The sequence below is a fragment of the Cetorhinus maximus genome, unplaced genomic scaffold, assembly GCF_964194155.1.
Source record: "Cetorhinus maximus unplaced genomic scaffold, sCetMax3.hap1.1 HAP1_SCAFFOLD_1807, whole genome shotgun sequence".
Taxonomy (NCBI): Eukaryota; Metazoa; Chordata; class Chondrichthyes; order Lamniformes; family Cetorhinidae; genus Cetorhinus; species Cetorhinus maximus.
Window position 1 is genome coordinate 1 of NW_027597747.1, and position 67,525 is coordinate 67,525.

Sequence of the window (67,525 nt, forward strand, 5' to 3'; positions counted from 1 at the left end):
AAATTGAGACAGAGAGGTCAAGGAAGGGAAGGGAAGTGTCAGAGATGGACCATGTGAAAATGATGGAGGGGTGGAAATTGGAAGCAAAATTAATAAATTTTTCCTGGTTCCGACGAGAGCATGAAGCAGCACCGAAGTAATCATCGATGTACCGGAGGAAGAGTTGTGGGAGGGGGCTGTGAAACGCTTAGCGAGGTCCTGAGGTGGTGGAAGCGACCAGACATCCAACTACCGCCCCTCAATCGACTACATCATGTCCTCCACCGCCCTCCTAAACCCCCGCTGACCTGCGCTACGGCCCTTTGACCTTTCACCCCAGCCTCCTCACCTTCTCATACGTGATGTCATCGAACAGCTGGCTGATGTTCTCAATGGTGGACACTTCCTGTTGCTTCGGGGACAGCGGGTGGGAATTGGCCAAGGCGTCAGAGGTCAGGGCGGCCACCAGACTTCTCCCTACGAACACCGGGTCCTAACGAGACAATGGCAAGAGGATTATTTGAACTACCGCCCCCCCCCAGCCCGGGCAGCGGTGCTGAGGCAAGTAGGCCACAGGCTTGACGTCAAGGCTCGAGGGCTGTTTTCTCTCTCTCTCTGAGTCAGAAGGTTGTGGGTTTGGAACCCACTCCAGCCCATAATCCAGGCCGACACTCACGGTGCCCGCACTGTCGGAGGGTCAGTACTGAGGGAGTGCCGCACTGTCGGAGAGTCAGTGCTGAGGGAGAGCCGCACTGTCGGAGGGTCAGTACTGAGGGAGCGCCGCACTGTCGGAGGGTCAGTACTGAGGGAGCGCCGCACTGTCGGAGGGTCAGTACTGAGGGAGCGCCGCACTGTCGGAGGGTCAGTACTGAGGGAGCGCCGCACTGTCGGAGGGTCAGTACTGAGGGAGCGCCGCACTGTCGGAGGGTCAGTACTGAGGGAGCGCCGCACTGTCGGAGGGTCAGTACTGAGGGAGCGCCGCACTGTCGGAGGGTCAGTGCTGAGGGAGTGCCGCACTGTCGGAGGGTCAGTGCTGAGGGAGTGCCGCACTGTCGGAGGGTCAGTACTGAGGGAGCGCCGCACTGTCGGAGGGTCAGTACTGAGAGAGTGCCGCACTGTTGGAGGTGCCGTCTTTCAGGATGAGATGTTAAACTGAGGGCCCCGTCTGCCACCTTGGGTGGACCTGAAAGAACCAACGACCACAACTGGAAACAGAGCTGGGCGGGGGGTGGTGGCGGGAGGAGGGAGCAGGGTTCGGGGATGCTGGGCGAGTTCTCCCCGGTGTCCTGGGGCCCAATATTTATCCCTCACCCAACATCACTGAAGAGAAACAGACGACCTGAGTGACGATCGCATTGCTGCTTGTGGGAGCTTGCTGTGCACAAAATGGCCGCCACCTTGCCGACATTACAACAAGTGACCGCAATTCAAAACAAAGCCCTTCACCGGGGGCGGGGGGGGGGCTCCTGAGGCAGTGTCGGGCGCTAGAGAAATGCACATCCTTCTGTCATTCGGAGGTTGACACATCTGGAGCCAGATGTGTTTGGCCTGATGCGCTTTTTAAAAAAAACGTTAAATTTCCACTCCGAATCCAACCACACACGTTTTGGGGAAAGTCAGGGTGAGGCTGAGGAAAATAAACAATTGTTAAATTGGACACACGAGGGGGAAGGAGAGGCATAAAGAACAGTTAACAGTCCCAGGACCTCGAGATCAGGCTGTTAAAGTGACACTGGAGGTCGTTGCCTTTAGGATTACAGATGCTAAACCCTTTATAAATCCCTGGTTAAGCCCCAGCAGGAGCACTGTGTCCGATTCCGGGCTCCCCCTGCACTTTAGGGAAGGATGTCGAGGGTCTCGGAGAGGGTGGGGAGGGAGATTGACCCCGAATGGGACCAGGGATGAGGGGACTTCAGTCATTGTGGGAGAGACTGGGAGAAGCTGGGATTGTTCTCCTTAGAGCGGAGAAGGTTAAGGGGGGAGATTGAATCGAGACGTTCAAAATCAGGAAGGGGGTTTGGACAGAGTCAATAAGGAGAAACTGTTTCCACTGGCAGGAGGGTCGGTAACCAGAGGGGGACACAGATTGAAGAGAATCGGGGAAAGAACCAGAGGGGGAGATGAGGAGAATTTGTTTTTTATTTACACAGCGAGTTGTTGTGATCTGGAAGGCGCTGCCTGAAAGGGTGGTGGAAGCAGATTCAATAGGAACTTTCAAAAGGGGGGGAATCGGATAAATACTTGAAGGGGAAACATTTGCAGGGATATTGGCGGGGGTGGGGGGGGGGAAGAGCCGGTTGTGGGGGGGGAGAGTGGGAACTAATTGGACAGATCGTTCCAAGAGCCGGCACAGGGACGATGGGCCGAATGGTCTCCTGCTGGCCTGATGTTGATCCTTCCACACATAATAATGTCAGGGACGTGGTACGGTGCTCGATATTATATCCTGTACTCACCTCATCCCATTCGGGGTTAATGAAGTTGTTCCCCTGGTAACTGAAGTAAGTGGCGACCCCCTCATTCAGCCAGATGTCGTTCCACCATTTCATTGTCACCAGGTTCCCAAACCACTGCAAAACAACACAGAGCGGCCAATGGGAACGCAGCATTTCAACCTCAGACAATCATTGGGAATCGATGCTACCAAGGAGGTGATTGGGTTAAGGAAGAGGGAGCTTTACTCTGTATCTAACCCCGTGCTGTACCTACCCTGGGAGTGTTTGATGGGGACAGTGTAGAGGGAGCTTTACACTGTATCTAACCCCGTGCTGTACCTGTCCTGGGAGTGTTTGATGGGGGACAGTGTAGAGGGAGCTTTACTCTGTATCTCACCCCGTGTTGTACCTGTCCTGGGAGTGTTTGATGGGGACCGTGTAGAGGGAGCTTTACTCTGTAACTAACCCCGTGATGTACCTGTCCTGGGAGTGTTTGATGGGTACGGTGTAGAGGGAGCTTTACTCTGTATCTAACCCCGTGCTGTACCTGCCCTGGGAGTGTTTGATGGGGACAGTGTAGAGGGAGCTTTACTCTGTATCTAACCCCGTGCTGTACCTGTCCTGGGAGTGTTTGATGGGGACAGTGTAGAGGGAGCTTTACTCTGTATCTAACCCCGTGCTGTACCTGTCCTGGGAATGTTTGATGGGGACAGTGTAGAGGGAGCTTTACTCTGTATCTAACCACGTGCTGTACCTGCCCTGGGAGTGTTTGATGGGGACAGTGTAGAGGGAGCTTTACTCTGTATCTAACCCCGTGCTGTACCTGTCCTGGGAGTGTTTGATGGGGACAGTGTAGAGGGAGCTTTACTCTGTATCTAACCCCGTGCTGTACCTGCCCTGGGAGTGTTTGATGGGGACAGTGTAGAGGGAGCTTTACTCTGTATCTAATCCCGTGCTGTACCTGTCCTGGGAGTGTTTGATGGGGACAGTGCAGAGGGAGCTTTACTCTGTATCTAACCCCGTACTGTACCTGTCCTGGGAGTGTTTGATGGGGACAGTGGAGAGGGAGCTTTACTCTGTATCTAACCCCGTACTGTACCTGTCCTGGGAGTGTTTGATGGGGACAGTGGAGAGGGAGCTTTACTCTGTATCTAACCCCGTGCTGTACCTGTCCTGGGAGTGTTTGATGGGGACTGTGTAGAGGGAGCTTTACTCTGTATCTAACCCCGTGCTGTACCTGTCCTGGGAGTGTTTGATGGGGACAGTGTAGAGGGATATTTACTCCGTGGGAAAATTTTCCCCCTGTCAGGGGGAAGTGCAGGACCGGGCGTGGGCAGGGTGTCACCGATTGGCACCCCCGATTGGTGGCGCGCTGCCATTTTACGTGGGCGGGTCAATTAAGGCCCGCCCAGCGTGATGTCCACCAGGAAGCGCTGTACTCTCTCTGTGTAGGCGGGGAGTGGGGGTTGGGAGGTTCCCTCAGCCGGGAGTGCGTGTTTGCCGCATGCGCGCGATAGAGTGTACAGGTCTCCCTGAGGCTAAGTGCTGCCTCAGGGAGATTGTCTCCATATTAAAAATTGTTAAACAAATGATAGAAATGTTTCCCTGACATGTCCCCTCGTGTGACACTGTCACGTGAGTTGGTGCATGTCCATAACTTTTACTGAAACCTTCAGTTAAATATTTAAATACCCTCACGACACCCCACCCCGCCTGTGGATGAGGTTTCATGTTTATTCCGAAACCCGCCAGGGCTCCCGGCCTGCCCGACAACCTTAAGGATGGACGGGCAGGTCCAGTAATGATGTCAATGACCTCAATAGGCTGCGGACCGGTCAGCGGGCGCGGAGCTGATTGGGTAGTACCCCCGCCAACCTGAAACTGGAAATGACCCGGGGCAACGTCAGGAGATCCACCCGACATCATCCTGCGTAATCTCACATATCAGCGAGAGGCCCCGCCCCCAATTACTAACCCAGCCCCACCCCCAATCACTAACCCAGCCCCGCCCCAATCACTAACCCAGCACCGCCCCCAATCACTAACCCAGCCCCGCCCCCACTCACTAACCCAGCCCCGCCCCCACTCACTAACCCAGCCCCGCCCCCAATCACTAACCCAGCCCCGCCCCCAATCACTAACCCAGCCCCGCCCCTGCTGGCTAATCCAGCCCCGCCCCCAATCACTAACCCAGCCCCGCCCCCAATCACTAACCCAGCCCCGCCCCTGCTGGCTAACCCAGCCCCGCCCCCAATCACTAACCCAGCCCCGCCCCCAATCACTAACCCAGCCCCGCCCCCACTCACTAGCCCAGCCCCGCCCCCACTCGCTAATCCAGCCCGCCCCCAATCACTAACCCAGCCCCGCCCCCACTCACTAACCCAGCCCCGCCCCCACTCACTAACCCAGCCCCGCCCCCACTCACTAACCCAGCCCCGCCCCAATCACTAACCCAGCCCCGCCCCAATCACTAACCCAGCCCCGCCCCCAATCACTAACCCAGCCCCGCCCCCAATCACTAACCCAGCCCCGCCCCCAATCACTAACCCAGCCCCGCCCCCAATCACTAACCCAGCCCCACCCCCAATCACTAACCCAGCCCCGCCCCCACTCACTAACCCAGCCCCGCCCCCGCTCACTAATCCAGCCCCGCCCCCACTCACTAACCCAGCCCCGCCCCCGCTCACTAACCCAGCCCCGCCCCCGCTCACTAACCCAGCCCCGCCCCCACTCACTAACCCAGCCCTGCCCCCACTCACTAATCCAGCCCCGCCCCGCTCACTAACCCAGCCCCGCCCCCACTCACTAACCCAGCCCCCGCCCCGCTCACTAACCCAGCCCCGCCCCCACTCACTAACCCAGCCCCGCCCCCCCTCACTAACCCAGCCCCGCCCCCGCTCACTAACCCAGCCCCGCCCCCACTCACTAACCCAGCCCCGCCCCCGCTCACTAATCCAGCCCCGCCCCCACTCACTAATCCAGCCCCGCCCCCACTCACTACCCAGCCCCGCCCCCACTCACTAACCCAGCCCCGCCCCCACTCACTAACCCAGCCCCGCCCCCACTCACTAACCCAGCCCCGCCCCCACTCACTAACCCAGCCCCGCCCCCACTCACTAACCCAGCCCCGCCCCCACTCACTAACCCAGCCCCGCCCCCACTCACTAACCCAGCCCCGCCCCCACTCACTAACCCAGCCCCGCTCCCGCTCACTAATCCAGCCCCGCCCCCACTCACTAACCCAGCCCCACTCCCGCTCAATAAACCAGCCCCACCCCCACTCCCGCTGGCTAATCCAGCCCCACCCCCAATCACTAACCCAGCCCCGCCCCCACTCATTAACCCAGCCCCACCCCCACTCACTAACCCAGCCCCGCCCCCGCTGGCTAATCCAGCCCCACCCCCAGTCACTAACCCAGCCCCGCTCCCACCAAATAACCCAGCCCCACCACCACTCATTAACCCAGCCCCGCCCCCGCTGGCTAATCCAGCCCCGCCCCCGCTGGCTAATCCAGCCCCGCCCCCGCTGGCTAATCTAGCCCCGCCCCCACTCGCTAATCCAGCCCCACCCCCAATCACTAACCCAGCCCCGCCCCCACTCATTAACCCAGCCCCACCACCACTCATTAACCCAGCCCCGCCCCCGCTGGCTCATCCAGCCCCGCCCCCGCTGGGTCATCCAGCCCCGCCCCCGCTCGCGAATCGAGCCACGCCCCCACTGGCTAATCCAGCCCCGCCCCCGCTGGCTCATCTAGCCCCACCCCCGCTCGTGAATCGAGCCCCGCCCCCGTTGGCTAATCCGGCCCCACCCCGCTCACCAACTGGAAGATCCTCCCCTCTACCTAATCCATGCTGACTATTGTATGGGCTTCCACACCAGACAATCCAAACCACCACTCCTGGTGCCAGTGCTGAGGGAGTGCCGCACTGTCGGAGGGTCAGTACTGAGGGAGTGCCGCACTGTCGGAGGGTCAGTACTGAGGGAGTGCCGCACTGTCGGAGGGTCAGTACTGAGGGAGTGCCGCACTGTCGGAGGGTCAGTACTGAGGGAGTGCCGCACTGTCGGAGGGTCAGTGCTGAGGGAGTGCCGCACTGTCGGAGGGTCAGTACTGAGGGAGCGCCGCACTGTCGGAGGGTCAGTACTGAGGGAGCGCCGCACTGTCGGAGGGTCAGTACTGAGGGAGCGCCGCACTGTCGGAGGGTCAGTACTGAGTGAGCGCCGCACTGTCGGAGGGTCAGTACTGAGGGAGTGCCGCACTGTCGGAGGGTCAGTACTGAGTGAGCGCCGCACTGTCGGAGGGTCAGTACTGAGGGAGAGCCGCACTGTCGGAGGGTCAGTACTGAGGGAGCGCCGCACTGTCGGAGGGTCAGTACTGAGGGAGCGCCGCACTGTCGGAGGGTCAGTACTGAGGGAGCGCCGCACTGTCGGAGGGTCAGTACTGAGAGAGCGCCGCACTGTCGGAGGGTCAGTACTGAGGGAGCGCCGCACTGTCGGAGGGTCAGTACTGAGGGAGCGCCGCACTGTCGGAGGGTCAGTACTGAGGGAGCGCCGCACTGTCGGAGGGTCAGTACTGAGAGAGCGCCGCACTGTCGGAGGGTCAGTACTGAGGGAGCACCGCACTGTCAGATGTGACATTAAACTGAGACCCTTGTGTGCCACACTTAGGGAGACATATGAGAACGCACTGCCCCCAATTGGAAGCTGATCGGGGGCGGTGGGCGGAGGGGGGTTGGGTAACAGGTAGTATCGGGCAGTCCCCCCACAGTCCTTGGGCACAGCATTTACCCCTCACCGAACATCACTGGAAAAGAACAGATCATGCAGGCCACAATCGTATTTCTGTTTGTGGGAGCTTCCTGTGTGTAAATTGGCTGCTGCCTTTGCCACATTACAGCAGCAACTGCACCTTCAGAGAGAAATAAAGGACCTCATTGGCCTCAATCTGCTTCGGGACAATCTGTGCACGTGTCGGGCGCTAGAGGAATGCAAGGAAGTCGGTAACAAAATGATGGAGTGAGTTTGCATCTGTTAAAGGGTAACTCACCACATCCTGCTCAGCAGCTTCTGATACCAGTGCAAGTCCCGCCAAGAGGCGTGAGTCAATCTGGGTAAGTCAGGACTCACCTGGTGGGACAGCTCATGGGCAAGGACCAATATCATGTTTTGCTGACTCCCCTCTGAGTCCTCCTTCGGGTCGTAGAGCAGGTTGATCTCCCTGAAGATGATCATCCCCCAGTTCTCCATACCCCCGCTCTCGAAACTTGGAACTGCAACCAGGTCTACAGAGGAGGGCAAACAAGCGGTCAGTCACAACGCCTCTCGGTGGGCCGCACTCTCTCTCCCTCGCTCCCTCTCTCTTTCCCTCTCTCTCCCTCTCTCTCTCTCCCTTGATCTCTCTCTCTCTCTCTCCCCCTCTCCCTCCCTCTCCCTCTCTCTCCCTCTCTCTCCCTCTCTCTCCCTCTCTGTCTCTGTCTCTCTCTCTGTCTCTCTCTCTCTCTCTGTCTCTCTCTCTCTCTCTGTCTCTGTCTCTCCCTCTCTCTCCCTCTTGCCCTCTCTCTCTCTCCCTCTCTTTCTCTCTCTCTCTCTGTCTCTGTCTCTGTCTCTCCCTCTTTCTCTCTCTCTCTCCTCTCTCCCTTTCTCCCTCTCTGTCTCTCTCTCTGTCTCTGTCTCTCTCTCTGTCTCTGTCTCTCTCTCTGTCTCTCTCTCTCTTTCCCTCTCTCTCTCTCTCCCTCTCTCCCTGTCTCTCTCTCTCTCTCTCTCTCTCCCTCACCCTCTCTCTCTCTCTCTCTCTCTCGCCCTCTCTCTCGCCCTCTCTCTCTCTGTCTCTCTCTCTCCCCTGTCTCTCTCTCTCCCTCTCCCCTGTCTCTCTCTCTCCTCTCTCCCTGTCTCTCTCTCTCTCTCTCTCCCTCTCTCTCTCTCTCTCCCTCTCCTCTCGCCCTCCTCTCGCCCTCCCTCTCGCCCTCTCTCTCGCCCTCTCTCTCTCTGTCTCTCTCTCTCTCTCCCTCTCTCTCTCTCTCTCTCTGTCTCTCTGTCTCTGTCTCTCCCTCTCTCTCTCTCTCTCTCTCTCTCTCTCTCTCTCTCTCTCTCTCTCTCTCTCTCTCCCTCTCTCTCTCTCTCTCTATTTCACCTCCCAGTCAGAATTTCGAAGGTTCGATTCCCCCCACCACCCACCACCCCCATTTCGGAAACCCGAGCTCCATCATCCAGGCCGACACTCCCGGTGCCAGAACCAAGGGAGTGCCGCCCTGTCGGAGGTGCCGTTTTTCGAATGGGACATTTAAACCGAGGCCCCGGACGCCCACTCAGGTGGATGGAAAGATCCCACAGACACTGCAAAACAGAGGGGGATCCCTCCCCAGGGTCCAGGGGCCAGTATTTAGCCCTCAAACAACATCACGACTGAGCTAAACTGGGCATTCAACTGGTAGCTGTGTGCGGGATCTTACTGTGTACAATATGGTTTTGCCAACATAACACCAGTCATTGCACATCACCAGTAATCCATTGGAGATGGGATGTTGGGATAACATGGAAGATGGTACAAAAAGCATTGCAGTGGGAGCTTTACTCTGTATCTAACCCCGTGCTGTACCTGTCCTGGGAATGTTTGATGGGGACAGTGCAGAGGGAGCTTTACTCTGTATCTAAACCCGTGCTGTACCTGTCCTGGGACTGTTTGATGGGTATGGTGTAGAGGGAGCTTTACTCTGTATCTAACCCCGTGCTGTACCTGTCCTGGGAGTGTTTGATGAGGACAGTGTAGTGGGAGCTTTACTCTGTATCTAACCCCGTGCTGTACCTGTCCTGGGAGTGTTTGATGGGGACAGTGTAGAGGGAGCTTTACTCTGTATCTAACCCCGTGCAGTACCTGTCCTGGGAGTGTTTGATGGGGTCGGTGTAGAGGGAGCTTTACTCTGTATCTAACCGCGTGCTGTACCTGTCCTGGGAGTGTTTGATGGGGTCGGTGTAGAGGGAGCTTTACTCTGTATCTAACCCCGTGCTGTACCTGTCCTGGGAGTGTTTGATGGGGACGGTGTAGAGGGAGCTTTACTCTGTATCTAACCCAGTGCTGTACCTGCCCTGGGAGTGTTTGATAGGGACAGTGTAGAGGGAGCTTTACTCTGTATCTAACCCCGTGCTGTACCTGTCCTGTGAGTGTTTGATGGGGACAGTGTAGAGGGAGCTTTACTCTGTATCTAACCCCGTGCTGTACCTGTCCTGGGAGTGTTTGATGGGGACAGTGTAGAGGGAGCTTTACTCTGTATCTAACCCCGTGCTGTACCTGTCCTGGGAGTGTTTGATGGGGACAGTGTAGAGGGATCTTTACTCTGTATCTAACCCCGTGCTGTACCTGTCCTGGGAGTGTTTGATGGGGACAGTGTAGAGGGAGCTTTACTCTGTATCTAACCCCGTGCTGTACCTGTCCTGGGAGTGTTTGATGGGGACAGTATAGAGGGAGCTTTACTCTGTATCTAACCCCGTGCTGTACCTGTCCGGGGAGTGTTTGATGGGGGCAGTGTAGAGGGAGCTTTACTCTGTATCTAACCCCGTGCTGTACCTGTCCTGGGAATGTTTGATGGGGACAGTGCAGAGGGAGCTTTACTCTGTATCTAAACCCGTGCTGTACCTGTCCTGGGACTGTTTGATGGGTACGGTGTAGAGGGAGCTTTACTCTGTATCTAACCCCGTGCTGTACCTGTCCTGGGAGTGTTTGATGGGGACAGTGTAAAGGGAGCTTTACTCTGTATCTAACCCCGTCCTGTACCTGTCCTGGGAGTGTTTGATGGGGACGGTGTAGAGGGAGCTTTACTCTGTATCTAACCCAGTGCTGTACCTGCCCTGGGAGTGTTTGATAGGGACAGTGTAGAGGGAGCTTTACTCTGTATCTAACCCCGTGCTGTACCTGTCCTGGGAGTGTTTGATGGGGACAGTGTAGAGGGAGCTTTACTCTGTATCTAACTCCATGCTGTACCTGTCCTGGGGGTGTTTGATAGGGACAGTGTAGAGGGAGCTTTACTCTGTATCTAACCCCGTGCTGTACCTGTCCTGGGAGTGTTTGATGGGGACGGTGTCGAGGGAGCTTTATTCTGTATCTAACCCCGTGCTGTATCTGTCCTGGGAGTGTTTGATGGGGACAGTGTAGAGGGAGCTTTACTCTGTATCTAACCCCATGCTGTACCTGTCCTGGGAGTGTTTGATGGGGACAGTGTAGAGGGAGCTTTACTCTGTATCTAACCCCGTGCTGTACCTGTCCTGGGAGTGTTTGAGGGGGACTGTGTAGAGGGAGCTTTACTCTGTATCTAACCCCGTGCTGTACCTGTCCTGGGAGTGTTTGATGGGGACAGTGTAGAGGGAGCTCCTCCTGTAACACTGTGATTGTCGACAGCTCCCACTTCACCTACCTAACTTTGTCAGTGGGTAGAATATTTCGTATTTCTGCTCGTAAAATTCAAGAAGTTGTGCAGCAGCCTTTAGAGCGAAGTCTCCCTGCCCGGCGTCTATCAGCTCCTTGCGACCCCAAACCTTAAACTACAACACAAAACAAATGGTTATAAAATCTCCCTGGAGGAGGAGTAAATGTCTCAAGAACTCACCCCCCCCCACCCCCACGCACCCCTGCACTCCCCCGCTCCCCTCCCCCGCTCCCCTCCCCCGCCCACCTCCCTCACCCACATTTGATCTCTCAAAATGACACAAGACAAAGGAGGCCATTCGGCCCATCGTGTCTGTGTCAGCTCTTTGAATGATCTATCCAATTAGTCCCCGCTCCTCCCTCCCCCAGCTCTTTCCCCCCATATCCCTGCAAATGTTCCCCCTTCCAGTATTTATCCGATTCCCCCCCCTTTTGAAAGTTCCTATTGAATCTGCTTCCACCGCCCTTTCAGGCAGCGCCTTCCAGATCCCAACAACTCGCTGTGTAAATAAAAAACAAATTCTCCTCATCTCCCCCTCTGGTTCTTTCCCCGATTCTCTTCAATCTGTGTCCCCCTCTGGTTACCGACCCTCCTGCCCAGTGGAAACAGTTTCTCCTTATTTAATCTGTCCAAAACCCCTTCCTGATTTTGAACGTCTCGATTCAATCTCCCCCTTAACCTTCTCCGCTCTAAGGAGAACAATCCCAGCTTCTCCCAGCCTCTCCACATGAACTGAAGTCCCTCATCCCTGGTCCCATTCGGGGTAAATCTCCCTCCGCACCCTCTCCGAGGCCCTTGACATCCTTCCCAAAGTGCGGGGGCCAGGAATCGGAGGCAATGGCCGGAATTTTCCAACCCCTCGGAAAATCCGGTTACTGCCAATGCGAACAGAGGGAAGGATCGATGGCCCGGCTATGGGGGGAGCCCGCCACAGCGTTGTGGGGTAGGGGGAGGGGGTCTGGAAAATTCCGGCCAATATTCCAGCTGAGGCCTAACCAGGTTTCCCATAGATTAAAAAACAGAAAATGCTGGGAAAACTCAGGCAGCGTCTGGGGAGAGAGAAACAGAGTTAATGTTTTGCCGTAACTTCCCAGTTTTTGTCGATGTTCCCGATGGTGGGGGGAGTCCAGAACCAGGGGGTCACAGTCTGAGGATACGGGGTCGACCATTTCGGACTGAGATGAGGAGAAATTTCTTCACCCAGAGAGTGGGGAGCCTGTGGAATTCGCGACCACAGAAAGTAGTCGAGACCAAAACATTGTGTGTTTTCCAGAAGGGGTTAGATATAGTTCTTGGGGGCGAAAGGGGTCAAAGGGTATGGGGGAGAAAGCGGGGGAGCAGGCTATTGAGTTGGATGATCAGCCAATGATCATAATGAATGGCGGAGCAGGCTCGAGGGGCCGAATGGCCTTCTCCTGCTCCTAGTTTCTCTGTCCTTTGATTGCGTGCTACCGTTTTCAGATATAACGTTGACGCCATCGCGGTTACTCCTGTGCAGGATTCTCAGCGTTGTGCAGGCAGTCAGAGTCTCGCGTGAAGAAGCATTATCGCCAGCAAGGACCAGTTGGACTGAGTGGGTTTTCAACCCCAGTGGGATTCACCTCCCATCGCAGCCAGTTAATAGGTTCGTTAAACGGACTTAAGTTATATTGTCAGAGCTGTGAGTGGTGCGGTGTGATAGGACTGTACCAGGTTAGTTATTAAGTCTCACTGTTTGGTCTCTCGATTGGTTCGTGGGCTCAGAACGCCAATGATGAGACGGAACCATCTGCCGATCCCTGGTTACCTCTGAGGGGAGGCAATGGCTTAGAAACATAGAAACTAGGAGCAGGAGTAGGCCATTCGGCCCTTCGAGCCTGCTACGCCATTCATTATGATCATTGGCTGATCATCCAACTCAATAGCCTGCTCCCCCGCTTTCTCCCCATACCCTTTCGCCCCAAGAGTTATATCTAACCCCTTCTGGAAAACATGCAATGTTTTGGTCTCAACTACTTTCTGTGGTAACGAATTCCACAGGCTCCCCACTCTCTGGCTGAAGAAATTTCTCCTCACCCCAGTCCTAGGTGGTCTACCTCATATCAGGACGTCGCGGTATTGTTGCTAGACAGGGTAATACCCTGGGGACCCGGGTTCGAATCCTACCACAGCAGATGGTGGAATTTGAGTTCAATAGAAAAAACAAATCGGAGTTACAAGTTTGATGATGATCCTGAAACTGCTGCTGATTATTGTTTTAAAAAAAAAAACCCCTATAGGTTCACTAATCCCCGTTTAGGGAGGGAAATCTGCCGGCCTTACCCGGTCTGGCCTACACGTGACTCCAGACCCCAAAGCCCTGTGGTTGGTCTCAACAAGGCGCAGTCAGGGATGGGCAATAAGTGCTGTCCTAGCCAGCGACGCCCACATCCCGTGAATGAATTTTTTTTAAAAAGTCAAATAAGGTTACTGGTTTCACCAGCGAATGTCGATGACCAGTTTCCTTAATGTGTAATTGTAATATCACCAAATTTTAATTAATATATTTAGCGTGAGATTGGCCAGTGTTGCCTGTAGGACATTGGCAGGGGCCACAGGTCAGTCACTTTATCCTGGCTGGCTTTACTCTGTGTGTTAGGTCAGAGTGACATTACCAGACTAGTTTGTAATTAAACATTGCTGAGTTATCTAACTGTGACATTACCAGCTTAGTATTCAAAGTAACGTTACCAGGTTAGCAATATTCTCAGCGTGACATTACCAGGTTAACTAATTAACTTCCATTGCTTGTTTAGCTAATCAATCCAGTGCGCTTTTACCAGGTTGGCGTAAAGTAATTACCAGGTTACTAAATAGATTTTTTTATCAGGTTATCAGGCCCCCTATCTCAGGAAGGATGTGCTGTCCCTGGAGAGGGTCCAGAGGAGGTTCACGAGAACGATCCCAGGAATGAAAGGCTTAACATATGAGGAACGTTTTGAGGACTCTGGGTCTATACTCGATGGAGTTTAGAAGGATGAGGGGGGATCTGATTGAAACTTACAGAATACTGAAAGGCCTGGATAGAGTGGGACGTGGGGAAGATATTTCCATTAGTAGGAGACACTAGGACCCGAGGGCACAGACTCAGAGTAAAGGGAAGACCTTTTAGAACAGAGATGAGGAGAAACTTCTTTAGCCAGAGAGTGGTGAATCTATGGAATTCATTGCCACAGAAGGCTGTGGAGGCCAGGTCATTGAGTGTATTTAAGACCGAGATAGATAGGTTCTTGATTGGTAAGGGGATCAAAGGTTACGGGAAGAAGGCGGGAGAATGGGGTTGAGAAACTTATCAGCCATGACTGAATGGCGGAGCAGACTCGATGGGCCGAATGGCCTAATTTCTGCTCCTGTGTCTTATGGTCTTATGGTTAACTAATTAACTTGCTTCACTGGGCTCGTTAATAGATTCGATGTGACATTGTGGCATTGTCAGGTTAGTTAATCGAGTTATGTGGCCTTCCCAGGTTAACCAGTTGACTTGCATTACTAGGTGAGCTAGTAGATTCAGTGTGATATTGGCGAGTTCGGGCGGAATCGCTTGGTCCCCTTGGCGTTGGGCGTCAGGGTGGGTGGGAGGGGACAATATGGCGAGGGGACCGTTGTGAAGCCAGACTGCGATTGTCTGCTCCCTCCGTCAGTGAGGAGGTACACAAGCACGTGCTTGGGGGGGCCTGGGGGTGGTGGGTGGTGGTGATTGGTGAGGGGGAAGCAGCCAACGCACCTGGCAAAGTCTGCCAGGAGCGGGCATTCGTCCGCGGCTGAGACTGTTCAGCAGCAGCTCCATTGACGCGCTTGGAGCTGGGCCTCTCAAGCTTCTCTCCCCGCTCGAGCAACGGAAAATCCACGAAAGTGACCCCCCCACCCAAATACTTCAGAACCTTTCACCCCACCTCGGGCACAGACTGCAAACGAAGGTGTGTTTTAGGTGGCAGCAGAGCCTTGGGGCCTACCCTGGGGAAAGGTGGACATGGCGCAGTCACTGGTGGAGGCGCTCAGAGCTCCTTTGCAACATCTTTACTCGGGTTTGGACCGGTATCCATTCTAGTTCACGCTAACAGCCCCTGTGCGGGTTAGGAGAATGCCTGTGCCTGAGCTGAGAGCACAGCCTGCAGTCCCAATGGGCAAAGCTGCCGCCAATCGGTCAGGCGGAGTGGGGCGGAAGTGGGTGGGGGTTTTGGACAGTCAATGAGGGCACTGCACACTGGCCATCCACGTGGTGGCCAAGACTCTCCGGGATGTGTGAGGGGACCTTCCTAGGAAAGAGCTTTTCCTAGGACACATTTGCTCACCCACGCGTCTCTCTCTCTCCTTGATCCTGCAGGAGGGGAACACCAGGGGCATGGAGCCTGGTGATTTAACAGGATGTGCCTCATGGCTGACAGGGAGCAGAGAAGAAGGAGAGAGCGGCGGAGGTGCCTGGCTTGACAAAGAGAGATCACCGCCCTCCGGATGAAGGGGTGGCTGTACACGCAGCTGAAGATCCACACTGAGCCGTCACTGGTCGGCGCCTAGCGACACCCAGGGTCTATAGACGCCACCTGGTCATTCCTGCAGATGACCGAGAACCAGTGTTACCATCGACTGCACATGTCCAGGGACCTGGTGACTCACAAATGCCACCTGCTGCAGGACTTGGGTGCCAAGGGGACATGGAGGGCATCCAGTGCCAGTGGCTGTGAAAGTGACCACGGCGCCCAATTTCTCCTTCCAGGACCCCACAGGTGACCTATGTGGGATCTTGCAATCTGTGCACAAGTGTATCCGGGAGGTCACCGACACCCATCTTCGCGAAGACATGGAATTTTGTGCATTTCTCCCGGGATCAGGAGAGCCCAGAAGCTAGAGCGCTGGGATTGGCCTAGATCTGGGATTTTCCACCGGTGCCCGGTGCCATTGACTGCACTCATGGGGCGCTTAGATCTCCGTGGCAACAGGCGGTCAACGACATCAACCCCCAAGGGCTTTCACTCGCTGAATGTGGTGTGTGACCACCACAAACACATCCGACAGGGTCTGCGCACGGTTCCCAGGGAGTGTCCACCGCTCCCACGTCCTTAGAGCAAAGGATGGGCATTTTGACATTGCGGTTCAGGTGCCGCGACAGGTCCTGCAATAACAGTCCCCCGAGCGTGGAGCACGTCATCGTCACTGGCTGCACACGCTCCCCAACCTCGGGCTGCAATGTGTGGGGGGAGGGCCTGGCTGAGGAGGAGATGGAAGAGCAGCACATCTCCTCCGATGAGGAGGGTGTCGAAGGGGATGAGGGTGAGGAGGCCCTTGAGGGCGAGGATGCTGGCGATGAGGCCACCGCACTGGCCCAGATGAGGCAGGCCCGCTCGGGAGACCCTCATAGTCGCAGGATTGGTGGAGGATGATGAGGAGAGACGCTGAGGACAGTCCTGACATCCTCACCTTGCACCTGTGAACGTTGGACTCCTGTGTGGCTGGTGACAGCGCACAGACTCTCAGTGCTCAGGCTCCTGTCATGGAGACGCAGCGGAGGCCCCAATAGTCACTAGATCGCAGGAGGATGATGACAACATGCAGTGAGGACACTCCATAGATCTTCACACAGCCTCTGAGGATGTCTGACTCCTATCTGGCCAAGGGCAGCTCGCTTGTGCTCTGTGATCAGGGTCGTATCGTGGAGACGCAGCCATGAAATTTTAAAAGCATCTGATCCTTTGCCCGCCTTCAGTGCCTGACCCCTTTCAGGAGCACAGGGTCACTGGGCACAGATGCTGGTGAGATGGGGGCCAGCCCCACCTTAAAGGTGCTGAGAGCACACAGAGAGAATGAGGGAACTCTGTGATGCCTGCCCACTACATTCTGGCAGCAATGACCAGCACCAGCGAGGTGCAGGCATCAATAATGTGTCCAGGGAGTGTGAGGCCGGACCATCACTGTTGTCTGAAGGTTACACACTTCACAGGGAAGAGGCCCTGGACTGAGACACCTGCCTTTATCTTGTGCAGAAAGGTTTCACGTCTGAGTGACACGAACACTGCTCATCAGAACAAGGAGCTATAGGCAAGGGGACATTCTTGGGAGTATATTTACAATAGTGAACGTTATGTACAAGTGATTAACACCCGTGCCCAGGCTGTGCAACTGCATCTTCTTAACCTTCCTAACCCTGCCGCTACGTCTTGGTGCTCCCTCGACATCCACAGTGGAGGTGGAGGCAGCCCGCTGACTGCTACGCCCTATCTCTGATGACTTTGGCGGGTGTCCTCTGGAGGCCCTTGTCCTGGAGGGCCCCGGCCTGCTTTCAGGGTCCTGCTACACCCTCCTTGGCCTGTGGAGCTGGAGCTGCGGGGGGGGACACAGGAAGAGAGGATTTAGATGGGCCGGACATTCCCGGAGTCACTTGGGGTGGATGGCCCCGGGGCGTTGACCCTCCCCATGGGTGCCTGAGGGCCCCTGGCTGACTCCTCAAGGAGAAGGGGTAGCTGGAGTGAGATCGAGCTGCCCTGCACCCCTCTCACGTTGGCACTGTTGCAGGCCGACTGTGGTCATTGTTTACCGTAGCTGATTTCTCCTCTTCCATTCCAGTCCAGGCACAATACCAACGGCCTGTAGTGAAATCTAGGTTTGGTTCCTCAGATACAGAGGCCGCAGCCAACAAATATCTCTGCCTACTGGTGTTTCTTAGGCTGGGTCTTGTTCCTTCATTAGTCAGGATGGCTCCCCCCCTCAGCACCAGAAATGTACCCTATCAAATCTCCTCCTCAGGAACCTCAGAGACCAGGGCATCTTTTAAACCATTGTCCTCACTAATGGTTTCTGATGGCGAGGCCATTGTCAAACAATGGGCTCCAAATGCCGCCCATTGACATGCCCCCCAAGATAAAATAAGGTAAAATAAAATCACACCCATTCTCTGGGTTTCAACACTGGAGTCGAAAAGTCTGCAAAAAGTATTATGAAACCAGTTTTGTTAAATTATTTGGAGGAAGGCAGCCACTAACCACAGGAAGGCCGACTCTTTTTGCATTTTAATGACTTTTCAAAGTTAAGTCCAGAAAGGTCGTTTGCATTTGGATGACTTTGTCAGGCGTGCCAATTAGTTCAGGGGGGTCTTGTAGTTCCATGTGTATTGGCAGGAAAGAAAAGGTCACCTGACCTCTCAACTCCATTTTGCTCTCAAATAAAAGGTCTCTTTCAAGTTTATACTTCATAAGTCCATATTGCACGAGAGTGTGACAAGGTTAACTAATTAATTTACCGCACCAAGTTCGTCAATGGTTTGACATTTACCATGTTAATGTACAAAGTAACATTACCAGGTTAGTAAATAGATTCCACGTGGCATTATCAAGTGAACTAATTAGCTTGCATTACCAGGCTAGTAAATCGATCTTTTGTGGCATTACCATTTAACTCATTAACTTGGGATTGAATCTATTAATTTAATCTGTCATCAGTTTAGTTGGTAGATTCAACGTGGCATCACCAGATTTAATATGTAATGTAACAAAACCAAGTTAGTTAATAGGTTCAGTGTGGCATTACCATGTGACATAGAACATAGAACCAGACTATTACCGTAACTCCACGATGAGTCTGTTCAATAAACCGGAACTCGGATATGACACAGGCCAGGAGATACGATGACATCTTTAATGTGCGTTCAAAGGTTGTTACAATCCACATCTGTCCATGAATCCGCATCTCCGACGTCCCTGCAATTGGACAGAACAACGGAGAGTATTCACAGGTGACGGGCAAACACAGGTAGACAGGGTTGTAAAGAAAGCTTTTGGCATACTGGCCTTCATAAATCAAAGTATTGAGTATAGGAGTTGGGATGTTATGGTGAGGTTGTATAAGACATTGGTGAGGCCAACTTTGGAGTATTGTGTGCAGTTCTGGTCGCCTAACTACAGGAAGGATCTCAGTAAGATTGAGAGAGCGCAGAGAAGATTTACTAGGACGTTGCCGGGTCTTCAGGTGTTGAGTTACAGGGAAAGATTAAACAGGTTAGGACTTTATTCCTTGGAGTGTAGAAGAATGAGGGGAGATTTGATAGAAGTTTACAAAATTGTGAGGGGTATAAACAGAGTAAATGCGAGTAGGCTCTTTCCACTTAGATTAGGAGCGATAAACACGAGAGGACGTGGCTTTAGGGTGAAAGGGGAAAGGTTTAGGGGGAACATTAGGGGGAACTTCTTCACTCAGAGAGCGGTGAGAGTGTGGAACGAGCTACCATCTGACGTGGTAAATGCGGGCTCACTCTTAAGTTTTAAGAATAAATTGGATAGATACTTGGATGGGAGAGGTCTGGAGGGTTATGGACTAGGTGCAGGTCAATGGGACTAGCGGAATAATATTTCGGCACAGACTAGAAGGGCCGAATGGCATGTTTTCTGTGCTGTAGTGTTCTATGGTTCTATGGTTCTAAAGAAGAAGGGGAGGAAGGGTGGTAGTGAAGGGGTGACGAGGAGGAGTGGAGGGGAGAAGTGAGGGGTTGGGGGGTGGGGTGACAGGGGAACGAGGAAGGGGGGAACAGAAATAGGATGAAAGGGATTGTCTGGGCATGTGACTCAGGCCGGGATTTTCCTGCCCTCGCCAGGGGCGGGAGCGGAAATTTTGGGGAGCGGCCAAAAGCCCGTTGGCTTTGGAAAGGCCGGGACTGGAAAGTTGTGGCCTCAGTGTCCGCTCCTGTGTAGGTACAGTGCGCACAGGGTGTCAAAGAGGTTGGCCTGGATTTTGGAGCACGGTAAAGTTTCCTTAGTGTACAAGGGATAGGGAGAGACAATGTAGATTTGATGGTCCGGTTCTGAAGAACATGTGGGGACAGAGGGACCTTGGAGGGTTCATGCACATCGATCGTTGAAGATAGCAGGACACAGGCAACTACAGGCCTGTCAGTTTGGCCTCAGTGGCAGGGAAACTTCTGGAAGCGATCGTGCAGGATAATATCCATAGTCCCAGAGACAAGTGCAGGATAATTGAGGAAAGCCAGCATGGGTTCATCGAGGGAAAGTCGTGTTTAACTAACTTACTGGAGTTCTTTTGGAGGAGGTAACAGAGAAGGTTGATAAAGGAAACGCTGTTGACGTAGTGTATAAGGATTTTCAAAAGGCATTTGATACAGGGCCACACAACAGACTGGAGCAACATTCTAGCTCATGGAATAAAAGGGAAAGTAGACACTTGGATAAGAAATCGGCTGAGTGACAGGAAACAGAGAGAGGTGATAAATGGTTGTTTTTCAGATCGGAGGAAGGTTTGTAGTGGAGTTCCCCAGGGGTCAGTGTTGGGACCCTTGCCCTTCCTTATATATATTAGTGTCCTGGACTGTGGTGTGCAGGGCATGGTTTCAGGATTTGCAGAATATACGAGGATCGGGAATGTTGTCAGCTGTGATGGGGATAAGTCTTGAACTTCAAAAGGACCATAAACATGTTGGTGGATTGGGCAGATGAAGTTCAATGCGGAGAAGTGTGAGGTGATTCATTTTGGCAGGAAGAATATGGAGAGACAGTATAAAATAAATGGAGAGACTCTAAAGGAGGTGGAGGAACAGAGGGACCTCGGTGTATATGTACATAGATCATTGAAGATGGCAGAGCATGTTGAGAGAGCGGTTACTAAAGCATCTAGTATCTTAGGCTTTATTAATAGGGGCATTGAGTACAAGAGTAAGGAGGTCATGCTGAACTTGTATCAGACACTAGTTAGGCCTCATCTGGAGTACTGCATCCAGTTCTGGGCACCATACCTGAGGAAGGATGTGAAGGCGTTGGAGAGAGTACAGAGGAGATTCACAAGAATGATTCCCGGGATGAAGAACTGTAGCTATGAGGATAGGTTGGAGAGGTTGGGACTGTTTTCCTTGGAGAAAAGGAGGCTGAGGGGAGACTTGATCAACGTATTCAAGATCCTGCGAGGTATGGACAGGGTAAATGGTGAGAAACTGTTCCTACTGAAGAGAGCATCAAGAACGAGAGGGTCCCAGGTACAGAATAATTGGCAAAAGGAGTAAATGTGATGTGAGGAAATGTTTTTCACCCAGAGGGTGGTTGGAGTCTGGAACAAACTTCCCGAGAGGGTGGTGGAGGCAGGTTCGATTGCGGTATTGAAAAGGGAATTGGATTGCTACCTGAAAAGAGAGAATGTGCAGGGTTATGGGGATAAGGCAGGGGAGTGGGACTAGGCTGAATGCTCTTTCAGGGAGCCAGCGCAGACTCGATGGGCCGAATGGCCTCCTTCTGCACTGTAAAGATTCTGTGATATTGAGAGGGAGGTTAGCAAAGCGTACGGGATCTTGGGCTTCATAAACAGCGACATTGAGTACAGGAACAAGGGAGTTATGCTGAACCTTTATAAAGCTCTGGGCCTCTGTGTCCAGTTCTGGTCGCCACACTTTAGGGAGGATGTGAGGGTCCGTGAGAGGGTGCGGAGGGGGATTTACCAGAACGGGTCCAGGGATGAGGGGGTTTTAGCGACAGGGTTCGGTCGGAGAAGCTGGGATTGTTCCCCTTTGGAGCGAAGGAGATCGCGAGGGGGGGATTTGATCGAGGTGGACAAGATGGTGACAGGTTTGGATTAGGGAGAGAAAGAAAAGCTCTTCCCATTGGCTGATGGTACAAGGACTGGGAGGGGGGAGGGCACAGATTTAAGGTTTTGGGCAGGGGGTGGGGTGGGGATGTGAGGAAGAAATTATTTACGCAGCGAGAGGTGATGACCTGGAACTCGCTGCCCACGATGGGGGAGGTGGGAGCAGAGACGATGAACGATTTCAAAAAGAAATTGGACGGGCACTTGGGGGAATAAACTCGCAGGGGGACGGGGAGAGAGAGGGGGGGAATGGGGCTGACAGGATTGGTGTACAGGGAGTCGGCATGAATTTGATGAGCCAAATGGCCTCTTTCTGTGTTGTAACAATTCTGATTCACTTCTGCCTGTTAATGTATGATATGTGCGTGTGCACATGCATGTGTGTGTGTGTGTGCGTGTGTTTGTGTGCGTGTGCGTGCACGTGTAGTGTGTGTGCATATGCGTGTTGTGTGCTTGTGTGCATGTGTGTGGTGTGCATTTGTTTGTGTGGTGTGTGTGTTGTGTACATGTGTTATTGTGTGTGTGTGCATGTGCGTGTGTGTGCTTATGTGTGCGTGCGCGAGTATGCATGTGTGTGTGCGCGTGCACGCACACGTACATGTGTGTGGTCTGTGCATGTGTGTGGTCTGTGCATGTGTGTGGTCTGTGCATGTGTGTGGTTTGCGTGTTTGTTGTGTGCGTGTGTGGTGTGTGCATGTGTGTGGTGTGCATTTGTGTTATGTGCATGTGTGTTTGTGAGTGTGTGTGCATGTGTGTGGGGTGTGTGCACACGCATGTGTGAGTGCGTGTGTGTGTGTGTATCTGTGTGTATGTGTGTGTGTCTCAATGTCAGTTCCTGTATATCAGGTATTTGGTCTCCATTGCAGAAAGAATGGGTCAGTCACATGGACAGATCTGGACTATGAAAGCTCAGTGCCCAGTGAGGGAGGAGGTAAACCAGTCATAGCCTCGGTGCCACAAACTTACTGCTGACGGGCATGTTGGAGATTGCCGAGTGGTCAGGCCGGTGTATCACCGTCAGGTCAAAGGTCGCCTTCAGTGCTGGCTCATCAAAACACGGAAATATCCTCCGGGCGTCAGTCGGCTGCAGCATCGTCAAGGCGAGGAATCTAGGGGATTCCGGGAAAGGGCAGGATGTGATTGGGAATGTCACACTGGTCAGTCTGTACACATGTGTGTGGTGTGTGTGTGTGTGTGTGTGTGCGCGCACACGAGACTCTTTGTATCCTCCTCACAGCTTACTTTCCTGCCTACCTTTGTATCATCAGCAAATTTGGCTACAACACAGCCAGTCCCTTCATCCAAGCCATTAAATATAGATCGTAAACAGTTGAGGCCCCGGCACCGATCCCTGCGGCATCCACTGGTTACAGCTTACCAACCTGAAAATGACCCGTTTATATCTTGTCTCTGTTTCCCGTTAGTTAGCCAACCCTCTGTTCACACTAACGTATCCCCCTCCCAACACCATGAGCTCTTATCTTGTGCAAGTAACACTTCATGTGGCACCGCATCGCATGCCTTTTGGAAATCCAAACACATCTCCTGTAGAGTAAAGGGTTAACCTCAGAAGCAGACACGATGCTGATGTCAGATCACATGACTGAGTATTACAGGAGGTCTGGAAGGAGGAGAAGCTCCGGATCTCGTCTGGAGGTCCCAATGCGTAAACGCTCGCTGTGAATGAACAGTCCTGGTTAAAAAGGCGATGGACTCGAGCAGCTTACTTTTGGGAGACCAAACAATCCCCAAACCCCGTCTAAAGCCCTGCCACACAACCAAACATCGACTGGTTCCCCTTGATCCACCCTGCTTGTGACATCCTCAAAGAAATAAATTAGTCAAACACGATTTCCCTTTCACGAAACCATGTGGACTCTGCCCGATTGTAGGGTGAGTTTCCAAGTGTCCTGCCATTGCCTCCTTAACAATGGGTTCCAGAATTTCCCCAATGACTGGTTTGAGGCTCACTGGCCTGTGGTTTCTCCTGCTCCCTGTCTCCCTCCTTTCTTGAATAGAGAGGTTTCACATTTGCATTTTTCTAAACTGCTGGAACCTTTCCAGAGCTTTGGAAGATTTACAGCCAATTGTCTCTGCAATCGCTTCTTTTAAGACTCTAGGATACAGACCATCGGGTCCAGGGGATTTGTCAGACTTTAATCCCATTTGTTTTTTTCTGGCACTTGCTCTCTGGCGATGGTGATTGTTTTCAGCTCCTCCCTCCTTGACCTTTGACCCCTTGATTTTCTACTATTTTGGGAATGTTCTTTTGTGCCTTCCACTGTGAAAGTGAATACAAAACACTTGTGCGAAGACTCTGCCTTTTCCTCGGTTCCCATGATCAATTCCCCAGTTTCAATCTCTAAGGGGCCAATGCTCACTTTAGCTACTCTCCTCCTTTTTTTATATACCTGTAGGAGCTTTTACTGTCTGCTTTTATATTTCTTGCTAGTTTTCTCTCAAACTCTAATTTCTCCATTTTTTTTTCCAGTCAGTCTCTAAATTGTACCCAATTTTCTGGCCTTTTAAAAATTCATTTGTGGGTCGTAGGCATCGCTGGCTAGGCCAGCATTTGTTGACCATCCCTAGTTGCCCCTTGAGAAGGTGGTGCTGAACCTACCACTAAACTTCACAGGATTGTACACCTTGTCTTTCAATTTGATACCACCCTTAACTTCCTTAGTTAGCCACGGATGATGTATTTCTCAATGGAATATATCTGTGTTTCGAGTTATGAAATATCTCCGAAAATGTCTGCTACTGTTTCTCTACTGTCTTACCTTTTAACCTATTTTCCCAGTCCACTTAAGCCAACTCAGTCCTCCTACCCTTGAAATTGTCTTTATCTAAATTTAAGGCTCACATTTCTCACCCTCAAACCGAATGTGAAATTCAGTCATGCTATGATCACTCTTACCCAGAGGATCCTTTGCAATGAGGTCATTAATTAATCCTGTCTTAAGACACCTTACCAGGTCTAAGATAGTCTGTTTCTTGGTAGGTTTCAGAATGCATTGCTCTAAGAAAAACTGTCCCTAATACACTCTGTGAACTCATCCCCCAGGTTATTTTTGCCAATTTGATTTGTCCAATCTATGTGAAGATTAAAATCACCCACAGTTATTGCAGTACCCTTCTTACAAGCCCCCATTATTTCTTGATTTATACAATCTGCCACAGTGTAGCTACCATCAGGGGGGTCTATAAACCTCTCCCACCAGTGACTTCTGCCCTTGGCTATTTCTTACCTCCACCCAAACTGATTTTACATCTTGATTCTCCAAGCCAAGATCATTTCTCACTGTTGTACTGATATCACCCTCGATTAACAGAGCTACCCCACCTCCTTTTTCTTCTTTCCTGCCCTTCTGAAATGTCACATACACTTGAATATTCAGGGCCCAACCTTGGTGACTTTGCAACCGTGTCATTGTACTGGCGAACATACCATACTCATTTATTTCTATTTGTGCTATCACTGTGTTACCAATGCTGCTTGCTTTCAGGTAAACAGCCTTTAATTCGGACCTTGCCACCTTGCCCTGCTCTGACCCTATTTGCTGGTGGACTGTTATGTTTGTATGCTCTGTCCCTTCCTGTCACACTCAGGTTATCATTACCTATGTCACTGTGCTTTCTCTGTAAATCTCCCCTCATGCGAACTCCCGCACCCCACCCTGGCCACCACTATTTAGTTTCAAGCCTTCTCTAGAGCCCTAGTTATGTGATTCACCAGGACACTGCTCCCACCGTATTTCAGGTGAAGGCCATCCCAATGGTACAGACCCCACTTCCCCCCGTACTGGTGCCAGTGCCCCATGAATCAAAGCCCCTCTCATCCACACCAGTCTCTGAGCCCGGCATTCAACTCCCTGATCTTATTTAGCCGACGCCAATTAGCTCATGACTCGGGTAATAATCCAGAGAGGTCCTGCTTTTCAATTTAGTCCCTAAATGTTCATTTGTTTCATATATTCTTTCACGGGATATGGGCGTCGCTGGCTGGGCCCAGCATTTATTGCCCATCCCTAATTGCCCCTTGAGAAGGTGGTGGGTGAGCTGCCTTCTTGAGCCGCTGCAGTCCCTGTGGTGTAGGTACACCCACAGTGCTGTTAGGGAGGGAGTTCCAGGATTTAGACCCAGCGACAGTGAAGGAACAGCTGATATATTTCCAAGCCAGGATGGTGAGTGACTTGGAGGGGAACTTCCAGGTGGTGGTGTTCCCCATGTGTCTGCTGCCCTTGTCCTTCTAGATGGTAGTGGTGCCAATCAAGCGGGGCTGCTTTGTCCCGGACGGTGTCGAGCTTCTTGAGTGTTGTGGGAGCCGCACTCATCCAGGCAAGTGGGGAGTATTCCATCACACTCCTGACTTGTGCCTTGTAGATGGTGGACAGGCTTTGGGGAGTCAGGAGGTGAGTTACTCACCACAGGATTCCCAGCCTCTGACCTGCTCTTGTAGCCATAGTATTTACATGGCTGGTCCAGTTCAGTTTCTGGTCAATGGTAACCCCCAGGATGTTGATAGTGCGGGATTTAGTGATGGTAATGCCATTGAGTGTCAAGGGGCAATGGTTAGGTTCTCTCATGTTGGAAATGGTCATTGCCTGGCACTTGTGTGGTGTGAATGTTACTTGCCACTTGTCAGCCCAAGCCTGGATATTGTCCAGATCTTGCTGCATTTGGACATGGACTGCTTCAGTATCTGAGGAGTCGTGAATGGTGCTGAACATTGTGCAATCATCAGCGAACATCCCCACTTCTGACCTTATGATGGAAGGAAGGTCATTGATGAAGCAGCTGAAGATGGTTGGGCCGAGGACACTAACCCTGAGGAACTCCTGCAGTGATGTCCTGGAGCTGAGATGACTGACCTCCAACAACCACAACCATTTTCCTTTGTGCTCGGTATGACTCCAACCAGCAGAGAGTTTTCCCCCTGATTCCCAATGACTCCAGTTTTGCTAGGGCTCCTTGATGCCACACTCGGTCAAATGCTGCCTTGATGTCAAGGGCAGTCACTCTCACTTCACCTCAGGAGTTCAGCTCTTTTGTCCATGTTTGAACCAAGGCTGTAATGAGGTCAGGAGCTGAGTGGCCCTGGCAGAACCCAAACTGGGCGTCAGTGAGCAAGTTATTGCTAAGCAAGTGCCGCTTGATAGCACTGTTGACGACCCCTTCCAGCACTTTACTGATGATGGAGAGTAGACTGATGGGGCGGTAATTGGCCGGGTTGGATTTGTCCTGCTTTTTGTGTCCAGGACATACCTGGGCAATTTTCCATATAGCCGGGTAGATGCTAATATTGTAGCTGTACTGGAACAGCTTGGCAAGTTCTGGAGCACAAGTCTTCAGTACTAGTGCTGGATTATTGTCAGGGCCCATAGCCTTTGCAGTATCCAGTGCCTTCAGCCATTTCTTGATATCACGTGGAGTGAATTGAATTGGCTGAAGACTGGCATCTGTGATGCTGGGGACCTCCGGAGGCTGAGATGGATCATCCACTCGGTACTTCTGGTTGAAGATTGTAGCAAATGCTTCAGCCTTATCTTTTACACTGATGTGCTGGGCTCCTCCATCATTGAGGATGGGGATATTTGTGGAGCCTCCTCGTCCAGTGAGATGTTTAATTGTCCAACAACATTCACAACTGGATGTGGCAGGACTGCAGAGCTTAGATCTGGTCCGTTGGTTGTGGGATCGCTGAGCTCTGTCTATCACTTGCTGCTTATGCTATCTGACACGCAAGTAGTCCTGTGTTATAGCTTCACCAGGTCAACACCTCATTTTTAGGTATGCCTGGTGCTGCTCCTGGCATGCCCTCCTGCACTCTTCATTGAACCAGGGTTGATCCCCTGGCTTGGTGGTAATGGTAGAGTGGGGGATATGCTGGGCCATGAGGTTACAGATTGTGTTTGAGTACAATTCTGCTGCTGCTGATGGCCCACAGCACCTCATGGATGCCTAGTCTTGAGTTGCTAGATCTGTTTGAAATCTATCGCATTTAGCACGGTGGTAGTGCCACACAACACGATGGAGGGTATCCTCAATGTGAAGATGACTCTTCGTCTCCACAAGGACTGTATGGTGGTCACTCCTACCGATACTGTCATGGACAGATGCATCTGCAGCAGGCAGGTTGGTGAGGATGAGGTCAAGTATGTTTTTCCCTCTTGTTGGTTCCCTCACCACCTGCCGCAGACCCAGTCTAGCAGTTATGTCCTTTAGGACTCGGCCAGCTCGGTCAGTAGTGGCGCTACCAAGCCACTCTTGGTGATGGACATTGAAGTCCCCACCCAGAGTACATTCTGTGCCCTTACCACCCTCAGTGCTTCCTCCAAGTGGTGTTCAACATGGAGGAGCACGGATTCCTCAGCTGAGGGAGGGCGGGTCGTGGTAATCAGCAGGAGGTTTCCTTGCCCATGATTGACCTGATGCCTTGAGACTTCATGGGGTCCGGAGTTGATGTTGAGGACTCCCAGGGAAACTCCCTCCCGACTCTATACCACTGTGCTACCACCTCTGCTGGGCCTGTCCTGCCGGTGGGACAGGACATACCCAGGGGTGGTGATGCTGGTGTCTGGGACATTATCTGTAAGATATGATTCTGTGAGGATGACTATGTCGGGCTGTTTCTTGACTAGTCTGTGAGACGCTCTCCCAATTCTGGCACTAGCCCCCTGATGTTAGTAAGGGGGACTTTGCAGGGTTGACAGGGCTGAGTTTGCCGTTGTTGTTTCTAGTGTCTAGGTCAATGCCGGGTGGTCCGTCCGGTTTCATCCCTTTGTAGCTAGTTTGAGTGTCTCGCTCGGCCATTTCAGGGGGGCAGTTTAAGAGTCAACCGCATGGCTGTGGGTCTGTAGTCACGTGTGGGCCAGACCGGGTAAGGAGGGCAGATTCCCTTCCCTAAAGGGACGTTAGTGACCCAGATGGGTTTTTACAACAATGGATACCGGTTTCACGGTCACTAATACTGAGATGAGCTTAAACTCCACCAGTTGCCGGGGTGGGATTTGAACCCATGTCCCCAGAGCCTTAGCCTGGGCCTCTGGATTGCCAGTCCGGTGACATTACCACTACGCCACCACCTCCCCCCACCGCCTCATGCTCCTTCATTAGAACCTCTTTCTTGGTTCTACCCATGTCATTGGGAACCACCTGGACCACGACAACTGGGATCTCCCCCCAACCTCCCACTCCCAGTTCCTCTCCAGCCCCGAGGAGATTTTCTTAACCCTGGCACGGGAGGGGCAACACAGCATTCGGGACATGAACTCTCAGCCACGGAGAACAATATCTACCCCCCCCCACCCCGACTACTGTCCCCGACTGCAACTGCATTCCCTTTCGCTCCCCCCGCCCCCCCCACCCCCACACAACCACCGCAAAAGGACTGAGGCTCTGCCAGTTCTGCCCTTCCCCAAACCTGGGTCTCTCGCAGTCACCCACCTTCCTGTCCCTGAGCACGCACCAAATTCGAGGCACCTGGCCTTAAGGGGTGTGACTGCCTCCCGGAACAAAGTGTCCGGGGAACTTTACCCCTCCCTGGTGCATCGTAGCGGATGAAGCTCGGACTCCAGCTCATCAGCTCAGAGCTGAACCTCCTCAAGCCTCGTACACTCACTGCAGGTGTGGTTGCTGTGGGTCCCACATGGTATCCACCAGCTCCCACATGCTACAGCTGCAACGCAACACCTACCCTGTCAACTTTCTTCTGTCTTATTTAACCGATTAGGTTTCAAGTTTCGAAATATCAACCAATGATCATCCGTAGTTATATCAAGTAGCTTAACATGTCTAAATTTAAAACAGCACTTATATACCATCCCCCAACCCCTCCCCCCGCCCCCACAGTACCAGTTTAACACCTGCCCCAATTCAGAGAGGAAAAAAAGCTTAAAACTCACCACTCACCTTCCCGCAAACCTACTTAATGCCTCCGGTCCTCAGCTCACAGGACTCACTGTCTCCGGGTCTCTCTCTTGGACCGTTTTCTCTTAAAGGCCAGAAAGCACCTCCTCCCGCCCTGCACCGAATTCCCTCACTTCCCAAAGTCGAAGAGTTAAGCGCTTGGCTTCGCTGAACTCAATTCAAGCTACAGCTTACTTAGTCTGCGAAACCTCCTGTAGCTGAGATTCCAGGAGATTCGCGACAGCAGCATCCCCTGGGAGAGTTCACCGGAGGGCTTGATTTAGTGTCTTTGCACTAAATTATCTAATTGCAGACTTCTTTCCAAGGAGACATCGTGTCTGCCTCGGAGTCAGAAGGACATGTGTTCGAGGCTCACTCCAGAGACTCGAGCCCATAAACCAGGCGAGCCCTTCAGTACTAAGGGAGTGCCGCACTGTCGGAGGATCAGTACTGAGGGAGCGCAGCACTGTCGGAGGATCAGTACTGAGGAAGTGCCGCACTGTCGGAGGATCAGTACTGAGGGAGCGCCGCACTGTCGGAGGGTCAGTACTGAGGGAGCGCCGCACTGTCGGAGGGTCAGTACTGAGGGAGCGCCGCACTGTCGGAGGGTCAGTACTGAGGGAGCGCAGCACTGTCGGAGGGTCAGTACTGAGGGAGCGCCGCACTGTCAGAGTAGCCCTCAACGTGAGACGTTACACCAAGGTCTTTTTCACTGAAGCTCGGTCAAAGAGATTATTTTGAACAAGCATTTAAAAGGAGGAGAGAGCGAGAGAGGGAGAGTTGGAGAGGCTTAAGGAGGGAATTCCAGAGCTCAGGGCCCCCAGGCAGCTGAAGGCACGGCCGCCAATGTTGGAGCGATGGGAATCGGGGGATGGTCAAGAGGCCGGAATTGGAGGAGCGAAGAGATCTCGGAGGGTTGTAGGGGCTGGAGGAGGTTACAGAGATAGGGAGGGGTGTCGGGGCTGGAGGAAGTTACAGAGATAGGGAGGGGGTGTAGGGGCTGGAGGAGATGACAGAGATAGGGAGGGGTGTAGGGGCTGGAGGAGGTTACAGAGATATGGAGGGTTGTAGGGACTGGAGGAGGTTCCAGAGATAGGGAGGGGTGTAGGGGCTGGAGGAAGTTACAGAGATAGGGAGGGGTGTAGGGACTGGAGGAGGTTCCAGAGATAGGGAGGGGTGTAGGGGCTGGAGGAGGTTACAGAGATAGGGAGGGGTGTAGGGGCTGGAGGAGGTTACAGAGATAGGGAGGGGGTGTAGGGGCTGGAGGAGATGACAGAGATAGGGAGGGGTGTAGGGGCTGGAGGAGGTTACAGAGATAGGGAGGGGTGTAGGGACTGGAGGAGGTTACAGAGATAAGGAGGGCTTTAGGGGCTGGAGGAGGTTATAGAGATAGGGATAGTTGTAGCGGCTGGAGGAGGTTACAGACATAGAGAGGGGTGTAGGGGCTGGAGGAGGTTACAGAGATAGGGAGGGGTGTAGGGGCTGGAGGAGGTTACAGAGATAGAGAGGGGTGTAGGGGCTGGAGGAGGTTACAGAGATAGGAAGGGGTGTAGGGGCTGGAGGAGGTTACAGAGATAGGGAGGGGTGTAGGGGCTGAACGAGGTTACAGAGATAGGGAGGGGTGTAGGGGCAGAACGAGGTTACAGTGATAGAGAGGGGTGTAGGGGCTGGAGGAGGTTACAGAGATATGGAGGGTTGCAGGGACTGGAGGAGGTTCCAGAGATAGGGAGGGGTGTAGGGGCTGGAGGAGGTTACAGAGATAGGGAGGGGTGTAGGGACTGGAGGAGGTTACAGAGATATGGAGGGTTGTAGGGACTGGAGGAGGTTCCAGAGATAGGGAGGGGTGTAGGGGCTGGAGGAGGTTACAGAGATAGGGAGGGGTGTAGGGACTGGAGGAGGTTCCAGAGATAGGGAGGGGTGTAGGGGCTAGAGGAGGTTACAGAGATAGGGAGGGGGTGTAGGGGCTGGAGGAGATGACAGAGATAGGGAGGGGTGTAGGGGCTGGGGGAGGTTACAGAGATAGGGAGGGGTGTAGGGGCTGGAGGAGGTTACAGAGATAGGGAGGGGTGTAGGGGCTGGAGGAGGTTACAGAGATAGGGAGGGGTGTAGGGGGCTGGAGGAGGTTACAGAGATAGGGAGGGGTGTAGGGTGATGGAGGAGGTTACAGAGATAGGGAGGGATGTAGGGGCTGGAGGAGGTTACAGAGATAGGGAGGGGTGTAGGGGCTGGAGGAGGTTACAGAGATAGGGAGGGGTGTAGGGGCTGGAGGAGGTTACAGAGATAGGGACGGGGTGTAGGGGCTGGAGGAGGTTACAGAGATAGGGAGGGGTGTAGTGGCTGGAGGAGGTTACAGAGATAGGGATAGGTGTAGGGGCTGGAGGGGGTTACAGAGATCGGGTGGGGTGTAGGGGCTGGAGGAGGTTACAGAGATAGGGAGGTGTGTAGGGGCTGGAGGAGGTTACAGAGATAGGGAGGGGTGTAGGGGCTGGAGGAGATTACAGAGATAGGGAGGGGGTGTAGGAGCTGGAGGAGGTTACAGAGATAGGGTGTGTTGTAGGGGCTGGAGGAGGTTACAGAGATAGGGAGAGGTGTAGGGGCTGGAGGAGGTTACAGAGATAGGGAGGGGTGTAGGGGCTGGAGGAGGTTACAGAGATAGGGAGGGGTGTAGGGGCTGGAGGAGGTTACAGAGATAGGGAGGGGTGTAGGGGCTGGAGGAGGTTACAGAGATAGGGAGGGGTGTAGGGGCTGGAGGAGGTTACAGAGATAGGGAGGGGTGTAGGGACTGGAGGAGGTTCCAGAGATAGGGAGGGGTGTAGGGGCTGGAGGAGGTTACAGAGATAGGGAGGGGTGTAGGGACTGGAGGAGGTTCCAGAGATAGGGAGGGGTGTAGGGGCTAGAGGAGGTTACAGAGATAGGGAGGGGGTGTAGGGGCTGGAGGAGATGACAGAGATAGGGAGGGGTGTAGGGGCTGGGGGAGGTTACAGAGATAGGGAGGGGTGTAGGGGCAGGAGGAGGTTACAGAGATAGGGAGGGGTGTAGGGGCTGGAGGAGGTTACAGAGATAGGGAGGGGTGTAGGGGGCTGGAGGAGGTTACAGAGATAGGGAGGGGTGTAGGGTGATGGAGGAGGTTACAGAGATAGGGAGGGATGTAGGGGCTGGAGGAGGTTACAGAGATAGGGAGGGGTGTAGGGGCTGGAGGAGGTTACAGAGATAGGGAGGTGTGTAGGGGCTGGAGGAGGTTACAGAGATAGGGAGGGGTGTAGGGGCTGGAGGAGATTACAGAGATAGGGAGGGGGTGTAGGGGCTGGAGGAGATGACAGAGATAGGGAGGGGTGTAGGGGCTGGAGGAGGTTACAGAGATATGGAGGGTTGTAGGGACTGGAGGAGGTTCCAGAGATAGGGAGGGGTGTAGGGGCTGGAGGAGGTTACAGAGATAGGGAGGGGTGTAGGGACTGGAGGAGGTTCCAGAGATAGGGAGGGGTGTAGGGGCTGGAGGAGGTTACAGAGATAGGGAGGGGGTGTAGGGGCTGGAGGAGATGACAGAGATAGGGAGGGGTGTAGGGGCTGGAGGAGGTTACAGAGATAGGGAGGGGTGTAGGGACTGGAGGAGGTTCCAGAGATAGGGAGGGGTGTAGGGGCTGGAGGAGGTTACAGAGATAGGGAGGGGGTGTAGGGGCTGGAGGAGATGACAGAGATAGGGAGGGGTGTAGGGGCTGGAGGAGGTTACAGAGATATGGAGGGTTGTAGGGACTGGAGGAGGTTCCAGAGATAGGGAGGGGTGTAGGGGCTGGAGGAGGTTACAGAGATAGGGAGGGGTGTAGGGACTGGAGGAGGTTCCAGAGATAGGGAGGGGTGTAGGGGCTGGAGGAGGTTACAGAGATAGGGAGGGGGTGTAGGGGCTGGAGGAGATGACAGAGATAGGGAGGGGTGTAGGGGCTGGAGGAGGTTACAGAGATAGGGAGGGGTGTAGGGACTGGAGGAGGTTACAGAGATAAGGAGGGCTTTAGGGGCTGGAGGAGGTTATAGAGATAGGGATAGTTGTAGCGGCTGGAGGAGGTTACAGACATAGAGAGGGGTGTAGGGGCTGGAGGAGGTTACAGAGATAGGGAGGGGTGTAGGGGCTGGAGGAGGTTACAGAGATAGAGAGGGGTGTAGGGGCTGGAGGAGGTTACAGAGATAGGAAGGGGTGTAGGGGCTGGAGGAGGTTACAGAGATAGGGAGGGGTGTAGGGGCTGAACGAGGTTACAGAGATAGGGAGGGGTGTAGGGGCAGAACGAGGTTACAGTGATAGAGAGGGGTGTAGGGGCTGGAGGAGGTTACAGAGATATGGAGGGTTGCAGGGACTGGAGGAGGTTCCAGAGATAGGGAGGGGTGTAGGGGCTGGAGGAGGTTACAGAGATAGGGAGGGGTGTAGGGACTGGAGGAGGTTACAGAGATATGGAGGGTTGTAGGGACTGGAGGAGGTTCCAGAGATAGGGAGGGGTGTAGGGGCTGGAGGAGGTTACAGAGATAGGGAGGGGTGTAGGGACTGGAGGAGGTTCCAGAGATAGGGAGGGGTGTAGGGGCTAGAGGAGGTTACAGAGATAGGGAGGGGGTGTAGGGGCTGGAGGAGATGACAGAGATAGGGAGGGGTGTAGGGGCTGGGGGAGGTTACAGAGATAGGGAGGGGTGTAGGGGCTGGAGGAGGTTACAGAGATAGGGAGGGGTGTAGGGGCTGGAGGAGGTTACAGAGATAGGGAGGGGTGTAGGGGGCTGGAGGAGGTTACAGAGATAGGGAGGGGTGTAGGGTGATGGAGGAGGTTACAGAGATAGGGAGGGATGTAGGGGCTGGAGGAGGTTACAGAGATAGGGAGGGGTGTAGGGGCTGGAGGAGGTTACAGAGATAGGGAGGGGTGTAGGGGCTGGAGGAGGTTACAGAGATAGGGACGGGGTGTAGGGGCTGGAGGAGGTTACAGAGATAGGGAGGGGTGTAGTGGCTGGAGGAGGTTACAGAGATAGGGAGGGGTGTAGGGGCTGGAGGGGGTTACAGAGATCGGGTGGGGTGTAGGGGCTGGAGGAGGTTACAGAGATAGGGAGGTGTGTAGGGGCTGGAGGAGGTTACAGAGATAGGGAGGGGTGTAGGGGCTGGAGGAGATTACAGAGATAGGGAGGGGGTGTAGGAGCTGGAGGAGGTTACAGAGATAGGGTGTGTTGTAGGGGCTGGAGGAGGTTACAGAGATAGGGAGAGGTGTAGGGGCTGGAGGAGGTTACAGAGATAGGGAGGGATGTAGGGGCTGGAGGAGGTTACAGAGATAGGGAGGGGTGTAGGGGCTGGAGGAGGTTACAGAGATAGGGAGGGGTGTAGGGGCTGGAGGAGGTTACAGAGATAGGGAGGGGTGTAGGGGCTGGAGGAGGTTACAGAGATAGGGAGGGGTGTAGGGACTGGAGGAGGTTCCAGAGATAGGGAGGGGTGTAGGGGCTGGAGGAGGTTACAGAGATAGGGAGGGGTGTAGGGACTGGAGGAGGTTCCAGAGATAGGGAGGGGTGTAGGGGCTAGAGGAGGTTACAGAGATAGGGAGGGGGTGTAGGGGCTGGAGGAGATGACAGAGATAGGGAGGGGTGTAGGGGCTGGGGGAGGTTACAGAGATAGGGAGGGGTGTAGGGGCTGGAGGAGGTTACAGAGATAGGGAGGGGTGTAGGGGCTGGAGGAGGTTACAGAGATAGGGAGGGGTGTAGGGGGCTGGAGGAGGTTACAGAGATAGGGAGGGGTGTAGGGTGATGGAGGAGGTTACAGAGATAGGGAGGGATGTAGGGGCTGGAGGAGGTTACAGAGATAGGGAGGGGTGTAGGGGCTGGAGGAGGTTACAGAGATAGGGAGGGGTGTAGGGGCTGGAGGAGGTTACAGAGATAGGGACGGGGTGTAGGGGCTGGAGGAGGTTACAGAGATAGGGAGGGGTGTAGTGGCTGGAGGAGGTTACAGAGATAGGGAGGGGTGTAGGGGCTGGAGGGGGTTACAGAGATCGGGTGGGGTGTAGGGGCTGGAGGAGGTTACAGAGATAGGGAGGTGTGTAGGGGCTGGAGGAGGTTACAGAGATAGGGAGGGGTGTAGGGGCTGGAGGAGATTACAGAGATAGGGAGGGGGTGTAGGAGCTGGAGGAGGTTACAGAGATAGGGTGTGTTGTAGGGGCTGGAGGAGGTTACAGAGATAGGGAGAGGTGTAGGGGCTGGAGGAGGTTACAGAGATAGGGAGGGGTGTAGGGGCTGGAGGAGGTTACAGAGATAGGGAGGGGTGTAGGGGCTGGAGGAGGTTACAGAGATAGGGAGGGGTGTAGGGGCTGGAGGAGGTTACAGAGATAGGGAGGGGTGTAGGGGCTGGAGGAGGTTACAGAGATAGGGAGGGGTGTAGGGGCTGGAGGAGGTTACAGAGATAGGGAGGGGTGTAGGGGGCTGGAGGAGGTTACAGAGATAGGGAGGGGTGTAGGTGCTGGAGGAGGTTACAGAGATAGGGAGGGGTGTAGGGGCTGGAGGAGGTTACAGAGATAGGGAGGGGTGTAGGGGCTGGAGGAGGTTACAGAGATAGGGAGGGGTGTAGGGGCTGGAGGAGGTTACAGAGATAAGGAGGGGTGTAGGGGGCTGGAGGAGGTTACAGAGATAGGGAGGGGTGTAAGGGCAGGAGGAGGTTACAGAGATAGGGAGGGTTGTAGGGGCTGGAGGAGGTTACAGAGATAGGGAGGGGTGTAGGGGGCTGGAGGAGGTTACAGAGATAGGGAGGGGTGTAAGGGCAGGAGGAGGTTACAGAGATAGGGAGGGTTGTAGGGGCTGGAGGAGGTTACAGAGATAAGGAGGGGTGTAGGGGGCTGGAAGATGTTACAGAGATAGGGAGGGGTGTAGGTGCTGGAGGAGGTTACAGAGATAGGGAGGGGTGTAGGGGCTGGAGGAGGTTACAGAGATAGGGAGGGTTGTAGGGGCTGGAGGAGGTTACAGAGATAGGGAGGGTTGTAGGGGCTGGAGGAGGTTACAGAGATAGGGAGGGGTGTAGGGGCTGGAGGAGGTTACAGAGATAGGGAGGGGTGTAGGGTCTGGAGGAGGTTACAGAGATAGGGAGGGGTGTAGGGTCTGGAGGAGGTTACAGAGATAGGGAGGGGTGTAGGGGCTGGAGGAGGTTACAGAGATAGGGAGGGGTGTAGGTGCTGGAGGAGGTTACAGAGATAGGGAGGGGTGTAGGGTCTGGAGGAGGTTACAGAGATAGGGAGGGGGTGTAGGGGCTGGAGGAGGTTACAGAGATAGGGAGGGGTGTAGGGGCTGGAGGAGGTTACAGAGATAGGGAGGGGTGTAGGGGCTGGAGGAGGTTACAGAGATAGGGAGGGGTGTAGGGGCTGGAGGAGGTTACAGAGATAGGGAGGGGTGTAGGGACTGGAGGTGGTTACAGAGATAGGGAGGGGTGTAGGTGCTGGAGGAGGTTACAGAGATAAGGAGGGGTGTAGGGGGCTGGAGGAGGTTACAGAGAGAGCTGATTGGTGAATAGTGGGTAAGTGTTTTTCTCCAGTTTAAAATAAATTAAGCTAAGGAAAGGTGAGGGTTCCATTTTTTATTTAAAGTACATAAATGATTTAATGTTTTTTTTACTGTATTTAACTTAAAGTAATGGGTTTTTGTTCAACTAGAATCATGGCAGGGCAGCTCAGTGCCGTGTTATGTGCCACCTGTAACATGTGGGAAGTCCTAGACGCTCCTTGCGCTCTGACTGACCACGTGTACAGGAAGTGTCCCCAGCTGCAGCTACTTGAGCTCCGAGTTTCGGACTTTGAGCAGCAGCTGGAGACACTGAGGCATATCCGCGAGGCTGAGAGTTTCGTGGATAGCACGTTTTTAGACCTGGTCACCCCGCAGCTTACGGGAGTGCAGTCAGAGAGGGAATGGGTGACCATCAGTCAGAGGAAAGGTGTCAGGCAGGTCGTCAGGAAATCCCCAGGGTGCATCTCGCTCGAGAACCGTTTTTCCGTGTTGGGAAATGGTGAGAGTGACGGTTCCTCTGGGGAGTGTAGCCATGCTCATGGCGCTGTGAGTGGCTCAGCTACATAGGGGAGGAGGAAAAAGAGGGGAAGAGCAATAGTTGTAGGAGACTTGATAGGGGAACAGACAGGGGTTTCTGCGGCTGTAGACGTGACTCCAGGATGGCATGTTACCTCCCTGGTGCCAGGGTCAAGGATGTCACTGAACGGCTGCAGGGCATTCTAAAGGGGGAGGGCAAACAGACAGAGATCGTGGTGCAAATTGGTACCAATGACATAGGTAGAAAGAGGGATGAGGTCCTGCAAGCAGAACTTAGGGAGCTAGGAAACTGATTGAAAAACAGGACCTCAAAGGTAGTAATCTCTGGATTACTTCCGGTGCCACATGCTAGTGAGCATAGAAATAGGAGGTTAGTCCAGATGAATGCGTGGCTGGAGAGATGGTGCAGGAGGGAGGGCTTTAGATTTCTGGGACATTGGGACCGTTTCTGGGGGTGGTGGGACCTGTACAAGGCGGACGGGTTGCACCTGAACCGGAATGGGACCGACATCCTTGCCGGGTGGTTTGCTAGTGCTGTTGGGGAGGGTTTAAACTAATTTGGCAGCGGGATGGGATCCTGAGAGAAAGTTCAGCAGGGGGAGGTGCACAGCCAAAATTAGAAGAGAGAGCGAGTAAGTCTGGAAGGCATCGAAATTACAGGCCAGTTAAGGGACAAGGGAGTTTGGCAAGGTTGGATGGTATTTATTTTAATGCAAGGAGTCTGACGAATAAGGCAGATGAGTTGAGGGCACAAATTAACACATGGAAGTATGATGTCATTGCTGTCACAGAGACATGGTTGAGAGAGGGGCAGGATTGGCAGCTCAATATTCCAGGATATAGGGTCTTCAGGCGAGACAGGGAAGGAGATAAGAGAGGAGGGGGTATCGCAATATTGATCAAGGAATCAATTACAGCAGTAAGGAGGGATGACATCTTAGAAGCTCCTCAAATGAAGCCATATGGGTAGAACATAAAAACAAAAAAGGAGCAATCACATTGCTGGGAGTGTACCATAGGCCCCCAAACAGTCAGAGAGAAATAGAAGAGCAGATATGTAGGCAAATTTCAGAGAAGTGTAAAAATAATAGGGTAGTAATAGTGGGGAATTTCAACTTCCCCAACATTAACTGGGTTAGTCATAGTGTGATAGGTTTAGAGGGAGCGGAATTCTTAAAATGACAGATTTTTAAGCCATTATGTAGAAGGTCCTACAAGAGAGGGGGCAGCCCGGGACTTAATTTTAGGGAATGAAGCCGGGCAAGTGGTAGAGGTATCAATGGGGGAGCATTTTGCAGATAGTGATCATAACTCCCTTAGATTCAAGGCTGTTATGGAAAAGGACAAGGATGGGCCAGAAATCAGAGTTCTAAATTGGGGGAAGGCCGATTTTAATAAGATCAGATATGATATGGCCAGAGTGGACTGGGAGCAGCTACTTTTAGGTAAATCTGTGTCAGAGCCAGTGGGACTCGTTCAGGGAGGAAATAGGGAGAGTACAGGGCCAACATATTCCAGTAAAGACAAAGGGTGGGGCCAACAAGTTCGGGGAACCCTGGATGTCGAGGGATATACAGGATTGGATAAAGAGAAAAAGGGAGACTTATGGCAGATACCGAGGGCTCAAAACAGCGGAAACCCTAGAGGAGTATAGAATGTGTAGGGGGGAACTTAAAAATAAAGGAAAATCCAAAGTTATTTTACAAGTACATTAAGAGTAAGAGGATAACTAGGGAAAGAGTCGGGCCCATTAGGGACCATAGTGGTAATTTGTGTGTGGAGCCGGAAGATGTAGGTAGGGTTCTAAATACTTTGTGTCGGTGTTCACAAGTGAGAGGGACGACGTGGGTATGGAAATCAGGCAGAAGGACTGTGATATAATGAAAAAAATTAGCATAGAAAGGGAGGAGGTTCTAAGTGGTCTGGCAGGTTTAAAAGTAGATAAATCTCCAGGCCTGGATGAGATGTATCCCAGGCTGTTGAGTGAGGCAAGGGAGGAGATAGCAGGGGCATTGGCAATAATTTTCAACACCTCTCTGGCCACAGGAGAGGTGCCAGAGGACTGAAGGACAGCCAATGTGGTACCGTTATTCAAGAAGGGAGGAAGGGATAAACCAGGGAACTACAGGCCAGTCAGTCTAACCTCAGTGGTGGGGAAACTATTGGAAGCGATTCTGAGGGACAGAATGAATCTACACTTGGAGAGGCAGGGATTAATCAAGGACAGTCAGCATGGTTTTGTTAAGGGGAGGTCATGTCTGACCAATTTGATTGAATTTTTCGAAGAGGTGACCAGGTGTGTAGATGAGGGCAATGCATTTGACGTAGTCTACTTGGACTTCAGCAAGGCTTTTGATAAGGTCCCGCATGGGAGACTGACAACGAAGGTAAGAGCCCATGGGATCCAAGGCAATTTGGCAAATTGGATCCAGAATTGGCTGAATGGCAGGAAGCAGAGGGTGATGGTCGAGGTGTGTTTTTGTGACTGGATGCCTGTGTCCAGCGGGGTTCCACAGGGATCGGTGTTGGGTCCCTTGCTGTTTCTGGTATATATAAACGATTTAGACTTGAATGTAGGAGGGTTGATCAGTAAGTTTGCGGATGACACGGAAATTGGTGGGATGGTAAATTGTGAGGAGGATAGCCTTAGATTACAGGAGGATAAAGACGGGCTGGTCAGATGGGCTGATCAGTGGCAAATGGAATTTAATCCGGATAAGTGTGAAGTGATGCACTTGGGCAGGACAAACAAGGCACGGGAATACACGATGAATCGTAGGACCCTGGGAAGTACTGAGGATCAGAGGGACCTTGGTGTACTTGTCCACCGGTCCCTTAAGGTAGCGGGACAGGTAGATAAGGTGCTTAAGAAGGCATATGGGATACTTGCCTTTATTAGCTGAGGCATAGAATATAAGAGCAGGGAGGTTATGCTGGAACTGTATAAAACGCTGGTTAGGCCACAGCTAGAGTATTGCATGTAGTTCTGGAATCCGCATTATAGGAAGGATGTGATTGCAATAGAGAGAGAGCAGAGGAGATTTACCAGGATGTTGCCTGGGCTGGAGAGTTTTAGTTATGAGGAGAGATTGGATAGACTGGGGTTATTTTTCCTGGAGCAGAGGAGATTGAGGGGGGACATGATTGAGGTGTATAAAATTATGAGGGGCATCGATAGGGTGGAGAGGAAGGAACTTTTCCCCTTGGTGGAGGGATCAATAACCAGGGGGCATAGATTTAAGGTCAGGGGCAGGAGGTTTAGAGGGGGTGTGAGGAAGAATTTTTTCACCCAGAGGGTGGTGGGAATCTGGAACTCACTGCCTGAAAGGGTGGTAGAGGCAGAAACCCTCATAATATTTAAGAAGTATTTGGATGTGCACTTGCGATGCCCATGGCATACAAGGCTATGGGCCTAGTGGTGGAAAATGGGATTAGAATAGTTAGGTACCTGTTTGACCGGCACAGACTCGATGGGCCGAAGGGCCTTCTTCTGTGCTGTAGACCTCGATGTTTCTTTGAGAGATAGGGATGGTTGTGGGGGTTGGAGGAGGTTACAGAAATATGGAGGGGTGTAGGGGCTGGAGGAGGTTACAGAGATAGGGAGGGGTGTAGGGGCTGGAGGAGGTTACAGAGATAGGTAGGGGTGTAGGGGCTGGAGGAGGTTACAGAGATAGGGAGGGGTGTAAGGGCTGGAGGAGGTTACAGAGATAGGGAGGGGTGTAGGAGCTGGAGGAGATGACAGAGATAGGGAGGGGTGTAGGGGCTGGAGGAGGTTACAGAGATAGGGAGGGGTGTAGGGGCTGGAGGAGGTTACAGAGATAGGGAGGGGTGTAGGGGCTGGAGGAGGTTACAGGAATAGGGAGGGGTGTAGGGGCTGAAGGAGGTTACAGAGATAGGGAGGGGTGTAGGGGCTGGAGGAGGTTACAGAGATAGGGAGGGGTGTAGGGGGCTGGAGGAGGTTACAGAGATAGGGAGGGGTGTAGGGGCTGGAGGAGGTTACAGAGATAGGGAGGGGTGTAGGGGGCTGGAGGAGGTTACAGAGATAGGGAGGGGTGTAGGGGCTGGAGGAGGTTACAGAGATAGGGAGGGGTGTAGGGGGCTGGAGGAGGTTACAGAGATAGGGAGGGGTGTAGGGGGCTGGAGGAGGTTACAGAGATAGGGAGGGGGGTAGGGGCAGGAGGAGGTTACAGAGATAGGGAGGGGTGTAGGGGGCTGGAGGAGGTTACAGAGATAAGTCGGCATGTGAAGGATTTAAAAACAAGATGGTAATTTTACAAACAGACCCAGGGCCGATGTCGGTCAGCGAGCGCGGGGCCGGGAGTGATCGGGAACTCCGATCGTTCGGACCTAATGGACCAATCGCTGCCTGTGCTCGGTCCCCTGTGAACCGCTGGCCCCAGAAACTCTGCCCGCTTACTTGGTCGTGCCATCTTCCTCATAGTCGGACCTGTACAGCCCCTGCAGCTCGTCTGTCAGCTCCCCCCGGAAGGCCGTCTGCAACCTGTACACCTTGCCCCTCCAGAGGGGCCTGCCAAGGCGCAGCACCAAGTACTCGTTGGCCCTCTCCTCCCACAGGCTTTTCACGCCGATGGTTGAGTTGTCTTCCCTGGAGACCCTCACCGGCTCGGTGTAGTTGAGCATCTTGCTGTGGATGACGATGACGTTGGTGGTGTCCAGACACTCGAAGGTGACGATGGACCTCCCGTGGAAGAGGAAGAGACCCGAGGACCGCTCCCTGAACAGCCAAGGCCACAGCTCCACCTCGTAGTTGGTGGGCCTGAGGGAGCTGGGGAGGTAGGGAACCTTCCAGGGCTCCTGATCCAGGGTCAAGGCCTTGACTAGAGGGGCCCGTGATGCCCGCTTGTGGAGTGAGGCCTGTAGGACGGCAACGAGGCCTAAAACTGTCAAGGCCTTTCGAATCCAAGTCGTTTCCATGGCCACTGTGGGGAAAAAAAACACCAAAATGAGCAATTAGTTATAAAACCACGATGGGGTAAAGAAGGGGCTCACTAACAGGAGGGTCGGTAACCAGAGGGGGACACAGATTGAAGAGAATCGGGGAAAGAACCAGAGGGGGAGATGAGGAGAATTTGTTTTTTATTTACACAGCGAGTTGTTGGGATCTGGAAGGCGCTGCCTGAAAGGGCGGTGGAAGCAGATTCAATAGGAACTTTCAAAAGGGGGGGGAATCAGATAAATACTGGAAGGGGGAACGTTATGGGCTATGGGAGGGGGGGGGGGGGTGGGGAAGAGATGGTGAGGGATTGGAGTGGGACCAATTGGATAGACCTTTCAAGGAGCTGGCCCAGGCAGGATGGGCCAAATGGCCTCCTCCTGTGCAGCGTCCTCCCCATGATTCCACTGTCAGTCGGTGGGACGAAGGGTAGGTCTTCAATAAAACTTCTCCCCCTCTCCTCACCCCCTCACCAGGCAGGATTCACCTCACGCTCGCCCACCTCCGCGCCATCGGTCCTGGACACCCAACGGCCGATTCCCTCAAGGCCCACCCCAACCGTTAGGCCTCGGTGTGGATTCCCCCCTCACCCACCGCACCCCCCCCCCCCCCCCCAAACTGCTCTCCCCGCAGTCCCACCCGTCCCACTGACCCCACCCCCCGTGCCGCCCGAACCCCCAAACCGCTTCTGCGTCTTTGCCACTCGCTGCCCATTGGCGGCCACGATGGGCAAAGGGCAGGAAAGCGGGGCACCGGGTTCCATAGTGTGGCAGGGGTTCCCCCCCCCCCCCCGATGCCCACAGGGACCCTTCCCCCCCCACCACAAATATTCCCTGTCCCCCTCCTGGCACACCTCCCTCCACCCTCAATGTGCCAAGATGTCCCCCCCTCATTCAACTCTCCAATCTGTCGTTACCCGCTCTTGGGGGCATTACCTTCTCCTGGTGATTCACCTCCTCGCCCCCACCCCTCCGGTGACCCTCGGCGGTGCCCAGGGCCGGGAACTGTGACCTTTCCCCCTCGCAGGACCGCCCGAGGACTGGACGCCAACCTCCTCTGAGCAGAAGCCACGGCCAATCACCACCGCTTCCCGGCCAGCATCATCTGACTGGGACCCTCCCCCCACAACTCCCCACCAGCCAACCCCCCACCCCCCACCATCCCCCCCACCAGCACCGGTGATGCCCCCCCCCACCCTCACCCGCAAACCCCCCCAAACCCCGCCCCCCCACAATGACATCACAATGGGGCTGTTGAGCATGTGACACCTTCCGCGGCCCTGATTGGACGAGAGGAGCTGACCGCGTCACAATGGCGCAGACCCCGCCCCCCACCCCCCCCCCCCCCGACGTTGCAACAAGGTCAACATTCCTTCATTTGCATGTTCCGCGGTGAGGTCACTCCTGTCCACAGGGCGGGGTCAGACCCTCCAGTGGTCCAATCGGAAGTGAGAACTGACTGACCTGCATTTCTCTAGCGCCTTTCCCCACCGCAGGAGGTCCCAAAGCGTTTCCCAGCCAATGAGGGTCCTTTTCATTTTCAAGGTGGTCACTGTTGTCAGGTGGGGAAAGGGGCCAGCCGACTTGTGCACAGCAAGATCCCACAAACAGCTTAAATGATCATCAGCCAGGTCCATCTGTTTTTCTTTGGTGGTGTTGGTTAAGGGGTAAACGTTGGGCCCCAGGACACGGGGGAGAGCTCACCCCCACCCCCTCCGCCCCCCCAACCACCCCCCAACTGCTCTTCTTCCAACTGCAGCTGTTGGGTCTTTTACATCCACCCGAGAGGGCCTCGTAATAACGTCTCATCCTGAAACACCGCACCTCCGACAGTGTGGCACTCCCTCAGTACTGACCCTCAGACAGTGCGGCACTCCCTCAGTACTGACCCTCCGACAGTGCGGCACTCCCTCAGTACTGACCCTCAGACAGTGCGGCACTCCTTCAGTATTGACCCTCCGACAGTGCGGCACTCCCTCAGCACTGACCCTCCGACAGTGCGGCACTCCCTCAGCACTGACCCTCCGACAGTGCGGCACTCCCTCAGTACTGACCCTCCGACAGTGCGGCACTCCCTCAGTACTGACCTTCCGACAGTGCGGCGCTCCCTCGGTATTGACCCTCCGACAGTGCGGCGCTCCCTCGGTATTGACCCTCCGACAGTGCGGCACTCCCTCAGCACTGACCCTCCGACAGTGCGGCGCTGCCTCAGTACTGACCCTCCGACAGTGCGGCTCTCCCTCAGTACTGACCCTCCAACAGTGCGGCACTCCCTCAGTACTGACCCTCCGACAGTGCGGCACTCCCTCAGTACTGACCCTCCGACAGTGCGGCGCTCCCTCAGTACTGACCCTCCGACAGTGCGGCGCTCCCTCAGTACTGACCCTCCGACAGTGCGACACTCCCTCAGTACTGACTCTCTGCTTCCATGAATAAAATGGCCTACATTGGCTGCGACAGCCTGAGGCGATGCAAGGTGCTAGATAAATGCAGGTCTGTCTGACTGCTCCCCACCCCTCCCCCATACATCATGTCACCCTCTAACAATAAGCATTGGTCAAAGATTCATCGCAATTCCTTGAGTTGCTGTCTTTAGCTGGCTCAGTGTGATAGCCGCCACTCGTATGGCTGTTTATCTCAGGCCTGGGGCCTCAGTTCCTTCCTGTGCCTATCGGTATCCTTAAACCCTGGATCCTTCATTTCCTTCCAGGCATTGCGAGGCAGCCCTCCGACTGAATCCTTCTTCCCAACCGAGGATTGGGTAGTTCTGCTCTGAGCCACCATCACCTCGTGGGGGCAAAGCCTGAGAGAGGGGCAAATGTTATCTTTAATTCCCCTCTCCCCAATTCCTGATGGAATTTGACTCCCCCCTCCCACAATTCCTGATGGAATTTGACTCCCCCCTCCCACAATTCCTGATGGAATTTGACTCCCCCCTCCCACAATTCCTGATGGAATTTGTCTCCCCCCTCCCACAATTCCTGATGGAATTTGTCTCCCCCCTCCCACAATTCCTGATGGAATTTGTCTCCCCCTCCCACAATTCCTGATGGAATTTGTCTCCCCCCTCCCACAATTCCTGATGGAATTTGTCTCCCCCCTCCCACAATTCCTGATGGAATTTGTCTCCCCCCTCCCACAATTCCTGATGGAATTTGTCTCCCCCCTCCCACAATTCCTGATGGAATTTGTCTCCCCCCTCCCACAATTCCTGATGGAATTTGTCTCCCCCCTCCCACAATTCCTGCTGGAATTTGTCTCCCCCCTCCCACAATTCCTGCTGGAATTTGTCTCCCCCCTCCCACAATTCCTGATGGAATTTGTCTTCCCCCCTCCCACAATTCCTGATGGAATTTGTCTCCCCCCTCCCTCAATTCCTGATGGAATTTGTCTCCCCCCTCCCACAATTCCTGATGGAATTTGTCTCCCCCCTCCCACAATTCCTGCTGGGATTTGTGTCTCCCCCCACTTCCCCAATTCCTGCTGGATAACGTTTCCCTTCCTCCCAGTTCCGACCGGAACTCGTCCCCCTGTTGTGGACCTGGCCGGAGATTCCTGCCGTTTGCGGAATATCCACTGGCCACACCCCCAGTGCGGATCAGGGATAATTCAATGGAGGAGGGGGGGAGGGTTGGGAGTGGGAATGCAGGCTGGCGATGAGAGAGGGAGCACCAGGACCAGCAGAAAGTTGGGGGAGGAGGGTGGGGAGGAGGCTGAATGGCTGTCAATACTAGCCCACATCTCAACCTTCCATTCCAGTATCCAGAGCATAATATCCAGGCTTGGGCTGACAAGTGGTAAGTAACATTCGCGCCACACAAGTGCCAGGCAATGACCATCTCCAACAAGAGAGAATCCAACCATCACCCCCTTGACGTTCAATGGCATTACCATCACTGAATCCCCCACTATCAACATCCTGGGGGTTACCATTGACCAGAAACTGAACTGGACCAGCCATATAAATACTGTGGCTACAAGAGCAGGTCAGAGGCTGGGAATCCTGCGGAGAGTAACTCACCTCCTGACTCCCCAAAGCCTGTCCACCATCTACAAGGCACAAGTCAGGAGTGGGATGGAATACTCTCCACTTGCCTGGATGAGTGCAGCTCCCACAACACTCAAGAAGCTCGACACCATCCAGGACAAAGCAGCCCCGCTTGATGGGCACCCCATCCACAAACATTCACTCCCTCCACCACCGACGCACAGTTGCAGCAGTGTGTGTACCATCTACAAGATGCACTGCAGGAACTCACCAAGGCTCCTTCGACAGCACCTTCCAAACTCATGACCACCACCATCTAGAAGGACAAGGGCAGCAGACACATGGGAACACCACCACCTGGAAGTTCCCCTCCAAGTCACTCACCATCCTGACTTGGAAATATATCGGCCGTTCCTTCACTGTCGCTGGGTCCAAATCCTGGAACTCCCTCCCTAACAGCACGGTGGGTGTACCTACACCACAGGGACTGCAGCGGCTCAAGAAGGCAGCTCACCCACCACCTTCTCAAGGGGGGCAATTAGGGATTGGCAATAAATGCTGGGCTCAGCCAGCGAAGCCCACATCCCGAGAATGAATAACTTTAAGAAAAAGTGGTCAAGAAATGATCCCAAGGATTTCCCCTGCCTTGCCTGAGCTTCTCTTTGTATTGGATCACACTCTCTCCCTGTCTGGGAGGGGAGAATATCAGGCCAACATTGACATTTTACAGGCTTGAACTGGTGACCGCTTCAACGAGAGGAGGGAGGACTGGATTAGACTGGACAGCAAAGCTCCCCTTGGTTGAATAGCCCAATGGCTCTGACTGCCGAGGCTGACACAAACTCGGCAGGCTGGGCAGTGCCGATCTGACTCCGATCAAGATATCCTCTCGTGTGGGTCTAGCTCACTCTTATGGCATCCACTCACCAGCTCACCCTCACCCTCCCCCCACCGCCCCCCCTCGTCTCACTCTCTCGAAGGTAATGACCCCATGGGTGGGGTTAAGGCCTGCGCCAACTCCAGCTCTACCCCGGAAGTAGCCATTCCTAACCGGCGAAACCGGGTGTCAAGGGTGGGCGGCCTATTCGACCTGATGATGCATCACAGTCATGTCTAATCCCCTCCTGTGGGAGTTGTTCTTCAGAGGGTTAGATATACTTGAAACACATGTTGGGGTATGTGCTGGGAGGAGTGGGACTAATTGGATAGCACTTTCCAAGAGCTGGCACAGGCAGGATGGGCTGAATGGCCTCCTTCTGTTTATAAGGCTCTACGATAGAGCAAAGCAAAATAATTCCTTTTCAAATCACAAGTTGCTTGTATCCCCTCGAGTGTGGAAGATTAAGGGACGATCGAATCGAGGGGGGTTTAAGACGATTAAAGGATTCGATGGGGTCGATGGAGAGAAACTGTTTCCTCTGGTGGGGGTGGGGAGTCCAGAACAAGGGGGCAGAAGCTTCAAATTGGAGCCAGGCCCGTTCAGGGGGGATGTCAGGAAGCACTTCACACACACACACAGGGGAGCGGGAATCTGGAACTCTCTCTCCCCCCACTAAAGAAGCTGCCGAGAGGGGGAGGGGGTCAATTGGAAATTTCAAGATAGATTTTTGCGAGTTAAGAGACATGGAGTCAATATGGGTAAGTGATATGAATCAACCAGGATCTGTCGGAATGGGCAGCATGGCCTTATCCTGACCCTGTGTAACAGGTTCGAAGGGGCTGAATGGCCTCCTCCTGTTCGTGTGTGACAGGCTCAAGAGGGGCTGAATGGGCTCCTCCTGTTCTGGCGTAACAGATTTGGGAGGGGCTGAATGGCCTCTTCTAGCTCCTGTGTGACAGGCTCAAGAGGGGCTGAATGGCCTCCTCCTGTTCCTGTGTGACAGGCTGAAGAAGGGCTGAATGGCCTTATGCTCCTGTGTAACAGACTCGAGATGGGGCTGAATGGTTTCCTCCTGTTCCTGTGTAACAGCCTCAAGAGGGGCTGAATAGTCTCTTCCTGTTCCTGTATAACAGGTTCTAAAGGGGCTGAATGGCCTTATCCTGTTCCTGTGTAACAGAATTGAGAGGGGGCTGAATGGCATCCTCCGGTTCCTCTGCAACAGGCTCAAGAGGGGCTGAATGGCCTCCTCCTGTGTAACAGACTCAAGAGGGGCTGAAAGGCCTCCTCCTGTTGCTGTGTGAAAAGCTCAAGGGGCTGAATGGCCTCCTGCTGTTCCTGTGTAACAGACCCAAGAGGGGCTGAATGGCCTCCTCATGTCCCTGTGTAACAGGCTCAAGAGGGGCTGAATGGCCTCCTGCTGTTCCAGTGTAACAGGCTCAAGAGGGGCTGAAAGGCCTCCTCCTGTTGCTGTGTGAAAAGCTCAAGGGGCTGAATGGCCTCCTGCTGTTCCTGTGTAACAGGCTCAAGAGGGGCTGAATGGCCTCCTCCTGTTCCGGTGTAACAGACTTGGGAGGGGCTGAATGGCCTCTTCTAGCTCCTGTGTAACAGGCTCGAGGAGGGGCTGAATGGCCTCCTCCAATTTCTGTGTAAAGGACTCGAGAAGGGGCTGAATGGCCTCCTCCTGTTCCTGTGTGACAGGTTCTAGAGGGGCTGAATGGCCATATCCTGTTCGTGTGTAACAGACTCAAGAGGGGCCGAATGGCATCCTCCTTTTCCGGTGTAACAGGCTCAAGAGGGGCTGAATGTGCTCCCCCACGTACTGTGTAAAGGACTTGAGGAGAGGCTGAATAGCCTCCTCCTGTTCCTTTGTAAAGGACTCGAGAAGGGGCTGAATGGCCTCCTCCTGTTCCTGTTTAACAGGCTCAAGAGGGGCTGAATGGCCTCCTCCTGTTCCTGTGTAACAGGCTCAAGAAGGGGCTGAATAGCCTCCTCCTGTTCCTGTGTAACAGGCTCAAGAAGGGGCTGAATGGCCTCCTCCTGTTCCTTTGTAACAGGCTCAAGGGGGGCTGAATGGCCCCCTCCAATTTCTGTGTAAAGGACTCGAGAAGGGGCTGAATGGCCTCCTCCTGTTCCTTTGTAACAGGCTCAAGGGGGGCTGAATGGCCCCCTCCAATTTCTGTGTAAAGGACTCGAGAAGGGGCTGAATGGCCACCTCCAATTCCTGTGTATCAGTCTCGAGTGGGGCTGAATGACCTCCTCCTGTTCCCGTGTGTCAGGTTCAAGAGGGGCTGAATGGGCTCCTCCAGTTCCTCTGTAACAGGCTCTAGAGGGGCTGAATGGCCTCCTCCTGTTCCTGTGTGACAGCCTCAAGAGGGGCTGAATAGCCTCCTCCTGTTCCTGTGTGACAGGCTCAAGAAGGGGCTGAATAGCCTCCTCCTGTTCCTGTGTAACAGGCTCAAGAAGGGGCTGAATGGCCTCCTCCTGTTCCTTTGTAACAGGCTCAAGGGGGGCTGAATGGCCCCCTCCAATTTCTGTGTAAAGGACTCGAGAAGGGGCTGAATGGCCACCTCCAATTCCTGTGTATCAGTCTCGAGTGGGGCTGAATAGCCTCCTCCTGTTCCTGTGTGACAGGCTCAAGGAGGGGCTGAATGGCCGCCTCCTGTTCCTGTGTGACAGGCTCAAGAGGGGCTGAATGGGCCTCCTCCTGTTCCTGTGTGACAGGCTCAAGAGGGGCTGAATGGCCTCCTCCTGTTCCTGTATGACAGGTTCTAGAGGTGCTGAATGGCCATATCCTGTTCGTGTGTAACAGAATTGAGAAGGGGCTGAATGGCATCCTTCAGTTCCTTTGGAACAGGCTCAAGGGGTTTAATGGACTCCTCTTGCTCCTGTGTAACAGACTGAAGAGGGGCTGAATGGCCTCCTCCTGTTCCTTTCTAAATGGCTCAAGGGGGGCTGAATGGCCTCCTCCTGTTCCTGCAAAATAGGCTCGAAGGGCTGAATGGTCTCCTCCTGTTCCTGTGTAACAGGCTCAAGAGAGGCTGAAATTCCTCCTGCTGTCCCTGTGTGAAAGGCTCAAGGGGCTGAATGGCCTCCTCATGTGCCTGTGTAAGAGCCTCAAGAGAGGCTGAATAGCTTCCTCCAGTTCCTTTGGAACAGACTCAAGGGGTTTAATGGAATCCTCTTGTTCCTGTGTAACAGGCAAGATGAGGGGTTGAATGGCCTCCTCCTGTTCCTTTGTAACAGGCTCGAGAGGGGCTGAATGGCCTCCTCCTGTTCCTGTGTAACAGGCTCAAGAGGGGCTGAATGGTCTCCTCCTGTTCCTGTGTGACAGACTCAAGAGGGGCTGAATGGCCTCCTACAGTTACTGTGTAACAGGCTCAAGAAGGGGCTGAATGGCCTCCTCCTGTTCCTGTGTGACAGACTCAAGAGGGGCTGAATGGCCTCCTGTTCCTGTGTAACAGGCTCAAGAGGGGCTGAATGGCCTCCTCCCGTTCCGGCGTAACAGACTTGGGAGGGGCTGAATGGCCTCTTCTAGCTCCTGTGTAACAGGTTCAAGAGGGGCTGAATGGCCTCCTCCTGTGCCTGTGTAACAGCCTCAAGAGGGGCTGAATAGTCTCCTCCAGTTCCTGTGAGACAGGCTCAAGAGGGGCTGAATGGCCTCCTCCTGTTCCTCTGTACCAGGCTCATGAGGGGCTGAATGGCCTCCTCCTGTTCCTGTGTGACAGGCTCAAGGAGCTTAATGTCCTCTTCCTGTTCCTTTGTAACAGGCTAAAGAGGGGCTGAATGGCCTCCTCCAGTTCCTGTGGAACTGGCTCAAGGAGCTTAAAGGACTCCTCTTGTTCCTGTGGAACAGTCTCACGGAGGGGCTGAATGGCCTCTTGCTGTTCCTTTGTAACAGCCTCAAGAGAGACTGAATGGCCTCTTCCAGTTAATGTGTAACACGCTCAAGAAGGAGCTTAATGGCCTCCTCCTGTTCCTGTGTGACAGGTTCAAGAGGGGCTGAATGGCCTCCTCCTGTTTGGGCATAACAGACTCGAGAGGGGCTGAATGGCCTCCTCCAGTTACTGTATGAAAAGCTCAAGGGGCTTAATGGCCTCCTGCTGTTCCTGTTTAACAGGCTCAAGAGGGGCTGAATGGCCTCCTCCTGTTCCTGTTTAACAGGCTCAAGAGGGGCTGAATGGCCTCCTCCTGTTCCTGTGTGACAGCCTCAAGAGGGGCTGAATGGCCACCTCCAATTCCTGTGTATAAGGCTCAAGAGGGGCTGAGTGGCCTCCTCCTGTTCCTGTGTGACAGCCTCAAGAGGGGCTGAATGGCCACCTCCAATTCCTGTGTAACAGACTCAAGAGGGGCTGAATGGCCTTTCCTGTTCCTGAGTAACAGACTCGAGATGGGGCTGAATAGCCTCCTCCTGTTCCTTGGTAAAAGATTCGAGAAGGGGCTGAATGGCCACCTCCAATTCCTGTGTATAAGGCTCAAGAGAGGCTGATTGGCCTCCTCCAGTTCCTGTGTAACAGGCTCAAGAGGGGCTGAATGGCCTCCTCCTGTTCCTGTGTGACAGGCTCATGGGGGGCTGAATGGCCTCCTCCAGTTATTGTGCAACAGGCTCAAGAAGGGGCTGAATGGCCATCTCCTGTTCCTGTGTGACTGGTTCAAGAGGGGCCGAATGGCATCCTCCTTTTCTGGTGTAACAGGCTCAAGAGGGGCTGAATGGCCTCTTCCTGTTCCTGTATCACAGACTCAAGAGGGGCTGAATAGCCTCCTCCTGTTCCTGTGTGACAGGCTCGAGGAGAGTGGCTGAATGGCCTCCTCCTGTTCCTGTGTGACAGGTTCAAGAGGGGCTGAATGGGCTCCTCCTGTTTCGGCGTAACAGACTTGGGAGGGGCTGAATGGCCTCCTCCTGTTCCTTTGTAAAGGACTCGAGAAGGGGCTGAATGGCCTCCACCTGTTCCTGTGTAACAGGCTCAAGAGGGGCTGAATGAGCTCCTCCACATACTGTGTAAAGGACTTGAGAGGCTGAATGGCCACCTCCTGTTCCTGTGTCAAAGACTCAAGAGGGGCTGAATGGCCTCCTCCTGTTCCTTTGTAAAGGACTCGAGAAGAGGCTGAATGGCCTCCACCTGTTCCTGTTTAACAGGCTCAAGAGGGGCTGAATGGCCTCCTCCTGTTCCTGTGTGACAGGCTCAAGAGGGGCTGAATGGCCTCCTCCTGTTCCTGTGTCAAAGACTCAAGAGAGACTGAATGGCCTCTTCCAGTTAATGTGTAACACTCTCAAGAAGGGGCCTCTACCTGTTCCTTTGTAACAGGCTCAAGAACGGGCTGAATGGCCTCCTCCTGTTCCTGTGTGACAGTCTCAAGAGGGGCTGATGGGCTCCTCCTGTTTGGGCGTAACAGACTCGAGAGGGGCTGAATGGCCACCTACAATTCCGGTGTGACAGGCTCAAGAGGGGCTGAATGGCCTCCTCCTGTTCCTGTGTGACAGGCTCAAGAAGGGGCTGAATGGCATCTTCCTGTTCCTGCGTAACAGACTCATCAGCTAAATGGACTCCTCCTGTTCCTGTGTAACAGACTTGAGAGGGGCTGAATGGCCTCCTCCAGTTTCTGTGTAACAGACTTGAGAGGGGCTGAATGGCCTCCTCCAGTTTCTGTGTAACAGACTTGAGAGGGGCTGAATGGCCTCCTCCAGTTCCTGTGGAACAGGCTCAAGGAGCTTAAAGGACTCTTGTTCCTGTATAACATTCTCGTGGAGGGGCTGAATGGCCTCTTGCTGTTCCTTTGTAACAGACTCAAGAGGGGCTGAATAGCATCCTCCTGTTCCTTTGTAACAGGCTCAAGAGGGGCTAAATGGACTCCTCCTGTTCCTGTGTAACAGACTTGAGAGGGGCTGAATGGCCTCCTCCAGTTCCTGTGGAACAGGCTCAAGGAGCTTAAAGGACTCCTCTTGTTCCTGTGTAACAGTCTCGCGGAGGGGCTGAATGGCCTCTTGCTGTTCCTTTGTAACAGACTCAAGAAGGGCTGAATAGCCTCCTCCTGTTCCTTTGTAACAGACTCGAGAGGGGCTGAATGTCCTCTTCCTGTTCCTGTGTGACAGGCTCATGGGGAGCTGAATGGCCTCCTCCTGTTCTTGTGTAAAGGACTCGAGAAGGGGCTGAATGGCCATCTCCTGTTCCGGCATAACAGACTCAAGAGGGGCTGAATGGCCTCCTCCAGTTCCTGTGGAACAGGCTCAAGGAGTTTAAAGGACTCCTCTTGTTCCTGTGGAACAGGCTCGAGGAGGGGCTGAATAGCCTCCTCCTGTTCCTGTATAATAGACTCAAGAAGGGGCTGAATGGCCTCCTCCAGTTCCAGTGTGACAGGCTCAAGGAGCTTAATGGCCTCTTCCTGTTCCTTTGTAACAGGCTCAAGAGGGGCTGAATGGCCTCCTCCTGTTCCTGTGAAACAGACTCAAGAGGAGCTGAATGGCCTCCTCCTGTTCCTGTGTGACAGGCTCATGGGGAGCTGAATGGCCTCCTCCACTTCTTGTGTAAAGGACTCGAGAAGGGGCTGAATGGCCACCTCTTGTTCCAGCGTAACAGACTTGAGAGGGGCTGAATGGCCTCCTCCAATTCCTGTGGAACAGACTCAAGGAGCTTAAAGGACTCTTGTTCCTGTGTAACAGTCTCGCGGAGGGGCTGAATGGCCTCTTGCTGTTCCTTTGTAACAGACTCAAGAAGGGCTGAATAGCCTCCTGCTGTTCCTGTGTAACAGACTCAAGAGGGGCTGAAAGGCCTCCTCCTGTTCCGGTGTAACAGCCTCAAGAGGGGCTGAAAGGCCTCCTCCTGTTCCGGTGTAACAGGCTCAAGAGGGGCTAAATGGGCTCCTCCTGTTTTGGAGTAACAGACTTGGGAGGGGCTGAATGGCCTCTTCTAGCTCCTGTGTTACAGGCTCAAGAGGGGCTGAATGGCCTCCTCCTGTTCCTGTGTAACAGCATCAAGAGGGGCTGAATGGCCTCCTCCTGTTCCTGTGTAACAGCCTCAAGAGGGGCTGAATAGTCTCCTCCAGTTCATGTGTAACAGCATCAAGAGGGACTGAATGGCCTCCTCCTGTTCCTGTGTGACAGCCTCAAGAGGGGCTGAATGGCCTCCTCCAGTTCCTGTGTGACATGCTCAAGGAGCTTAATGGCCTCTTCCTGTTCCTTTGTATCAGGCTCAAGAGGGGCTGAATGACATCCTTCTGTTCCATTGTAAGAGGCTCAAGAGGGGCTGAATGGCCTCCTCCTGTTCCTGTGTCACATGCTCAAGAGAGACTGAATGGCCTCTTCCAGTTAATGTGTAACACGGTCAAGAAGGGGCTGAATGGCCTCCTCCTGTTTCTGTGTAACAGGCTCAAGAGGGGCTGAATGGCCTCCTCCTGTTTGGGCGTAACAGACTCGAGAGGGGCTCAATGGCCACCTCCAATTCCTGTGTATCAGGCTCAAGAGGGGCTGAATGGCCTCCTCCTGTTGCTGTGTGAAAAGCTCAAGGGGCTGAATGGCCTCCTGCAGTTCCTGTGTGACAGGCTCATGGGGAGCTGAATGGCCACCTCCACTTCTTGTGTAAAGGACTCGAGAAGGGGCTGAATGGCCATCTCCTGTTCCGGCATAACAGACTCAAGAGGGGCTGAATGGCCTCCTGCAGTTCCTGTGGAACAGGCTCAAGGAGTTTAAAGGACTCCTCTTGTTCCTGTGGAACAGGCTCGAGGAGGGGCTGAATGGCCTTTCCTGTTCCTGAGTAACAGACTCGAGATGGGGCTGAATAGCCTCCTCCTGTTCCTGTGTAATAGACTCAAGAGGGGCTGAATGTCCTCCTCCTGTTCCTTGGTAAAAGATTCGAGAAGGGGCTGAATAGCCTCCTCCAGTTCCTGTGTAACAGGCTCAAGAGGGGCTGAAGATTCTCCTACAGTTCCTGTGTAACGGACTTGAGAGGTGACTAAATGGACTCCTCCTGTTCCTGTGTAACAGGCTCATGGGGAGCTGAATGGCCACTTCCACTTCTTTTGAAAAGGACTCGAGAAGGGGCTGAATGGCCTCCTCCAGTTCCTGTGTAATAGGCTCGAGAAGGGGCTGAATGGCCTCCTCCTGTTCCTATGTAACAGGCTCAAGAAGGGTCTGAATGGCCTCCTCCTATTCGTGTGTGACAGGATAAAGAGGGGCTGAATGGCCTCCTCCACTTCTTGTGTAAAGGACTCGAGAAGGGGCTGAATGGCCTTCTCCTGTTCCGGCGTAACAGACTTGAGAGGGGCTGAGTGGCCTCCTCCAGTTCCTGTGGAACAGGCTCAAGGAGCTTAAAGGACTCTTGTTCCTGTATAACAGGCTCGCGGAGGGGCTGAATGGCCTCTTGCTGTTCCTGTGTGACAGACTCAAGAGGGGCTGAATACCCTCCATCTTTTTCTGTGTATCAGGCTCAAGAGGGGATGAATGGCCTCCTCCTGTTGCTGTGTGGGAGGTTCAAGGAGCTTAATGGCCTCCTTGTTCCTGTGTAACAGGCTTGAGGAGGGGCTGAATGGCCTCCTCCTGTTCCTGTGTGACAGACTCAAGAGGGGCTGAATGGCCTCCTCCAGTTCCTGTGTAACAGGCTCAAGATGGGGCTGAATGGTCTCCTCTTGTTCCTGTGTAACAGTCTCATGAAGGGCTGAATGGCCTCCTTCTGTACCTGTGTGATAGGCTCAAGGAGCTTAATGGCCTCTTCCTGTTCCTTTGTAACAGGTTCAAAGGGAGCTGAATGGCCTCCTCCTGTTCCTTTGTAAGAGGCTCAGGGGGGGGCTGAATGGACTCCTCCACTTCCTGTGTAAAGGACTCGAGAAGGGGCTGAATGGCCTCCTCCTGTCCCTGTGTAACAGACTCAAGGGGCTGAATAGCCTCCTCCTGTTTCTGTGTAACAGACTTGAGAGGGGCTGAATGGCCTCCTCCAGTTCCTGCGTAACTGGCTCAAGAAAGGCTAAATGGCCTCTTCCTGTTCCTGTGTAACAGGCTCAAGAGGGGCTGAATGGCCTCCTCCAGTTCCCGTGTAACAGGCTCAAGAGGGGCTGAATGGCCTCTTCCTGTTCCTGTGTAACAGGCTCAAGAGGGGCTGAATGGCCTCCTCCTGTTCCTGTGTAACAGGCTCGAGAGGGGGGCTGAAAGGGGCTCCTCCTGTTCCTGTGTAACACACTGAAGAGGGGCTGAACGGCCTCCTCCAGTTCCCCTTCCTCCCCGGTCACACGCCTACCCAGCCACTGAAGAAATGCTGAAAAGGAAACAATAAAAGGCCCCCCTCTTCGAGCGATGTGAAATTCAGTAAATTCCTTCCCAAGACCCTGGTATTTAGTCTGGAACGAGGGCAGGCTGCGGAATCCAGGCTGGGGCTCGGCTGTCTCCGCTGGTGTGAGTCGCCTCGGCAGCGGGGCTGCTGCTGAGGGGAAGCATGGTATCTCGAGGGACCTGGGGAAAGCACAGACCAAAAGCTCCCTCTGCAGAGTGTTGTTTGGATAAACGCTCGGCGATGACGTGAGGGGTGGGGAGGAAGAGTGGCTGAGTCGGAAGCTTTTCCCGGGGATTGCCAGGCGGGAGAGGGACTGGGGGGTCGGCCACAAACTCATCTTCCCTCGGCTTTGGAGACCCCCGCGGGCACTCGCCTCCTGGACGCTCGGCAGAGGCTGCACCGCCCGGACTTGGAGGAGAGCAGGTCAGTGACAACACGCGTGGGAGCCTCGGGAGTTTGCCTCGCTCCGGAGGTTTGACCGAGTGCCTGCTCATTGTTTGGTTACGCGAACGTGACTTGTGCGCTTTCCGATCCCGCGGTGGGACTGGGTAAGATTGAGGCAGGTAGAGAGAGAGAGGGAGAGGGAGAGAGAGGGAGACACGGGGAATTGTGCAACTCGAGCTGCAGTAGAATTTCCCCCTCCTTGCAAGTACCTCCCTGTCGGTGGGGTGCAGGAGTTTGTGCAGATCTCAGACACAGGGGGCTGAACAGAAACGGGAAAAGGTGACGGAAAAGCCCTGGCAAATGAGCCAGCTTATTAAGGGCAGTTTATTGGAAGAGCGCAGAGAGAGAGAGGTGAGGAAGATAGAGAGAGAGAGAGAGAGAGTTGAGGAAGATTGACAGAGAGAGAGGGAGAGAGAGAGAGGTGAGGAAGATAGAGAGAGAGAGAGAGAAAGGGGTGAGAAGATTGACAGAGAGAGAGAGAGAGAGGGGTGAGAAGACTGACAGAGAGAGAGAGAGGTGAGAAGATTGACAGAGAGAGAGAGAGAGGTGAGAAGATTGACAGAGAGAGAGAGAGAGAGAGAGGGGTGAGGAAGATTGATAGAGAGAGAGAGAGAGAGAGAGAGGAAGATTGATAGAGAGAGAGAGAGAGAGGGGTGAGGAAGATTGATAGAGAGAGAGAGAGAGAGAGAGAGGGAGGAAGATTGATAGAGAGAGGGAGGAAGATTGATAGAGAGAGAGAGAGAGGGGTGAGAAGATTGATAGAGAGAGAGAGAGAGAGAGGTGAGGAAGATTGATAGAGAGAGAGAGAGAGAGGGAGGAAGATTGACAGAGAGAGAGACAGAGAGGGAAGAAGATAGAGAGAGAGAGAGAGAGGTGAGGAAGATTGATAGAGAGAGAGAGAGGGAGAGGAAGGAAGATTGACAGAGAGAGAGAGAGAGAGGGAGAGATGGCGAGAGAGAGAGAGAGGGAGAGGTGAGGAAGATTGATAGAGAGAGAGAGAGAGGGAGGAAGATTGATAGAGAGAGAGAGAGAGAGAGGGAGAGATGGAGAGAGAGAGAAGGAGAGAGAGAGACAGAGGGAGAGAGAGATGGAGAGAGAGAGAAGAAGCATTACAGTCGAGCGTGTCAGTGAGGGTACCCACAGGAGAGCAGCCCCGGGAGGCTGGGTGGGCAATGGTGGGCTGGAGAGGAGGCTGTATGACTGAGGCAGCGAGGGGCAGCTGTCTAGGCTCAGTGACGGAGGGAGATGGACTGTGACTGGGTGTCGTGGTGCATTGTCGAACTGACGGAACAGTTCACACAGAGAGGGGCAGCCTGGAGTGGGTGAAGGGCTGCATTTCTCTAGCGCCTTTCCCCACCTCGGGACATCCCAAAGCACTTGACGGCCAACGAAGAGCATTTCTTTTTGAGTGTGGTCTCCGTTGCCATGTCAGAAGCACAGCAGCCAATCTGCGCACAGCAAGCTCCCACAAACAGCAACGTGATAATAGCCCAGGACAACCGTGTTTGTCGGTGACGTTGGTTGATGGATAAATATTGGGCCCCAGGACACCGGGGAGGACTCGCCCAGCGCCCCCGATCCCTGCTCTTCTTCCAATAGCGGCCTTGGGAGCTTTAACACCCACCCAACATAGCAGACGGGGGCCGCTGTTTAATGTCACATCCAAAAGGCAGCACCTCCGACAGTGCGGCGCTCCCTCAGCACTGACCCTCCGACAGTGCGGCTCTCCCTCAGTACTGACCCTCCGACAGTGCGGCGCTCCCTCAGTACTGACCCTCCGACAGTGCGGCGCTCCCTCAGTACTGACCCTCCGACAGTGCGGCGCTCCCTCAGTACTGACCCTCCGACAGTGCGGCGCTCCCTCAGTACTGACCCTCCGACAGTGCGGCGCTCCCTCAGTACTGACCCTCCGACAGTGCGGCGCTCCCTCAGTACTGACCCTCCGACAGTGCGGCGCTCCCTCAGTACTGACCCTCCGACAGTGCGGCGCTCCCTCAGTACTGACCCTCCGACAGTGCGGCGCTCCCTCAGTACTGACCCTCCGACAGTGCGGCGCTCCCTCAGTACTGACCCTCCGACAGTGCGGCACTCCCTCAGTACTGACCCTCCGACAGTGCGGCACTCCCTCAGTACTGACCCTCCGACAGTGCGGCGCTCCCTCAGTACTGACCCTCCGACAGTGCGGCACTCCCTCAGCACTGGCAGTGCGAGTGTCAGCTCTGGATTATGGAGCTCGAGTCTCTGGAGCAGGGATTCGAACCCATGACCTCCTGATTCAAAAGAGAAAGAGAGAGAGAGAGTGTCGCACTGAGTCACGGCTGACACCAGCAGTGCTCTGTGTAGTGAATGGAAGGTGTCCATGATCAAAGTGCCCTTCGGTCTATTGTGCTCTGCCAAGCTAATCTCAGTTCGGTCAGGGGTCTGAGAGGGGGAGAGGCTAAAACTGCCATGCATGCCCCTGGGCTACACTAAGATAAAACAATCAGTCATTGGCCGCTCTTAATTTGGCGTGAGCATGAGCAAGAGCTTGATTGTGATGCCTCACATAGTTGAATAGCACTGTGCAAGCACAGGCTGTGAACGATGATCATTTGAAGGTGGGACCAATGGGTATGCTATACAACAGTGCAACTCATTTTGGGAGGGGGCGGAGGGGACAGTTACTATAATGACTGTCAACTTGGAATCAATGCCTTATACAAGACCCCACATAAACATGGGGCTCATCTCTCTGCCCCCAAACATAAACTAACACCGAGTCCCTGTTCACCCGTCCCCATCACCCCCTGTGCTCGCTGACCCACACTGGCTCCCGGTTCGGCAACACCTCCATTTTCAAATCCTCATCCTCGTTTTCAAATCCCCCCCTCACCTCCTCCCTATCTCTGTAACCACCTCCAGCCCCTACACCCCTCCCTATCTCTGTAACCACCTCCAGCCCCAACACCCCTCCCTATCTCTGTAACCTCCTCCGGCCCCTACACCCCTCCCTATCTCTGTAACCTCCTCCGGCCCCTACACCCCTCCCTATCTCTGTAACCTCCTCCAGCCCCCACACCCCTCCCTATCTCTGTAACCTCCTCCAGCCCCCACACCCCTCCCTATCTCTGTAACCTCCTCCAGCCCCTACACCCCTACCTATCTCTGTAACCTCCTCCAGCCCCTACACCCCTCCCTATCTCTGTAACCTCCTCCAGCCCCTACACCCCTCCCTATCTCTGTAACCTCCTCCAGTCCCTACACCCCTCCCTATCTCTGTAACCTCCTCCAGCCCCTACACCCCTCCCTATCTCTCTAAACTCCTCCAGCCCCTACACCCCTCCCTATCTCTCTAAACTCCTCCAGCCCCTACACCCCTCCCTATCTCTGTAACCTCCTCCAGCCCCTACACCCCTCCCTATCTCTGTAACCTCCTCCAACCCCTACACCCCTCCCTATCTCTGTCATCTCCTCCAGCCCCTACAACCCTCCCTATCTCTGTAACCTCCTCCAGCCCCAACACCCCTCCCTATCTCTGTAACCTCCTCCAGCCCCTACACACCTCCCTATCTCTGTAACCTCCTCTAGCCCCTACACCCCTCCCTATCTCTGTAACCTCTTCCAGCCCCTACACCCCTCCCTATCTCTGTAACCTCCTCCAGCCCCTACACCCCCTCCCTATCTCTGTAACCTCCTCCAACCCCTACACCCCTCCCTATCTCTGTCATCTCCTCCAGCCCCTACAACCCTCCCTATCTCTGTAACCTCCTCCAGCCCCAACACCCCTCCCTATCTCTGTAACCTCCTCCAGCCCCTACACACCTCCCTATCTCTGTAACCTCCTCTAGCCCCTACACCCCTCCCTATCTCTGTAACCTCTTCCAGCCCCTACACCCCTCCCTATCTCTGTAACCTCCTCCAGCCCCTACACCCCCTCCATATCTCTGTAACCTCTTCCAGCCCCTACACCCCTCCCTATCTCTGTAACCTCCTCCAGCCCCTACACCCCCTCCATATCTCTGTAACCTCTTCCAGCCCCTTCACCCCTCCCTATCTCTGTAACCTCCTCCAGCCCCTACACCCCCTCCCTATCTTTGTAACCTCCTCCAGCCCCTACAACCCTCCGAGATCCCTGCGCTCCTCCAATTCCGGCCTCTTGACCATCCCCCGATTCCCATCGCTCCACCATTGGCGGCCGTGCCTTCAGCTGCCTGGGGGCCCTGTGCTCTGGAATTCCCTCCCTAAACCTCTCCACCTCTCTCTCTCTCTCTCTCCTTTTTAAGACGCTCCTTAAAACCAACCTCTTTGACCGAGATTTTGGTCACCTGGCCCTGATATCTGCATGTGTGGCTCGAGGTCAGATTCTGGTTTATGGTGCTCCTAATAAATGCCAGGGACATTTTACTGCAGTATGGCGCTATATAAATGCAAATTGCTCATGTAGTTGTTATCTAGCCTCCATTCACAATTCATTATGTCCAACCTGACACTTGCTGTTATGTCATGCAGAAAGCGCAGCAGCTAATTTGTGCACAGCAAGATCCCACAATCAGCAAAGAGCTAATGCCCCACCTAGCCCCTAATTGCCCGCTGTCCTTCAAATGCCACCAAATTGCCGGGGACAGTGTAGAGGGAGCTTTACTCTGTATCTAACCCCGTGCTGTACCTGTCCTGGGAGTGTTTGATGGGGACGGTATAGAGGGAGCTTTACTCTGTATCTAACCCCGTGCTGTACCTGTCCTGGGAGTGTTTGATGGGGACAGTGTAGAGGGAGATTTACTCTGTATCTAACCCCGTGCTGTACCTGTCCTGGGAATGTTTGATGGGGACGGTGTAGAGGGAGCTTTACTCTGTATCTAACCCCGTGCTGTACCTGTCCTGGGAGTATTTGATGGGGACAGTGTAGAGGGAGCTTTACTCTGTATCTAACCCCGTGCTGTACCTGTCCTGGGAGTGTTTGATGGGGACGGTGTAGAGGGAGCTTTACTCTGTATCTAACCCCGTGCTGTACCTGTCCTGGGAGTGTTTGATGGGGACAGTGTAGAGGGAGCTTTACTCTGTATCTAACCCCGTGCTGTACCTGTCCTGGGAGTGTTTGATGGGGACAGTGTAGAGGGAGATTTACTCTGTATCTAACCCCGTGCTGTACCTGTCCTGGGAATGTTTGATGGGGACGGTGTAGAGGGAGCTTTACTCTGTATCTAACCCCGTGCTGTACCTGTCCTGGGAGTGTTTGATGGGGACAGTGTAGAGGGAGCTTTACTCTGTATCTAACCCCGTGCTGTACCTGTCCTGGGAGTGTTTGATGGGGACAGTGTAGAGGGAGATTTACTCTGTATCTAACCCCGTGCTGTACCTGTCCTGGGAATGTTTGATGGGGACGGTGTAGAGGGAGCTTTACTCTGTATCTAACCCCGTGCTGTACCTGTCCTGGGAGTGTTTGATGGGGATAGTGTAGAGGGAGCCTTACTCTGTATCTAACCCCGTGCTGTACCTGTCCTGGGAGTGTTTGATGGGGACAGTGTAGAGGGAGCTTTACTCTGTATCTAACCCCGTGCTGTACCTGTCCTGGGAGTGTTTGATGGGGACAGTGTAGAGGGAGCTTTACTCTGTATCTAACCCCGTGCTGTACCTGTCCTGGGAGTGTTTGATGGGGACAGTGTAGAGGGAGCTTCGTGGAGCACACTGAGGAACTGATTGGGTGAATTGCGATGAGGGGTTAAGGAAGAGGTTTTGCTCTTCCTTGTATTGGTCGTGTGGTGTCTCGGTGTGGACACTCTGCAGAGTGAGTCAGTAGAACGTGACAATGCATGTTCCTTGACCTGGTTTCCCCAGGAAGTCACGCCATTAGCTGATCCACAGAATACTATCCGGTCCAAGACCAGCACAGAGTGAGCAGACACAACCAATATCATTTCAACACGTCGCACTGGCCTTTTAACACAGGTGCCTCAATGGGTTACCCTCTCATCTCTGTGTCAGAGGGTCAAAGGTTCAAGCCCCCCACTCTGTGACTCGAATCCCAGAATCCAGGCCGACACTCCCACTGCCGGTACTGAGGGAGTGCCGCACTGTCAGAGGGTCAGTACTGAGGGAGCGCCGCACTGTCGGAGGGTCAGTACTGAGGGAGCGCCGCACTGTCGGAGGGTCAGTACTGAGGGAGCGCCGCGCTGTCAGAGGGTCAGTGCTGAGGGAGCGCCGCACTGTCGAAGGGTCAGTGCTGAGGGAGCGCCGCACTGTCGGAGGGTCAGTGCTGAGGGAGTGCAGCACTGTCGGAGGGTCAGTACTGAGGGAGTGTCGCACTGTCGGAGGGTCAGTACTGAGGGAGTGATGCACTGTCGGAGGGTCAGTGCTGAGGGAGTGATGCACTGTCGGAGGGTGGAGGGTCAGTACTGAGGGAGCGCCGCACTGTCAGAGGGTCAGTACTGAGGGAGTGCCGCACTGTCGGAGGGTCAGTACTGAGGGAGTGTCGCACTGTCGGAGGGTCAGTACTGAGGGAGTGATGCACTGTCGGAGGGTCAGTGCTGAGGGAGTGATGCACTGTCGGAGGGTGGAGGGTCAGTACTGAGGGAGCGCCGCACTGTCGGAGGGTCAGTACTGAGGGAGCGCCGCACTGTCGGAGGGTCAGTACTGAGGGAGCGCCGCACTGTCGGAGGGTCAGTACTGAGGGAGCGCCGCACTGTCGGAGGGTCAGTACTGAGGGAGCGCCGCACTGTCGGAGGGTCAGTACTGAGGGAGCGCCGCACTGTCGGAGGGTCAGTACTGAGGGAGCGCCGCACTGTCGGAGGGTCAGTACTGAGGGAGCGCCGCACTGTCGGAGGTAATGTCTTTCGGAGACATTAAAGTGAGGCCCCTGTCTGCACCCTCGTGTGGATTAGGAAGTCATAAGGCCGCAATTGGAACAAGAGCCCGGGGTTAGGGGTGACGGGGAGGTCATCCTCGGGCCAATGCCCATCGGCTTGTCTGCCTTGAAATCCCACGGACCCCATCTCTCTTGTGCATTCACCTCGCGTGCCCTCCCTCCGGTGGGGAATCGAGAAGAGTGGAGATAAATGTGGGAGGTCTTTCCGAAGAGAGGGATTGGCTCCTATCCTGCGGGGGTCATGGGAATGTTTGCCTCTGGAATGCGTAGGTCAGGGTTCACCGAGAGAGAGACTTCCATGTGTGGGCTGGGGAACAACAGGGCTTCACATGGGTGACCGGAATGAATCTTCAGCGAGCGGTCACCCGTGGTCACTCTCACTGGACAGTTCAACCAGTCACGGTGGTGGGGGAGGGGGGGGCGTCTGTGGGCCTGGGTTAGGCCTCTGACGGTGCCGCTCCCTCACGTACACGGGATTTGGGGAATCGCCTCACGGAGAGGTCCCCGGTTCCACCCTCAGGGGATGGAGCGAGTCTCAGAACGCACAGGAAGAGGCCATTCAGCCCTTCCAGCCTATGCCGGGGAGGGCGGGATGGGGTCTTTAGGTGGCCATGCGTTGGCTACAAGAGGCCTGTGGGCACGCCCCACGCTTCACCCACACCCCCCCACCCCTCTCCCTGTAGCCTGGCGGCGGAGGGGGAGGGGGTCAGGTTGGGGATCAGGAAGGGAGGCAGTGGGTCGGCCGCCTCATTCGGGGTTCCGGTAAACGTGCTGGACTCTTAACTGCCCCCCTGAAATGGCCGAGCGAGACCCTCAGTTCTGGAGGCAATTAGGGACGGGCAACAAATGCTGGTCTTGCCCGAGACGCCCACATCCCCGTGATAGAATATGGCGGACAACGTGTCCATTCAATGGCATTTCAATCAAATTTAACTAATGGACAATTGAGCAGCTAGCAATTCGACTGCGTAATGCTTCACTCCCGGCATCCTGTAGTGGGGGACCAAAACTCGGCATCCATCAATATAACTCTGACAGTGCGGCGCTCCCTCAGTACTGACCCTCCGACAGTGCGGCGCTCCCTCAGTACTGACCCTCCGACAGTGCGGCGCTCCCTCAGTACTGACCCTCCGACAGTGCAGCACTCCCTCAGTACTGACCCTCCGACAGTGCGGCGCTTCCTCAGTACTGACCCTCCGACAGTGCGGCGCTCCCTCAGTACTGACCCTCCGACAGTGCGGCGCTCCCTCAGTACTGACCCTCCGACAGTGCGGCGCTCCCTCAGCACTGACCCTCCGACAGTGCGGCTCTCCCTCAGTACTGACCCTCCGACAGTGCGGCACTCCCTCAGTACTGACCCTCCGACAGTGCGGCACTCCCTCAGTACTGACCCTCCGACAGTGCGGCACTCCCTCAGTACTGACCCTCCGACAGTGCGGCACTCCCTCAGCACTGACCCTCCGACAGTGCGGCGCTCCCTCAGCACTGACCCTCCGACAGTGCGGCTCTCCCTCAGTACTGACCCTCCGACAGTGCGGCACTCCCTCAGTACTGACCCTCCGACAGTGCGGCGCTCCCTCAGTACTGACCCTCCGACAGTGCAGCGCTCCCTCAATAGGAACTTTCAAAAGGAGGAATTGGAGAAATACTTGAAGGGGAAACAATGGGAGGGAAATGGGGAAGGGCAGGGAGCGGTGGCGCCGGGGACTAATTGGATCGATCATTCAAAGAGCCGGCAGTGCTGTGATGGGCCGATTGGCCTCTTCCTGGGCTGTCAGATTTCACATCGAAATACTTGGCGCTCATTTAGAATTTGAGTGAGCAGCGTCCGCGCACGAGATGGTGGATTCGGGTTTGAATCTGATTGGCTGTTTTCCCTGAAACTTTCATCACATGACACCCCACCCCCAGCCTCAAACTGCTTTCCCTACCCAGCGCCCCCCCCTCAACACTCTACCACCATTGGTCCATCCTCAATCCCCCTACACCCACCCCCCAACTCTACCACCATTGGTCCATCCTCAATCCCCCTACCCCCACCCCCCAACTCTACCACCATTGGTCCATCCTCAATCCCCCTACCCCCCACCCCCCAACTCTACCACCATTGGTCCATTCTCAATCCCCCTACCCCCACCCCCCAACTCTACCACCATTGCTCCATCCTCAATCCCCCTACACCCACCCCCCAACTCTACCACCATTGCTCCATCCTCAATCCCCCTACCCCCACCCCCAACTCTGCCACCATTGCTCCATCCTCAATCCCCCTTACCCCCCACCTCAACAGTCCATCAGAAAGGAAACTGACTCTCTTGGTCCTTGGGTAGATCCATCTTGATTCTGCAGCGAAACAGCCCTTTCCTGTCGCACAACCCCCGACCCCTTCCACCTCCACCTGCCAATTAGGGTCAGGAGGTGGCCATTCGGCCCCTCGAGCCTGCTCCATTCTATAATATTGTGGCTGATCTGATTGTGGCCTTAACTCCACTTTCCTGTCTGTCCCCCATAACCCTTGACCTGCGGCAGCGCAGGGCCCGCCCGATGAGGACAAAATCCACACCGAGGTTGTGGGCAATTCAAGTCCCCGTGCCAGAGACCCGAGCCCATAATCCAGGCCGACACTCCCAGGGTCAGTACTGAGGGAGTGCCGCACTGTCGGAGGGTCAGTACTGAGGGAGTGCCGCACTGTCGGAGGTGCCGTCTTTCAGGATGAGACGTTAAATCAAGGCCCCCGTCTGCCCTCTCGGGTGAGCGTAAAAGATCCCATGGCCACTATTGGAAGAAGAGCAGTTCCCCCCCACCTGGTGTCCTGGGGCCCAATCTATACCCCTCAACCCAACCTCACGAGAAAGGAGAGGATGTGGGTCATTTACCACGTTGCCGCTTGTGGGAGCTTGCTGTGCGCGGATCGGCTGCCGCGTTTCCGACACTACAACCGTGACGCCAGGCCGGAGAAGGTCCTCACTGGCCGCCGGCCGGGACATCCTGGGGGGCGCTACGGGTGCATAAGTTCTGCCCGGTGTTATTTCCAGAATCAGGAGTAGGGGAGGACGTGTGGGCCTGAGCCCATCGCAAGGCCTGAGAGACATCAAACTGACATGTTTGCTCAGTTTGGGCTGGAGTGCCGGAGGAGTGGGGATCCAGGATGATTCTTGGCGTTGGTTCTGCAGACTGTTGTGCAACGTTCAGGGGTCAGTTACAGCGAGGCCAAGGAACAATGTAAACACAACTTCCTCACGCTGTTTACTACAGCTTCACTGAGGAAATGATTGTTCCAAATCTTTCGGGCCTCCTCTCTCAAGATGTTTCCTATCATCCCTCCTGCGCAATGGCGAAAGGCTCCTTTGGGGGCCGTTAACTCTCTGGGCCCTGACCCCGGCATTTCCTGCAGGGAGGGCCGGTCTCCCCCGGCAACCGGGCCTACACGGAGGAGGAGCCAGACTCTAACCCCCCCCCCCCGCAGTCCAGTACTTTACGGCCTACTGCAGCGTCGAGGCCTTCGAGCCCCTAGCCCAGGCCGGCCCTCCCGGCGCCGGTGATGGAGTGCTGCACGGCCAGCGGTGCCGTCTGTCAGCGCGAGACGTTAAACCCAGGCACCCCCCCACCATCTCGGGCGGAGGTAAAAGACCCCACGGTCAAGACTGGAGGAAGGGGTGAGGTGGAGCTGGGGGGTAATGGGTGGGGAGGCTACTCCTCGGTGTCCTGGGGCCCGATATTCATCCCTCAGCCAACATCTCAGGCGAGCTGGGTCATTATCACCTTGCTGTTTGTGGGAGCTTGCTGTGCACAAAATGGCTGCCATGTTCC

At 54.3% G+C, this 67,525-nt stretch overlaps 1 protein-coding gene across 1 annotated transcript; it reads right to left on the minus strand.

The window, feature by feature from the left end:
• Window positions 1-328: 328 nt before the first annotated feature.
• Window positions 329-43,072, minus strand: LOC144676665 (aminopeptidase Ey-like; the record flags this gene model as incomplete). The annotated part of the gene is made up of 8 exons (XM_078537034.1): window positions 42,985-43,072; window positions 41,773-42,295; window positions 22,383-22,525; window positions 18,399-18,535; window positions 10,818-10,944; window positions 7,540-7,694; window positions 2,436-2,549; window positions 329-472 (listed from the first exon to the last, which is right to left on the minus strand). Coding segments are annotated over exons 1-8 (1,431 nt in total), but the record flags the coding sequence as incomplete, so codon positions are not given.
• Between the last annotated feature and the right edge of the window lie 24,453 nt (window positions 43,073-67,525).